Source organism: Gossypium arboreum, chromosome 2 (assembly GCF_025698485.1).
Source record: "Gossypium arboreum isolate Shixiya-1 chromosome 2, ASM2569848v2, whole genome shotgun sequence".
Taxonomy (NCBI): Eukaryota; Viridiplantae; Streptophyta; class Magnoliopsida; order Malvales; family Malvaceae; genus Gossypium; species Gossypium arboreum.
Genome location: NC_069071.1, coordinates 79,627,592 through 79,699,680, shown reverse-complemented (window position 1 = coordinate 79,699,680; position 72,089 = coordinate 79,627,592). Strand labels below are relative to the sequence as shown.

Genomic DNA, 72,089 nt, shown 5'->3' with positions numbered 1-72,089 from the left:
CAAGGATATAAGATTTGTAGCTTCGATCGCTTTTCGTGACTTGAAATATAAGATTAACAGCTTCAATTTGCTCTTCTGTTGCTTTAGTCAGATAAGGCTTATGGTCTTCTCTTTTGTAACTTTAGAAGGACATCATCTAGTATCCTTGATCAGCTCCACTGCAACTTCAAGGAAACAAAATCTGGTGTCTTCAATCAGTCCCAATCTTATTCTTTACTCGATATGTGATCCTGAGCTCAACTCACTCAGCGTGTCCCGAAGCTCAACTCATTTCTCGCAATATGAGTTGATTTTGAACAAAAAAAATAAAAAGGCTTAACTCACCTCTCGCAATGTAAATTGAAAAAATACCACAGTGTGTGATCTGAAGCTCAATTCACCTCTCGCAATATGAGTTGATTTTTTTTTTTGAAAGACAGAAATTGAGAATACCTCAGCATGTGAACCGAGGCTCAACTCACCTCTCGCAATATAAATTGATTTTTTGAAAACAGAAATTGAAAATACCTCAACGTGTCTTGAGGCTCAACTCATTTCTCGCAATATGACTTGAATTTTGAAAACAGAAATTGAAATTACCTCAACGTGTCTTGAGGCTCAACTCACCTCTCGCAATATGAGTTGATTTTTGAAAACAGAAATTGAAATTACCTCAACGTGTCTTGAGGCTCAACTCACCTCTCGCAATATGAGTTGATTTTGACGAACAGAAATTGAAAAACAGAAATTGAAAATACCTCAGCGTGTGAGCTGAGACTCAACTCACCTCTCGCAATATGAGTTGATTTTTTTGATGAACAGAAATTGGAAAGTAGAGACTGAAAATACCTCAGCGTGCCCCGAGGCTCAACTCACCTATGAGTTGATTTTTGAAACATAAATTGAAATTACCTCAACGTGTCTTGAGGCTCAACTCACCTCTCGCCATATGAGTTGATTTTGAAACATAAATTGAAAATTGAAATTACCTCAACGTGTTTTGAGGCTCAACTCACCTCTCGCAATATGAGTTGATTTTGAAACATAAATTGAAATTACCTCAACGTGTCTTGAGGCTTAACTCACCTCTCGCAATATGAGTTGATTTTTAAACATAAATTGAAATTACCTCAACGTGTCTTGAGGCTCAACTCACCTCTCGCCATATGAGTTGATTTTGAAACATAAATTGAAAATTGAAATTACCTCAACGTGTTTTGAGGCTCAACTCACCTCTCGCAATATGAGTTGATTTTGAAACATAAATTGAAATTACCTCAACGTGTCTTGAGGCTTAACTCACCTCTCGCAATATGAGTTGATTTTGAAACATAAATTGAAATTACCTCAACGTGTCTTGAGGCTCAACTCACCTCTCGCAATATGAGTTGATTTTGAAACATAAATTGAAATTACCTCAACGTGTCTTGAGGCTCAACTCACCTCTCGCAATGTGAGTTGATTTTACATCACTTGGTAGAACTCGGTGTCTTTTCCTTTGATTCAATACAGCTATCATCACGTCCTCTTGCTTTCTTGGATTACTCAGATATGCCATGCATGATGTCATCATGATATGCACATGTTTGTCTTAAATGCCTTTATGCCTACGTGATTATGCAAAGCTCCTTAAGCATATCTGTCGTATGTCCTTTTCGCCCTGATTGTTGAGGATCTGCGTTCATTGCTTTGATTCTCGACTTCCTCTTCAGGCCTCATACCCGTCTTCGAGTGATCGACGTTTCTCAGATATCACTCTTCTGCCCCCGATTGAACTTTGTTCTTACTTTGAGACTCTTGTGCTTATCAAATTTTCATCCAGGTAATGTTTAACATTTCTTTTGTTTAGAGTATGTCATTTCACTATTTATCATGTAAATAAACACATAATGAGATGCATGAAAAAGGTCAAGTAGGAACAAAAATAATGTCTCATATTCATTGACTTCAAATGTGGCAAACAAAACAAGTTAACCAATGAGAGTAAAATGTCAAAAGAAAGAAAGGATCGTATTCAACAAATGCTCTAGATATTCAACACATGAACTCTTCCACGTTCCTCAATCAAGAATCTTTCGAGTATGGCTTCTTGCATAGAAAATTTCGAGCTTTCAGAAGTGCTTCAAATACTGTAGTCTCATTGTTTGACCCATTGTTCGAAATGCCACGCTCTTCGGGCCAAGTTTACTTCATTAGGACGCCCTCTCGGGTTTTCATCCTAATCTTTTGTGTTAATCAAAACGCCTTTTTCGGGTTTTCACCTTGATTTTTTTTTTTTAAGATGCCCTTTTTCGGGTTTTCATCTTGATTTTTTTAGGCATAATATTTCTTCACAGCATCTAAGTTCACTGGATTCGGTAACTCTTTCCCATCCATTTCAGTGAGAATCAAAGCTCCACCCGAGAATGCCTTCTTTAAGACGTATGGTCCTTCCCAATTCGGTGTCCATTTCCCTCGCAGGTCTCTTTGTATTGGGAGAATATTTCTCAACATGAGTTCTCCTTCGTGGAATTCTCTTGGCCGTACCTTCTTATCATGAGCGCGATCATTCTCTTCCGTACATCCGCCGTGACAAATTGCCCTTAGACGTTTTTCTTCGATGAGGTTCACTAATCGTATCGAGCTCGAACCCATTCTCGCTTCTTCTAACTTTGATTCCATTAAGACTCTCGGCGGGATTTCAACCTCAATAGGTAGCACGACTTCCATTCCATAGACCGAGAGAAAAGAGTTGCTCCGTAGATGTTCGCGACAACATGCGATATGCATACAAAGCAAGCGGTAGCTTCTCGTGCCAATCTTTATATGTCTCACCATTTTCCCAATGATCCTCTTGATATTTTTGTTGGTCGTTTCAACAACCCGTTCATCTTTGGGCGATAGGGCGAGGAGTTATGATGCTTTATTTGGGCGCTCGCATACTTCTTTCATCATCTTATTGTTCGATTCGTGGCGTTATCTCGAAATGATTCTTTTAGGCAAACCATTCGCAAATGATTTCCTTTTTCAAAAACTTGCAAACTGCAGTCCTCGTCACATTGACAAACGAAGCGGCTTCTATCTATTTTGTAAAGTAATCGATAACCACAAAATGAATCGATGTCCATTTGATGCTTTTGGAGAAATTGGCCTATAACATCCATGCCCCACATAGAAAAAGGCCACGGAGAAGTCATGACATGAAGGGGTGAAGGGCTACATGAATTTTATCGTCGTAGATTTGACATTTGTGGCATTTTCGGCAAAATTGATGCGATCACTTTCCATTGTCGACCAATAATAACCGAGTCTCATGATCTTTCCGCCATATTGAAACTATTGGCATGCGTTCCGCAAATTCCTCATGGACCTCTTCAAGTATTTTTCGGCTTCAACATCATCCACACATCTCAAAAGCGTCGATCCTTTCCTCTTTATACAGATATCCCCATCAAGAAGAAATCCACCGTCATTCTTCTAATTGTTCTTTATCGTTCTCATTCGCTTGTTCGGGATACCTTTGATTCTTGATATATTCTAAGATATCATGGAACCAAGGCCGTCTGTCTACTTCTTTCTCAATGTTACAACAATGTGCGGGGACCTCGATATGCTCATTTTGAGGGCATTATTTCGCTTCTCTACTTGCTTTGAACATTGAAGCCAAAGTGGCTGTGGCATCACCATTGGTTCTCTTCTCGTGGGAAGTAATGAAAAGTTATTTCTTTGAATTCCTTGATCAATCCACCACTAAATCATTGTACTTAATCAATTTTGAGTCCCTCACTTCCCACTCTCCACGGATTTGGTAAATCACTAGGGTTGAGTCCCCGTACACCTCCAAGATTTCGATGTTTCGTTTGATAGCTGCACGAAGCCCCATGATACAGGCCTCATATTCTGCGATATTATTGGTACAGAAGAAGTTCAGTCTTGCAGTGAACGGATAATGATTCCCGTCTGGTGATACCAAGATTGCGCCAATTCCATGCCCTAAAGCATTTGACGCACCATCAAAGCACATCTTCCATGACTTCTCTTCTGATGATTCGGACTCTATTTCTGTGATGCACATTAAGTCTTCGTCTGGGAAATCAAATCTTAAAGGCTCATATTCCTTTGTCGTTCGAGTTGTTAAGAAGTCAGCTATTGCGCTCCCTTTTATCGACTTCTGACTTACATAGGCAATGTCATATTCCGAAAGGAGGATCTGCCATCGCGCCATTCTTCCTGATAGTGCCGGCGATTCCATCATGTATTTTATCGGGTCCAGCTTTGAAATCAGCCATATCGTATGGTACAACATGTATTGTCTAAGTCTCCGAGCTACCCGAACCAGAGCACAACAATATTTCTCAATGGACGAATATTTTGCCTCATATTCAGTGAACTTTTTGCTGAGGTAGTAGATCGCTTTTTCTTTCTTTCCTGACTCGTCGTGTTGCCCAAAGATGCAACCCATTGAACTTTCGAACACAACAAATACAATATCAATGGTATTCCAGGAGTTGGCGATACTAGTACTGGAGGACTAGACAAATATTGTTTTATCTTATCAAAGGCCACCTGGCATTCCTCATTCCATTCTCCCGGGTTATGTTTTCGAAGAAGCCGAAAGATTGGGTCACATTGGTTGGTAAGTTGAGCGATAAATCGGGCGATGTAGTTTAATCTCCCTAAAAATCCTCTAACTTCCTTTTGCGTGCGCGGAAGTGGTAATTCTTGGATGGCTTTTATTTTATCTGGATCGACTTCGATACCTCTTTCACTGACAATGAAGCCTAGCAGCTTTCCCGAGGTAGCCCCGAATGTACATTTGGTTGGATTAAGCTTTAGCTGAAACTTTCTCAGCCTCTCGAACAACTTCTTGAGGTTCACTACATGCTCTTCTTCCCCTCGAGATTTAGCAATCATGTCGTCGATGTAGACCTCTATTTCTTTGTGCATCATGTCATGGAATAACGTTACCATAGCCCTCTGATATGTTGCCCCAGCATTCTTTAACCCGAATGGCATCACCTTGTAGCGTAACGCTCCCCACATTGTTATGAAGGTAGTTTTCTCCATATCCTCGGGGCCATCTTGATCCGATTATACCCCGAGAATCCGTCCATGAAAGAAAACAATGAATGTTTTGTCAGATTGTCCACCAACGTGTCAATATGTGGCAAGGGAAAATTATCTTTTGGGCTTGCTCGATTCAGGTCGCGGTAATCCACGCACATTCGTACTTTTCCATCTTTCTTTGGTATCGGGACTATGTTAGCCACCCATTCTGGATATTTGGAGGCTTGTAGGAAGCCGCCACAAACCGCTTCTTGACTTCCTCTTTTATTTTCAACAAGATTTGGTCTCATTCGTCTTAATTTTTGCTGGATGGGCTTGCATTCTGGCTTTAATGGGAGCTTATGGACCACTAAATCTTCATCTAGCCCTGGCATGTCCTGGTATGACCATGCGAAAACATCTTTGTATTCGTGGAGTAAAGTGATCAAACTATGCCCGGTACTCTCTCAAAATAGAAGTCCCAATCTTCACTTCTTGTTTCCTCTCTTGATTGCCCAAATTTATTGTTTCCACAGATTCTTCATGAGGCGTAATCTGCTTATCCTCTTGTTCCACCATCTTTAACAATTCAGAGACGAGACATAATCTTGACATTTTCTTGACTTCAAATTCTCCTAAGCAAATAGCCTTCTCAAAATCAATTTCAAGATTCAGAATTCGCTTATTCATGTCGTCAATATCCGAGCACCGAAAGTTGAATGGAAAAGGAAGCTATAGGGGGACATCCAAGTATTGGAAACAACAAACAAAATGTTATGTCATGGCAATGAGGCAAATGTAAGGATAGGCTATGAAATGAGAAAATGATTATGAAATTAGTGATAACGCGAAAAATCGTGACAACATGCATCTTCAATAATATTCATTTAAATGATAAAGAGCGAATGCAAGCTCTTACAAAAGAATTCTATTATATCTAAGGACACAATAGAAGGTTAATGTTTAGCATTACTCTGAAGACTTATGAACTACAAGAAGCTCCTCAGCAGTCCAATTGTTCAACATAAAACCAGGAGGGCAAAGGCGTATCCTCGAGACATCTTTACTTGCACCAGCTTCTTTGTCAATGACACTTATACTGACATTCTGAAAACCCCTTTCAATTAACCCCAGCATGTTTCGTGGATCATCTTGTCCAAGGTACAACATTCTCGCAGATGTAAATGTTTTTGACAAATGAGGGTACTCTATCGGTCCCCATCTGGTTCTCGGCCCAAAGTTCTTGCAATTCTTCTCTCTTGATCCTTCTTCCACTGTCTTCTTCTTTGACGCATGTCAGGCTGGAACCCCAAACCGTATCGGGCCTTGTGGTGCACTGGCTTTAAAGCCCTAACTATTCCTTGCAGATGTCTCCCTAAACCTCTTCTCGCACGAGCTCCCCTTCCTACAGTCAACTTGACACCCATTCTGGTATTTCTCGACAGTTTTGGCATTGGAATTCTGTTTCCCTCAGCGACGAAAGTGGCATTGACGAATTCAAGGGATCGAAAGGAACATTCCACTGCGTCCTTGCTTACTTCCAGGTATGGCGCATCAGCAGAGATAGATGCGACAATGTCTTCTTCGCCCTCGACTGTGACCAAACAGCCATCCATGATAAATTTCACCTTTTGATGGAGGGATGATGGGACTGCTCCAGCAGAATGGATCCAAGGTCTTTCCAGAAGGCAATTATAAGAAGGTGTAATGTCCATGACTTGGAACTCGACATCATAAATGTAATGGCCCACTTCTAAAGGGATTTCGATCTTTCCCATGACTTCGCGCCTCGTCCCGTCGAATGCCCTTACCGTGGAATGACAGGGCCTTAAGTAGGACAAATCCATCGGTATTCTAGAAAGCGTGGCCAATGGCATAACATTTAACGCTGACCCATTATCGATGAGTACGTTTGGTATTATGTATCCCTTACAATGAGTCGTGATATGCAGCGCTTTCACCAAGCCTCTACCATTTGGCGGTATCTCATCGTCACTAAAAGAGATGAAATTGTCCGCATTCAGATTGTTTACCCACCTATCAAGCTTCTCGACAGATATGTTGTTGGCCACATAAGCTTGATTTAACACCTTCAATAAAGCATTCGATGTGGTTCGAATTTAACAAGAAAAGATAGAACCGAGATTCGTCTTTGGTGCTTGCTCAATTGTTCCACCACACTATACTCATTGTGCTTAATAAATTTCAAGAATTCTTGAGCTTCTTCCTCATTCACGTGCTTTTAGTTTCTTGCACGGTGGAATTTCTTGCTCGACCTCGACTTCGTGCATCACGCTTTTCCTTTTTGTTTTGAGTCGCTACTTTTCTTTACCGGCTCAACTTCTTTAGAATAGCATCGTCCACTTCGAGTAAAATGCCCTACCTCCCCAACATCTTCAGTTATAGCTTTGGACTTTTCAACTTCCGGTGTAACGATATTAACATCATATCTCCATGGTACTGCTTTGTTGTCCTTATACGGGAAAGGAGAGGGTACTTCAATTACCATCTGTGGTTTCAACGGCTCTCTCATCGCGTCGTAATAAATTATCAACGGTTGATCAGCACTATAAGGAGGCCCTGATGATTGGCTATTAGAGACGCATACTTCTCTTTCGTTGGCATCTTCCCTCTTATTAAGGACCTTGATCTCCTTATTATCCATCCGGTCTTGAAGTAACCTTTTAAAGTCCTCACATGACTGAATGTCATGTCCAACAATTCCATGAAAATTGCAAAAACTTTGACCTTCTTCTCCAAAAATTCTATCAGAGTGACTGAGCAATCCTTTCTTAACCAATACCTCCCAGATTTTCTGTAGAGGCGTCCTTATTTCTGAAACACATCTCCTGTCCTTCCATTCATCCTCTTTCCCCACTGTGTTCACATTCCCTTCGGTATGGTTAGGAAACGGGTTCCCCGTGGCGTTACTGGCACTATCGAATCGTAGGATACCCGCGTCAATGAGTCTTTGAACTCTTCTTTTGAAAGCAAGACAGTTCTCAGTAGAGTGCCCTTGGTTTCCTGCGTGATATGCACAACTAGCGTTTGGATCGTACCATTTTGGGTATGGAGGTTTAAGGGGTGCCATGTAATGGGGTGATATTAATTACTTCTCCAAAAGTTTTGGGTACAATTCCCCATATGATCTGAGGAATAGGGTGAATTGTCATCTCTGGATTGGGCCTTGTTGGTCTTGGTTCATTTCTGGGTTGGCTTTGAGTGGGTAGAGTGTTTTGTGGGAATGTGGTGACGGGTCTTTGGTTGTTGGTGGCGTATACGGGGTAGGACGGATGTGGTGCTTGGTAGTAAGGGGTTTGAGGGGGATAATAGAAATTTGGGGTGGATAATTTCGAGGTTGGGGTTGGTTAGGATACGAATTGGGAATGTAACGACTCTCGGTTCCCACCATGTGGGTTTCGGTTCTTTTTCCTTACTGATTCTTTGCTTTCTTTGAGCCTTCCGATCCTTCCATTCTACCACTTTTGACGGCATTCTCTATGAGTTCACCGGATATTACGATATCCAAAAATCCTTCGTAGCACTTCCCACCAACTTGTCATAGAATGGTGCTTTCGAGTATTGATGAAAAGGACCGTTATCTCGCCTTAGTCGATGGAGGCTCCACTTGGGCCGAGATATCTCTCCATCTTTGCGCGTACTGTCTAAAGGATTCTACTGGTTTCTTCTCCATCATCTGCAAGGTCATACGGTCTGGCACCATATCCGATACATGCTTGTATTTGCTCATAAAATGTCGACGCCAAGTCCTTCCAAGATCGAATCTTTTCTCTACTAAGTTGATTGTACCACCAAGAGTGACCTGTTAGACTATCTTGAAAGTAATGTATGAGTAGTTTATCCTCATTCACATAACCATCATTTTTCGGCAAAACATGACCAGATGCGCCTTTGGACATCTTGTCCCATCATACTTCTCAAAATCAGGCACTTTGAACTTCGGGGGCAAAATCAGATCAGGTACCAAACTGAGTTCTTTGGCACCTAGTGCGGAGAAGACTTCAGTGCCTTCTATCGCTTTGAGTCTTTCCTCTAGACCCCTATATTTTGCGTCATGGTTATCCGATTTCAACTTGGCTACCTCTGCTGGGTCATCCAGATCCGGGACTAGTGGATTAGCGGGACTAGCCCCAGGTTTGACGCTAATATTCCTTGCCCCAAATTAGTGGGTGGAGTAGGTGGCATAGGTCGATGTTCCAATCCAAAGGTTCCCTTGAGTATACCCTCTCTGTGTTGTATATGCGAGCGGTGGAGTGAATCTTGGGGGATAGAGTGGATCCTGATCGTGGTGAATTCTTGATCGAGACTCCTCGATGTCAGGGCTCCGCATGGGTCCTTTTCCTTTAACTAGAGCTGACATCATCTCCATCATCTTGGCCATTTGATCTCTTTGCTCGAGTGATTCCTCTCGAGATCTCACCATTAGGTCTCTCGTCTCTTGTTGCGATTTGGCCAGTTGCTCTTGCAATTCTCTTTGAGCCTTTTCCATCCTTTCAATTCTCTCATTGAATTCAGCTTCCATCACTCTAGCTTGTCGGCGCGTTTTATACTGATGACGTGGTTCCAGTCTTGTGGTATTACAACTGCGAATTATATATTTTGTCTTCAGCGACCGAGTATGGGATATGCAATGTATGGATGAATGCATGAATGAATGCACGAATGTCAAAATGTTAATATGTTAATTATGCAAGGAATGCAAAAAATTGGTGTTAATTTCAAGGTAGCCCCATATTTAGGCATTTCATTTATCAACATAGTCTATTACACAAAGTTTCCATTTTTCCAACGGTTACACAAATTTCCTAGCCACATTGCCTTGTTTCTTCATTTGCTCTAAAAACTCTGATATGCTCAATCTTTGGCTCGGAGGGAATTGGCAACTGAGAGCTTCGGCTTCATCTGATAATTGAACAACTTGTATAGCCGCTTTGCGAATTTCATTGATCAAGAAGTCGAGTTGCATTTCTTTTTCTTTGAGAGTTCCTTCATACGCGTGAATGTCCCTATCGTACTGCTCACTCTTTTCTTCTAGAGTCTTCAAGAGGTTATCTTATTGTTGTTGACGAGATTGCAGTATATTTTCTAGATCTCGTGTTTTCCTTTTTAATTCTTGATGTTCGGACTGACTATTCGCCAATTCTGCAGTCACTATTTCATACTCGGCGTTTTTCCTTCTTAACTCCATCACAGCGCGCGCAGCGTTTTCTTCCTCTTTCTTTGCTTTTCCCTTCCAAAACTCCATTCCTTCTTTGATATTGCTAATTTCTTCCTTCCATTCTCATTGTCGACTTGCCCAACCCGCTATTCTTTATAGTGCTTCTTAATTTCTTGTTTTCCAAATGAAGGTCCCTTAAGTCGTTTCTCACAATCTTGGCTTCTCTTTGTACTTTTTCGCTTCTGGACCTTTCAACCTTTGAACTTCAATCTTCATTGATAGTTTTCTTCTTGAAGGGCACTAAGGTCCCGAGACATCTTGGCCTTTTCTCGTTCGAATTCTTGTCTTGCCACTTCTAGCTCAGACGGCGTTTCCTTCGAGAAAGGATTCTGGATGGGGTGGTTTGTTGACGAGATTTGCTGACTATTTACCCGTTGCTTCCTCCATACGCCGTAATCTTGGGTAAGGGTATCAGCATACAAAGCTAATTCCATGAAATGAATTTCCTTCTAAGACTTTGCGGTGTCTCGGACTCTCTTCATATATCCTTCACCCATGAAAGAAACTCAAACTCGTGCTAATCCTCCGCTTGCGGGAGGAATTGTCGTGAAGAAAATTGCCTTTGGACCAATAGCGGAGCATATCCAACTCCTCCCCATAAATCAAGTAAAGGTACCCAATCTTGGCTTCCACATTTGTATAGCGAATCAAGGACGAATCCGTGGTGCTCTCCATGTTATATCCTCGGCGAAGATTCGAAGATCGATACCCAATGTTGCTCGGTGACTTCCTTCTACCATTCTTTCTTGAGGAAAGCTTCTAGCGGGGAGAATGTTTTAGAAAACATATGGAATGGAGTCGCTCTACCTTCCGTAAGTGACTCAAAATCCAAACATTGAGCAATCAGCGCATCCGATAAATCGTCCCTCCCTTTTCTTCGACAACTACTCGGGGACACGAAGGTTTCGCTAGGATGGTTGGGACAGGTTGACTCCTTGTTTTAACCTTTCAAGAAATCAACTATCGCCACTTCGAGATGTCCGAGAACCTTTGGGAAAATAACCAAACCATAAATGACCAAAGCGAATAGATTTACCCTTTTCAAAGATGTCGATGGTTCGAGTCAAATCTCGTAGGAGGACCATGGAATGCAAATGGTTTCGTTCTTCTTTTTATCTGTCTTTCAGCCCATGCATCGGTCATGTCTGTCGACCTCACTAACTTTTTCTTGAAGGTCATCGGCTTAGGCTCCTTCACATATATTTTGCCAATTGTACATTGTCGATGCGGAGTAAAGCAGCATACTCTTCTATAGTTGGAGTCATGTCTTCTTGATTGAAGGTGAAACACTGATAAGCTGGGTCCCAGAACCGAACCATGGCTTGAATCAACTGTTCATCTACACGGATGGTGATCAGGTGAGCTATATCTCCATACCTCTCAGTGAAAATGTCTCTAATGTCTGAATCCCACTGATTCCAAATTTGAACCAAATCTTCGAGGTTATTTCGGCGAACATTCACAATTATTTGTTCGGGCAAATTGGTAGCACACCTTTCCACAAGACTATCCCACTTGTCCCTCTGAGTTTTTAGAGACCAGTCCCGAACCACGGCATTCTTCTCGATCATTTGTGTAATTGACTCCTCCATCAGAAACCCGTTTTTTTGGCAACCAACCTTTAATCAACACCTTCCTAATATGATGCCTACGATGCATGATGAAAATAAAAAATAAAAACAAACAAACTCGGTTAGTAAACACAACAATTATAATTTGAAAACAAATTAAACTACCCAATCCAATTCTCTTGAAAGGTAAAAGGCATTTTCCCGTGTACTTATTTTGGTGACTATAAGCGGACGAGGTTCGTCATGGCTCTAATTGGATAGCTCGTATGGTTCATTATATGCGCCTCGGTTCTAGACAGTACTCGAATTGCTCATACTATCATCTACTAAGATTAGCACGAAGCCTCGGTCATAACCCATCACAGCTCACGAGTTCAATTCGAGGATTACATTTACTTATGCTTATGCGGAGGGACAAGTTAACTCACGAAAGCATAAGTCATATGTAACCCGAAAGTATTCACTAGCCTGTGCGGAGGGACGAGTTAACTCACGAAGGCATAGCGTTTACTTTCACTTAAACGGACAGAGCCCGGGTAGAGAGCTTTATGTTATGCAAAATGCAAGTGCACGGTGTGTGGGAGAAAAACTCATAAACCTTTGTGTTTTACTTAAAGGAACTAAACCAAAACCATAAAAGTTGAAAACTGAAAAACAAACAAATAAGCAAGTTAGAAGAGATACAAATGCAGGAATTTTGAAAACGAGATTTTCGGATCACGACCAAATATTTACTTTGAACAAGGAAATTTGAAAATTTTAACAACACATGCTTAACTCGACTCGACTCTCAAAAATGCGTCCCCAGCGGAGTCGCCAGCTGTTGCGACGAAAAAAAATTTTACGCTTGGTCGCTAATTATGGTGATTTATTAAACATTTGAAAACCAACTTCCGATTTTATTAACAAAGGGAGTCGCCACCGATCCTTTTTATAGGTGTGATCGGACACCTAATAAAATTATTTTAAAACAAAAGAAGGCCAAATTTAGGTCTACGTGAAAGTTCGAGAGAAAATTGGGGTTCGAGTCGATTCTGCGAGGAAGGTATTAGCACCCTCACGACGCCCAAAATTGGTATCTCATAAACATGTATTGACTTGATTTTCAAAAATACGAGTTCAATATAATATTTAATCGTGATCCGATTGAAAAATAGGAATTTTAGTTTTCGATTTTTTTTAGAAAGGGTGTCTTTCACAAGTCGGCAATTTCACCCAACATAGCGATGAAATCGATAGCTTAATATTAAATCGGTACATTGCCTTATTTTTGAAATTAATTAAAACATGAGAAAAATATTCCTAAAGTGAGAAATTAAAATAGATAAAGAACGCAAAAAAAAATGATATCATTAATGAAAAATATTAACATGGAATACTAGAATATTAAAATAACAATAATAATGATATTTACAAAATAGAAACAAGTCATGTACTAATAATAAAATAGGAAAATGATATATTTGGTAATAATAATATAAAATAATAATATGTACATAAAAATACATATATATGTATATATATATAATAAAAGTATGTAATAATAATAATAATATCTACAATAAAAGAAAATATTGGGAAACGTACATAAAAATATATACATAAAAATTTACAACAATAATATAAAATAATGATATGTGCAAATATATATATATATATATATATATATATATACATATGTATATAAAATATACACTAATATAATAATAGTTATAATAATACTAGCAATAGTAATAATTTGTAATAATAATATATACACAATATGGAATTTAAAATATACATATATATATATATATATATATATATATAGTATTTAAGAATATATACATAAGAAATATATAACTAATGGCATATATACATAATATATATATATAATACACATAATATATATATATATATATATATATATATATACATATTAGAAATGATAAAAATATTAACACACTACATAAGTGAATAAAATATAATAATAATACTAAAATAATTGATTTAAATAGTAAAATAACTAAAAGGATTAAGTTGAGCTAAAAACAAAATATTTGGGGCAAAATTGAAATAAAAATAAAAGGAAAGGACTATATTAAACACACGCTGAAACATCGGGGACCAAAACAGCAAATATTCCTTCCCATAAAATGCAGACATCATTGTGGACTAAATTGAAAATCGCGACAAATTCGGGGTCAAATTAAAAAACAAAAATGACTTAATTGTAAGTAATAAAAGCGGAAGGGCTAAAAGCGCAATTTGCCCTTCCTTTAAAAAACACGCGGATCCTAGGCGGGTCGGGTCGGGTCGAACCGGTCCAAGTCAAAACGACGTCGTTTTGGGGTTAATGACAACCCCAAAACGACGCTGCTTTGGAGGGCTATATAAGGCCAAAATAACCCAAAAAATCATTTGAAGGAGGGAAAGAAAAAAAGGAAGAGAGAGGAAGAGAGAAGGAGAGAGAAGGAGGGGAAGGAAATCCGGTCAGGCGACCGGTCACGGAGGCTCGCGGCGTGGCACCCGCCACCGCACACCTGTTGCGAAAGGTAAAAAAAAAATCTTTTTTTTTTTTATTTTATTTTATTTATATTTTATGTTTTAATATATATAGGTTAAAAACTTAAAATCGGATTAAAATAAAATATAAAAAAATCACCTTAGATTTTTTGTTTCTTTAATCTCTAATTTGAATTTGTTTTGGGTCGTTCTATTGTTTTTTTTTTTTTTTTTTGCTAGAAATTTTTTCTGGAAATTTTTTTGGTGCTGGAATTTTTGTGGATTTTTTTTGCTTCCCTCTTTATCTCTTCCTCCTTTCTTCGCTTAAGGTTTCAACACCCATCATCACCGGCGATTCACCGTGTTTAACGGAAAGGGAGCGCCACGTGGTAGATCCGTAATACTCTTTTCTTCCTTGATTCTTTTTCGTTTTAAAGTAAGTTAAAGAAAAAAATAAAACAAAGCAAAGATAAATGAAAGATTGAGATAACAGAGAAAAATTGAAGTTCACCTTCCGAGCTTTCCTTTTTTGTGTTCTTGATATAAACTTTTTTTTTTTCCCTTTTTTGTTGTTTGGGTGGCTTTATATAGCCTAATTTTTACATACTTTATTATTATTCTCTATTCTTGCTTCTGCTTTTGCTTGTTTGCGGGGCATGGGCATGGACAATGGGGTGTGTGATGGTGTTGGTGGCGAAAAGATGGGAGAATGGGAATGGTGCCGGTGGCGCATAAAGATGGGAGAGTGGGAAGAGGCAAGTGGGAGTCTAGGGTTTTGGGATTGGGCTTAGATGTTGGGCTAGGTTAATTTTAGGTTTTGGGTTTGAGGATGGGTTAAATGGTTTAATGGGCCTGGGTATTTTGTAAACGGGCCAAAATTGGCCTACAACAGGTATTTTGTTCAATGATGGTCTATACGTAATTTGTTGGGTTAGCCACTTATCTTGGCTTGTTTAGGATGTCTAGTTATGACTTGTTGATATGTGTAATGTTGATTGTAGATTGACATAGAATTGGGTGTGAAATATGGCTTATAAAATGGCCTATTTTCGTCCACACGGGCAGAGACACGAGTGTGTGTCTCAACCGTGTGTGGCACACGATCAGGTGACACATCCATGTGACCTCTACAGTGTTGAAAATTTTAAATATTTTCGAAAAAAATTTTGAGTCTTCGACTTAGTCCCTATTTGTGTCTAATGTGTAATTTGGGCCTCAAGGGCTTGTTTAAGGGACAATATGTATGATATTGATTGGTTTCTAATATAAATGCTGGATGAAATGAAATATCTGATAATTAATTAACTCCGGTAATACTCTGTAACCCTGATCTGGCTACAGATTCGAGTTAGAGGTGGTGTTACATACTTGAATACTGTGGTTTCATCGATAGTCTATGTTCTATTCTAATCTAAATTTTGATGGGTTTTGATCATTTCAGTGGGTTCCAGCCTGTTTCGACTAATGCTGATGCATACCAACCTGTACGATTACCAACTTGAAATACCAAATACACCTCCCTTCTTCAATGGCTCTTAGCATTCTACCACTGTATGAACCGCCACCTTCTCCTCCTATTTCTTTTGTCCACCAACATGTTCCCACCTGTTTAGATTCTTTACAAACTTTAAATCATGATTTGTATGGTCAGCTAGTCTTGGTTTGAATAGAGAATGATTATAAAAATTAGCTCAATAGAGTCAATTACGCTGATCAATTTGAGTGAAACCATGTCGGGTTCTTTTTGTGCAAATGATTTTGAAAAGTTTTCCCTTTACCTTAACAACTATTCTCTTTTTGTAAATAAAAAATAATATTAGATTGAATTCAAAATTTAAAACTATTGTTGCTTAAGTAATTATGATTAAGATGAACATCCAATAAAGTTGAAGCTTCAGATATCTCCGTATTATACCTAGTCTCAATCAAAAGAATGCATTCAAGCGTGCTTACATTCTATGATTTTTGTCTCATGCTTAAAAGAGAGATAATAACAATCTTTTTCATCCCTCTCGGATGGTATTAGGAAGCTAGCTATATGCAAATGCTTAAACACCATGGTCGTATTGTCTAGGCCTTAAAGGGTAAAACAAAAAACCTTTTTAGCAACCCACAAATAGGTACTAATTTTAAATGAAACCCTAATCACATGAGCAGAATCTCAGTGCTAAATTTAGCGGAGTGACCTCTCCACTGTCCAAAAAGATGCTGGAAACCAATAGAGAGGAGGGAATGGTTGGGTTGGGGCCCTACAGTCGGTTAAAGCAACGGAAAATATAGCACGCTTCACTGTAGTGGGTGTAGGAATAATGATCTGGAATGGGCAATGTTTTAACCTCCTAGCTAATTTAATTAACTAACCCCTTCACATAAAAAACTATCAATCAAGTGTGGTCGGTTACTTCACCCGCCCCCCACTTGGAAAATAAGTACGGCTGCTAATATCACGTATTTCCTACTTTTCAATCTTATATGATTCTAATAATTTTCTTTAAACATAACTATGGATTTATGATCTTAGCTTTAAAGTTTTGGGTTTTAATGAACTATTATTTAATTATATTCAAATAAAGTTATTAGTATTTATTTATAAGTCTATTATTTTTACTTTATTTAATGATAAAATGTTGAGTTATTATTCATTGTACATAAAATTTATACACTGATAGTACATCAAATATATTCCCTACTTATAAAATTATTTCAAGTGATATCTTAAATAAATTGATATTTAATTATCTCATACATCAATTATAATAATATAATAATCAACATGTAATAAAATACAAATCTTTTATATCATTTAACTCAAACTAAAACCCATTAATTTGTAATGTTTTGGTTAATAACTGAGTATTACGTATTTCTGATAAAGATAAATAAAGATTCAGAGTTACATGTATGATAACTTGAAACCACTCTAATTACTTAAATAATGTACAAATAGCAAGAAAAATTAGGCAGCAAGGCACAAATTGTTATGGTCCATCCGTACTCAACCACTTGCATGTTTTATTTATATAAAAGGTGGGTGAGGAAGTGTGAATCGTTCATCAACGCCTAGTAGACGAATGTGGAGTGTCGACTTCTGGTTGATTGCTTGGTGGATGCACCGCCTCCAACCAGCCGCAATTTAAAACCCATCTTTTTATTTTTCTTTCATATGCCGCAGTTTCACACTTGCATGCTCCACTTCTCTTCGTCCTGACTTGTTAAATGTTTTTACTTATTCGTGCATTAGCATTAAATAATTTATGACAACTTATATCTACCAAATTAAACAAGATTCTTTTTAAAATGTCAGTTTAAAAATAAAATAAAAGCTTACTGTTTACATATATTAATTTGAGAACTCTAACCTTACATATAATATAATATTTTGGGTTAAGTGCATCATGTGTTTAAATTAGGGTTTAAAATTTTAAATATTATAATCAGGGGCAAAGTCAAAAAAACTTTTTAGGGGGTCGAATAAAATTTTAATTTTTTATAGTTTATATTTTTATAATTTGTAAAGGATTAAATCGAATTTTTATAATTTTAGGAGGGTCAAAGTGTAATTTTATCTTTACTAATTTAAAATTTTTAAAAAATTTCAAGGGCCTAAAATGTAATTTTATATTTTTGGGGGCCGAGCCCATGCCAGCCCCCCAGTTTCGCCCTGATTATAACATATTCTAATTAAGGCCTTAATGCATTAATATTATATCAATTGGGTCCTTTTGTTAGCTTAACTATTAGCTTGGGTATTAAATGTTAGCTTAAAACATATTTAAAACACTTGAATCAAATTGTTAATGTGTGTGTTCTTATTATATAAATAACTTGGATTTGACATGTTAAAAAAGAATAATCCATACGACAGGTACCACATGTATATTACGTGTAGTCTACATCATATTCAAACTAGTATCTAATACTTAAATTGACAGTTAGACTGACAAAAGGGCCTAATTGATATAGTATGAATTATTTAAGGGCTTAGCTAGAATAATTTAAATCTTAGAGATCAATTTAAAATTAAGTTGATAATTTAAGTCTGTTTGATGAAATTAATCCTTACACTTTAACCCTATGTTGGGGCTGTAGTATAACAAGGGAATGAATGGAAAGTAAAAGAAAGCAATACATTTTCTCATGTTTGGATAATTTCTTTTATTTTAAGTAAGGATATTCATTTACAAGTTAAAGAAAGGAAAGTGACATTTCTTTCTTGATGTAAAATACCATTTTATCCTATAAATTTTTATAATTGAAAAATCATTATAATTAGTATTTCTTTTACTTTCTATATTTTAACCGGACAAGGGTTGTAAATATTACTTCATTTTACTTTTTACATTTTAACCAAATAAGGATGAGATTTAAATAAAACATAATATAAGAAAGAATTCACACATAGCATATAGTAAAACTCAAACTCAAGTATTCAAAATCTCATAAAAACAATTATTGAATTATAATCGGATTATAAATACACAAAGAACTTATATTTGACATACAAGACATGTATAGATATCTTTATACAATTATAATTTGTTTTCGAAAAAAATAAGGTTAATTATTTTTAATACATTGTCAAAAAAGTAGATGTATTTTTTTTTTTTTACCCATACCCATTTAAAACCCTGTTAGAAAAATATAAAACTCCACTACTTTGGTAGTAAATAATTTTAGGAAATTTTCTATATAACTCACATGACTAAATCTGGTAGTCACCAATATATTATGTAGTCAAGGCAGGAAAGGAAAAGACAACAATGGCATAGTTGAAAATTTACAGAACAATAATGGGTAAGAAAGTAAAAGAAGATCCACTCAAGACGCTACAAAAACCATTGCTGTCCTCTCACTCATACCGTAAGTTAACAGAGCAACCACCTTCCGGACATCAACACGATTCCCAAAATAACTTCTCTTGCTCTGAAAGAATACGTTTTAAGTACCCACAGGCATGAACATCAAACACCCCCTCTCTCCCCTCTTCCTAACCTTCCTCTTCTTCTATCTCCACCCTATCCCAACCCTGTGTTCCGCCGACTACGACGCCAACACCACCACCCCATCAAACGCCACTGATTTCATCCGTATAAGCTGCTCCGTCACCTTATACCCCGACCTTTGCTTTGCTTCCCTTTATGGCTACGCCAACGCCATTCAACAAGACCCAGCTCGTCTAGCTCGTACTGCCATTGGTGTTAGCCTCTCTAGGGCCCGTCACATGGCAGCTTTTGTCTCTAACCTCTCCCGTGAAGCAGACTACGGTGCCGACCCACGAGCCAGCTCCGCCTTACACGACTGTTTCTCCAACATGGATGATGCCGTGGATGAAATCCGGGGCTCCTTGAATGTAATGCGGCGGCTTGTGAATCCGGGTTCTGAGTCTTTTAGGTTCCAAATGGGGAATATCCAGACATGGATGAGCGCTGCTTTAACGGACGAGGAGACGTGTACGGATGGGTTCGAGGATGTGGGTGACGGACCCATGAAGACGGCGGTGTGCGAGAGAGCGGCGAATGTGAAGAAGTTTACTAGCAATGCGTTGGCATTGGTTAATAGCTATGCAGAAAAGGGTACACATAAGTTGTTGAATGAGAAAAATGTATAATTTCTAATAACTGATAGTTCTTCTTGATTGCTTTGCTTCATTTCAACTCTTTTTTTTTTCTGTACAGTGATTTTGAAGCGAGTCTGTTTTATTTTTCTGGGTTGGTAAAATTTGGATTTTACTATGTTCTTTCCATAGTGACAGAGAACAGAAAGCTGCATCTTTTTGTTTGTTAATGGAACTGAGTTTGCCGAGTTAAACACTGAGTGTAGTGAATTTTTACAGAAAGCTGCATTAATTTGAATGAATACATTACAAATAATACATACACAGCTAAAATGAATCACTATTTACTCAAAAGCTAAAATCAATGAGTACAATCAAAAATTTCTTTTCTTAAAGCACCTTAATTGCTATAAATTAAAATGGTGCATTTAATAATTATGCTAGATTTCAAGGACCCACACCAGTACTTTATTAATTCGTAAATCACTTTCTCTTAAAAGTGTTTCTTTTCTAATAAACAATATCATTTTGTTACAATATTTCTTATTATATTCCATAATTCAAATTCACATGCAGTTATAATGTTCTTCACTCAACCTTTATTTATTTAATTATTTAATTTTGACAATGTTGACTACTCGTGATTTTACTTAGGATAATCATGCGCATCACATGCATCAAAATAATCTTATTATAAAGGTGTAATTGAGAATTTTATCCAAAATTATCTAACTAATTAATCTTTTCATTTTAATTTATCAAATTTTTGTCTTCCTATTTTACTAAAATTAAAAATTTGAATGGATTTTTTTAATTTGTTAAATATATAAAATGATTAAATGATCCTCTAATATAAATTACTAATTTTCAAGTCTAATGATTTAATGGTAATATTTAATATTGTGATTAAGTTGGGTTAACTTTACAATTTTCATAAAATACAAAGATAAACGAAAGTAAATAAAATACTTATTAAATAAAATTTATAATTAAAATTAAATAAAATATTGGTACAATTAATGAACCAATATTTTCATGCGTAATTGAAAAGAAGTTAGATGTGAATAGTTGCATATGGTATCACAATGATGAGTTTAATTAATTGAAGGACATAAATTATACAACAGTCACAAAAAGAGGAAATGAGAGATGGATAGCAAGTTAAATGTCGGGTTGGTTTAGGCTGGATTTAGTGTCTACTAACTCTAAGCTTTTGGATTCTTATAGAGAGAAATAAGGACTCCCGTGACTTACCAATCCTCTAGAAATATTAAGAAACAAAGGAAAGTGAGGCTAAAATATTTTTTTTTATTTTCATTATCCTTCATATCTTACCTATCGCTTTCTTTGTACCAGCACCTTGTCCTTAGCTTCACGAGACACACAAACCTTCTCCACGTGTCCAATTTTATTTTACCCCAAATGATTTATTGTTTTATGGAAAACACCTTGAAAATAATATAGAGATTAATAAAAATATTTTTTTAGCAAAATAGCTATTTTATCAGTAATTTTATTTTATATAAAATTAAATTAAATAAAATTAAATATTGTTATATTTATAATAATTCTTTAATTTTAATTTTAAAATATTAATATTTATGGAAAATAGTATACATTTTATAACAAAATATGAATATTTTAATTATATAAGTATTTGTTATAAATCCTTCTTAGCTTCATTTATCTCTTCCAACTCTAATTTGTCATTGTCCACTCTCACATACGTAGTATATGTAATTTAAATTAAGTTTTAATTAGGCATTTATTATTAAATTTATATATGACATTAATTATTATAAAGTATTATCTTATTAAAATAAATTTCAATTGTCAAAATGAAATTCTATTATAATTCTTTATAACAAATATATTTAAATTGCGTTTGTTTCACTAAAAAACAACTTTTGGAAAATGGTTTCAAAAAAAACATGCAAAACAATGGAAAATATTTTACGCAGAATCATCCAAACTCCAAAAAATATCTTCTTTTCCAAAAAACCAATCCATTTTCTGGAAATTGTATTTTTTTGAAACTTAAACGAGTATAGGTTTTCAGCCTAAGAAGATGTTAGGTGTTATGTATTTCTGATTACCAACCCGAGACCCGACATAATCCAGACTAACTACCCATGACCCATACATGGGCCCTACTAGTTGGATGTGCATAGGTCTCACAGTGAGGGTTCGCCAAAAGAGCTTGTGAAGGTGGTTGGCTAGCCTAGTTCGCATATACTAGGGAGTTCATGTGTGGAGACCACGAAGTATAACAGGCAGACCGGTGAACACGTGTTAAGTCTAGAGAAGTACACGTGTCAGTATGCATGGAGCCTACCTAGAACACCAATTCCATGGACAGTAATCATGTATATAAATACCCAATTATCCTTTTCAATAAGACACAACAAAAACACTCAACAATTGGTGCGGTGAGTGTGGGTAGACTTCTGATTAACAGATCTCTTTCAGTTTGAAAAATCATGATGGCTCACCCAAATGAAAATTTCCCTATTAATATTTCATCTAAATAGGCTAGAGCCTTGGGTTCTGGCAACCAACCCAATAAGATAAACTTGTTTGCCGATTGGTTTGTTGACTGACCGAAAAACTTAGGTAATGTAGCTCACCCAAGAGTTTCGAGCCTATTTGACTTGAACCTTCCCTCCGGCCATGGGCTACCACTTACTTCTAGTCAAGAAGTGTCACGACAACAGTTTCTTGCTCTTTAAGGGTAGATGAGGGAACAAATGACCTTACAGAATGCACAGTTTGAACAACAGTTGTAACAGCTCGTTTTCAATGAAATTAAAACAGTGGTTTTGGGACCAAAAATCTGAATTTGAAAATTTTTATTTTATTATTATATTGCCTACAGCATGATAGTAGTACCATATAAAAATTTCATTAAGAAAATTTACCGTTTACATGTTAAATTTGATAAAAAGGACTAAATCGCGTAAAGTGCAAAAGTTCAGTTCTAGTAGCTAAAAGTACTAAATAGCTATGGAATCCTAAAGTAAGAGTCCTTATATGGTAATTAGACCATTAGTGAAGATAGTGGAATGTGATGGCTTGACATTTGTGTAAATTTTGAATGTTTTAAAAGTTATTTTGGTAATTAGTAAATAAAGTTAAAATTAATAAAACAAAAGATAAAGCTGTCATCTTTATTCATCATCATCAATCGAATATGAAAATAAAATAGTAGCCATGGAAGCTTGAAGTTTCTACTAGACCATTTACCTTGCTTGGTAAGAGATTTTTGTCATGCTTTTAACAATTTCTATGTTTTCGGGATCGTTATAGCTTAATCTAGCTAGCCCGGGACTAATTCATAAAACTATTAAACTATAAGGGTTTTTCCATGATTGAATATAGGTTATATTTTTTATGTTTGATGGAAGAAAATGGATGGTTGTTGTTAGATAAACAACTTTTCTTTAGAGATTTTTAATGAAATTGTCAAATAGGGATTAAATTGAAAAATAAAAAAATTTACATGGTGGAATTGTGAAATAAATGAAATATAAGGCTTGCTAGAGGCTTAATTGATATTTGGATATAGTGGATTGTGGTGAAATTTCATAAATTTCCACTTTTATGAGCTAGAGACTAAATTGTAAGAAATTAAAAGTATACAGGCAAAATGGTAATTTTGCCAAAATATGTTTTTGGGTCAAATTGAGTAAAATACATATTAAATTGAGCTAAATTTATCCGTATAAATCAAGACAGACCTCGTACGGCTTTAGATAGGGGCAATGAGAAAGTCTCGAAGTAATCACCTCTGTATCTACTTATATTCCTTGACGTAAGTTCGTGTGATTAAATTGTGTTTATATGTTTTACATTGAATTATGTATGAATTTTGAATTTTCACTTCTATACACGATTGCATATCCAACGATGTACAACAATTATCGAGCCCTGTTTAAACTTTAGAAATTTGCAAGATACAAATGACATGTCATTAAGGTTTACATGATTCAGATGCTGGTCTTGAACGTCCTACAGATGGCTGAGTTCCGGCATGTGTTGTGGATACTCCACAACTCCTGTGAGTAGTATTGTGTAGCTATGTTCCGACCCACAACTCGTGTGAGCAGGCCTATTTTCACAGCTCGTGTGAGCATTCTGATTCACAGCTCATGTGAGCATTCTAATTCACAGCTTATGTAAGCATACATGTACAAGATTTGACGGATTACAGTTATATGAGTTAGCACACTATGTGTGAGCTTTCTCGGGTGTCCCACGGTATTTTAAATGGTTCAACGGGCATCACACTGATACAAATTGGTAAGAGTTCAATATGAACTAAGACATGAATACATGTGAACTACATTCAAATGAGGTTACTTGATATATTGAGAATTGAAATGGATGATATATGAATATGTTACATGTATAAATGTTGTGTTCATCCATTATTAATTTTTTGATGATGTATACTTATATGGCTAACATGTTTAGTGTACATGTTTAGGCTTTGGCCAATTTGTGTTGGATTATGCCATATTTATCTTACCTATTATGAATTGAATTGGTAAGTTGTTTTTCGCATTATACGAACCTACTAAGCCTATATGCTTACTCTGTGTTATTTTTTGTGTCTTTTAGTGCACTGGAAGCTCATTTGGGTTGAAAGCTTGTTAGAGCTATATCACACTATCCATTGGCTCTATTAGTACTTTCATATGTTTAATTTTGGTTATAATGGCATGTATAGGTATATTGGCTAATGTTGGCCTATGTGTTTTGGTTGTTGATATGGCTATTTGACTTGGCTTGTGTTTTTGGCATTTTGTTGGTGTAATGGCATATTTTGGTATGTATTTAAATGGCCTTAAATTGGTTGATATCATGTTTTAATATGTTTGAATAATGGAAGATGAAATGATAGTAATGAATATACATATTATGTATATGTCATGTGTCTTGTTTGGAAATGTGGCGATTGCTATTTTGTTATAAATGATATATATGAAGTTGATGCTAGTAGTTGAATGACATATTTAGTACCATTTGGTATGTGTTGGTAAGTAAATTCAATGGTATGTATTGATGCAAATATACCTAGAAGTTAGTTGATTATTTTGGTCAAATTGAGTACATGGTTATACATGTTTAAATGTTGCCATTTGAGGTGCCTTTGGGCATATTGGTTGTATGTTATTATACCATCTGTATATAGCTAGAATATGCATGATTTTGGTGTTTTGTTATGGCTTGTAAATATGTGCAAAAAGTGCTTGTAGGTATATGCAAGTTTGGGTGAGAAAAATAGCTTGAAAATGGCCTATTTTTCATCCACAAGGGCTGAGACACAGCAGAGACACGAGCGTATGTCTTAGTCGTGTGTGAGACGCGGCCAGGTGACACGGCCTTGTGTCCTCTATAGCTTTCAAAGGGTTGAAATTCAGGTTGTTATAAGGCCTAGCACACGGTTAGGCACACAGACGTGTGAGGTTACTTCGAGGGGTACACGGCTTGGCACACAGGTGTGTGGCTTAGCCGTGTAACCTAAGTCAATAAGTTACACGAGCATGGACACAGGCTGGGACACGATCGTGTGTCCCTACTTCAAATCCTCACACGGCCTAAGACACGGGCATGTTTCTTGGCCATATGAGTCACACGGCCTGGCCACATGGCTGTGTGACCCTTGCAGTGTTGAAAATTTTCGCTATTTTCTGAATAATTCCCTGAGTTTCATCGATTTAGTCTCGGAATGTTTCTAATATGTATTTAGGGCATCGAAGGCTCGTATGAGGGATGATATGTATGATTTGGATTGGTTTTAATATGATTATTGATATAATTCAAAATGTTTGAAATTTATGTTTGTTTGATTTAAAAACTCTGGTAATGCTCCATAACCCTGTTTTGATGACGGATACGGGTTAGTGGTGTTACAACAGTAGACTTTCCAACAAGAGCTATTGAAGTAAAATGAGGAGCTCAATAGAAATGTATAATTTGATAACTTTGATTTCCATAATAATGTAACCATGCAAGAAGAAAGTCCAGGCTTACAGGCAAGAGAATGGCAAAATGAGACAGATGCATTATGGCGATATGTGAGGTCATTACATCCCGAGTCTCGGGACATGGGCTGGCTTTTCTATTCCAACAATCCTTTGGCCCCAGAGATTGCAATAGTGAGTTTACCACTTGATTTTAAGGTCCTGAAGGACATGTTCGAAAGAAGGAAGGACCTACAAGCCCACATGATGCAATATAATGATTACATGAATGTATTAAAAGCTTTAAACCTTGCGAAGTGTAAATCTTTCTCCACAACACTAAAGGAAAGTGCGAAGGATTGGTACTTGTCCCTTCTTCAGGGCTCTATACGAAGTTTTTCTCAGTTGGGTCAGATGTTTTTGGGAAGGTTTAAAGCCCACGGGAAAATCATGAACACTCCTATGGGATTAATGTCTGTAAAACAAAGAGAAGGAGAGTCTCTCTAAGACTATGTAAAATGATTTCATACGGCAACACTGAACACGAAGAACCTTGAAGACCAGTGGGCAATTGATGAATTTATTATGGGAGTATAGAATTAGCACATACAATATTCATTCACTAATAATAAGCCTCAAAGTTTGGTGCACAAATTCGTAGAGGCAGAAGAGATAGAAGGGGCGATGCATAGCTCATTTCAAAAAGATGACAAACAATTAAAAAATAAAGATGGAGCTCGCACCAAACAGGAACTGCCCAAGCAGCCTTTGCGTGCATGAAGTAATAGGCAGCAGAGAATGCATGCATATAATGATCTACCCAGGGCCCTTTAGAGATTTTAGCCTGAACATACAAGGAACTATATCTCTCAAGGCAAGTTTGAAGTCTATTCTCCCTTGAACGCTACCCGTGCTTATATTTTGAACTAGGTGAAGAGTTTAGGCATCTTGCCCGATCCATCTTTTATGAGGAATAGTATAAGGAGGTCAAATTCAAGAGATAAGTGTGCTTTCCATAATAATGTGGGTCACAAAACTTAGAACTGTTTTACTCTGAAAGATACTATTGAAAAGGTAGTGAGGAATGGTGAGCTCTTCGAATGTGTGGATTAAGGTACTCCTCAATAGAGTCAGATTTTTTGTGGCGATCCCAAGGGTAAGAATAAGGTCAGAGGTACTATACATGTGATTGTGGACACAAATGAAGATTGAGTAAGTTCTAATACGAAGAGGAAAGCTCACATGAGGAGTGTAATGTTAGTTAATGCACCTAAGAGGCAGTGTCAGCAAGGAAAGTGTAATGTTTAGTTTGGTAATGATGATGAAGAACTAGTGTGCAACGAGGAAGCAAATGACCCAATGGTTGTCTCTACAACCATCGCAAGTTTTAAAGTTAAAAGAATACTTGGTGACAGTGGGAGCGTGGTGGAGGTTTTGACTTGGGAGGCTTATCAAAATATGGGATTGAAGGAACATGTTTTATCCAAGGCTAACCCATTGTATGGTTTTACGAACCACCTAGTCTAAGTGAAAGGTTCTATCACTTTGCCAGTCACCCTACGAAAAGGTAAGGATACGACTACAAAGTATGTTCAAATTTTTTTATGGATCATCCTATGACATATAGAATACCATTTTTGGACATCCAATAATTAGGGTGGAGAAGATGGTGATAGCAACATTTATATGAAAATCAAGTTTCCAATGACGATAGGGGTCGGACATCATGATAATGTCATATGTTGTTTGTAAGACAAGCGCGGGAGCCCACGTCCAAAGGACAGAGTTTGCAATAGTCAGGGTTAAGTAGTCAAGCCTTAAACTTGGACAACCTAAATGCGAGGGATGAAGAAAGAAGTAAGAAGTAAGAAGCTTGAAATGATAGAGCACACCGAGACTTTACAGCTATTCTTTGACGACGAGGAAATGACAATAAGGATTTCATCAACGTTGCCACCTTAAGAAAAAAGTATTTTGGTTCAGTGTTTAAAGGAAAAGTCTGATGTTTTTTCTTGGTCAATAGCAAATATGCTAGGGATAGACCCACAGGCAATTTTTTGTAGGTTAAATTTGCTCCTCGAAGTGAAGCTAGTTAAACAGAAAAAAAGGAGGTTCACTTCGCAAGTAGTGGAAGCAGTGGGGTAGGAAGTAGCTAAATTGTTGTCAGTAGGGTTTATTAAGGAAGTTGAATATCTAGATTAGGTTTCAAATGTGGTCATGATAAAGAAGGCGAAAGAAAAATGAAGGATGTGTATTGATTTTAGCAACCTAAACAAGGTGTTCCCCAAAGACAGCTTCCCTTTGCCCTCGATTGACCATTTGGTTGATGCTTCTTTAGGTCACAGGTTAATGAGTTTCATGGACACTTTTTCAGGTTACAATAAGATCTTAATGAACCAAGGTGACTAATAGAAAACAACTTTCACCAATGAAGACGGGTTGTTCTGTTATCGGGTCATACCTTCTGGCCTGAAGAATGCGGGAGTGACCTACCAGAGGCTGGTAGATAGAATTTTCAAGGAACATATATGACGTGGTGTCGAAGTCTATGTCGATGACATGTTGGTGAAAGGTGCCACTATGGAGGAGTATGTACAAAACTTATAAGAGGTGTTTGCTATTTTGAGGACCCATAACATGAAGTTGAACCTAGAGCAGTGTGTTTTTGGCATACGAGTAGGCAAGTTCTTGGGTTTTTTTATCTCAGAAAGAGGGATAAAAGTGAACTTAGAAAAGATCCGTGATATTTAAGAAAATTTTCCTTTGCGAACAATTAGGATATTCAACGCCTCATGGGAAGGATAGTGGCACTTAACAAGTTCATCTCCAGGATGGTAGACAAGTGCCACCATTTTGTCAAAGCTTTAAAAACTGCCTTTTCATGGGTTGAAGAATTCCAAGTAGCCTTTGAAAAAGTTAATTCATATGTCACCTTCCCACCACTTCTGAAGTCACAATGAGTGGGAAAAACCCTCTACTTGTACCTGGCTATCTCAGAAGAAATAGTTGCAAATGGTCCTAATTAGAGCAGAAGACATTCATCAATTCCCAATATACTATGTTAGTAAGGTACTCTAGAACGGCGAACTGAAGTACTCAAAAACTGAAAAATTCATCTTTTCTCTGATTGTTGTGGCTCACAAACTGCATTCTTATTTCCAGGCTCATCCAGTTGTCATCATGACAAATCAACCTGTAAAGTAAATATTATCTAAAGCTAATACCTCAAGAGGGTGACAAAGTGGAGTATTGAGTTGGCCGAATTCAGTGTGTAGTTTGCCCCTAGAACGGCAATTAAATGGGTAGATATTAGTTGACATTATAGTTGAGTGCTCTTTTGAGAAACCTATTGATCCAACATGTAATATAGCTTACAACTTGAAATATTATGCCATAAATGTTTTATGAACTTAAACATGTATGGTATTCGCAATCTCCTATGAACATCAATGAACAACAGTAATTTAACTTATTATTTCTTTGATAATTTGCGATGAACTTACACTTTATTATAAGAACTCTTTTTCCAACTATTGCACGCAACCTAGTAGTTAGTTCACCTCAGGATGGTGTATATATGCTTGATAACTCAAAAAGGTGGTTGGTTTATGTTGATGGCTCTGCAGCTAAGATGGAGCTAGGAGCAACGGTACTTCTGGTTGATCCTAGCCAGAAGGAATCGCAGTATGGGTTATCTTTCAAATTTTAGACATCCAACAACACATCAAAGTATGATGCTTTAATATCAAGGTTGCAACTAGCACGCCAGCTAGGAGTGAAATACCTAGTCATCCATACAAATTCTTAATTAGTGGCGAAACAGATGAATGGTGGATACAAGGTGAAGGAACCAGTGTTGAAGAAATATCATTCAATTGCAGCCCAACTACTTGTAGGATTTGACAAAGAACAAATAAAATAGTTTTCAAGGAGTGACAATACACGTGTAGACGCTCTGTCTAGCTTGGCATCCTCCATTGTCAGTGAACAAAGAGGAAAAATTTTGCTAGAGTACATAGATACCCCGAGCTACGATGTGTCATAAATTTTAAGTATAGATCAATAGGAGACATGGAGGACTCTCACAGTTCGCACATTGCAGGGAGCAGATGATCATTTGGACAAGAAAGAGCTTGTAAAGCTACAAAGAAAAGTTTCGAGGTATGTCATTATTACATATTAAACATGTTTGAAAAAAATCCTAAGTTGATGAATTCAATAATTTATTCTGTCCTACAATTGTTAGGTATACCCTTTTAGAGGGTGTATTATATAGAAAAGGCATCCATTGTTACGATGTCTAACACTGTCTGAGGCTGAATATGTAATGCAAGAAATCCATAAAGGTATCTGTGGTGACCACTTGGGTGGAAGGCTTCTTGCCTAGAAGATTTTTAGACAAGGGTATTATTAGCCTATGGTTCATAAGGATACACATTAGTTCACACTTGCGACTCTTGCTAGAGATATGCTCAACTGCAGCGACAACTAGCAAAGTCTCTTCAAGTCATGTCGAGTCCTTGGCCATTTGTGACCTGGGGAATTGACATCCTCGGTCCATTTCTAATAGCTACAACCCAGAAAAAGTTCATAGTAGTTGTTGTAGACTATTTCACTATGTGGATTGAAGTTAAAGCTCTGGTTACCATTACGAAAAAATAAATGGAATCTTTTCTCTAGAAGTCAATTCTGTATAGGTTTGGCGTACCACGCTTGATCATCACAGATAATGGCACACAGTTTTAGGGAAAGTTCAAGAATTTTTGTGCGTATCTATAGATCGTCTTGGCTCAAATTTTTGTTAAAACACCACAAACAAATGGTCAAGTAGAGAAAATGAATAAAAAGATTTTAACAACCTTAAAAAAGAAAGTTGGTGATGCCAATTGTGCTTGGTTGGAGGAGTTGCCAGGTATTGTATGGGCGCTGTAAACTTCGTCCGAAACTACAATAGGAGAAACTACACTTATTTATGGTGCAGAGGTAGTAACTCCTTCCGAGATTGGCATACGGTCGCTTAGAACTACACATTTTGATAAAGATGCCAACTAGAAAGCTATGAGGCTTAACCTTGACTTCATCGATGAATTGAGGAATGTCCTTAGCATGAACAAGTGGACTAATCATTCATCCTTCATGGGATAATATTTCACATCCGCCATAGGTTGTTATTGTAACAACCAATTTTTTAATGGTGTAAAAAATTATGGTTTTGAGACCACGATTCTGACCAATAAGTTAGTATTTTATTATTTATTTATTATTTATTAGGTTACTAAAGTGTTATATTAAAATTTGGTTAGAAAATTTTAACATTTAGATAGTTAGTTAAATAAAAAGAACTAAGTCTTAAAAGCTGCAAAAGTCAATCGCTATTAGTTAAATTGTACTAAATGTCTCTGGAACCATGCATTAAGGGCTTTAAAATGTAATTAGACCTATTTAGAATATAATGGACAATTATGTACATGGTGGGGATATTATTACGTATGTTTATAAAGGGATAAATAAGTAATTAAATAAAAATCTAATGAAATGTTAAAACATATGAAAAATGCTATCATCTTTGGTTTTCTTCTTCCACCAATTTTTGTCCACCATTTTTAAGGGAGAAAAGATCCACATATTTAATTCATTCAACCATTGCATGTGAGTTAATTTTTAGTTATTTTTATTGTGAGTTAATTTTTAGCCCGTTTTTAGTGATTTTTATATTTTTGATATCATTGTATCATAATCTAGCTGACTCGAGGACCAATTTGTAAAACTGTTAAATGTTTAGAATTTTTCCATAGATGAATTTGTAATGTTCTTGAAGTTTGTTGATAGAATATTAAGTTTGATAGTTAAATAGGACTCTTTTGTAAATTAATTTTTGTTAATTTTAAAGTTTAAGGACTAATTGTTGAAATTGTAAAATAACATGTAATTCTTATGATCAAGTGGTAAAAGTGGGCTCTTTAGGGACTCTGTAGAATTCGGTACAAGGGTTTTCAGATTGATTTGTGATATTTGTAAGAAATTCGGTTTTAGGGATTAAATTGAATAAAAGGTGAAAGTTTTGGGTAAATGTGTAAAATGTCATTAAACGGTTAATTGCATGAACTTAAGTGTTTTAAGAGGTTTGATGTAACACCCCTAACCCGTATCCATCACCGAACTAGGGTTACAAGGGATTACTGAACATAAGCACAATTTCTAACATTCTTATATTATCACAAGTCATATTCTTATATACATGTAGAGCATATAACAATTAAATATAAACATTTTACATATACAAATAACAGGTTAATCACTTTAATGATAAGCGAATACCAAAATAAAATTAAAGATTTTATTTCTTAATTCTATATGTGCGCAGGTTTAACCAATTAAGTCATATTACAAGGCATTAAGTCTCTTAGCATATATGTCATTATCAATTTCACAAATAATCAATAACATTTCATTAAATATTTAAGTAATATCAATTCCACCATTCAACTTAAGTTAGAAGTTTAGCAAATGCACATCCGCATACAATATATATATTTGTTACTTATTAACTAACCATTTTACTATCAATACAAACACTTACTCAATATTTGTCTTCATCAATTGTACCTATTTTACAAATCATATAAGCATGATATATATGCATATGCATTTCTAAAACAAACTAAAACATAATGACAAGTATTATTCGATTTTACACATATATCAACCATAGTATAAGTGCATTTATACATATACATATATAAGTTCAACTAACAAAACATACGTGATTAAATTAGCACATATGTTTTACCATAATAAACAAATCATGAATTATACATATCATTATTCCGAACCATAAGGGAACACCAAATATACCCCATGCATGTATCTTGATTGTCACCTAACTAGTATGTGATATACTTAGCTTATTTAACAACCATTATATCATGTAGCCGAGACACATAAACAACTTCATAAACATCATATACCTTGGATATACTCTCAACATAAGTTTAATCCAAGACCAAATATTAACACAACCCTTATCATTATAAACTACAGCAATTCACATGAAAGTATATATATACTGAACTAATAATCAATTATATTCAATATCTCTTATTGTCATTTAACCGACTAAACTTGTCAACCAAATGAGGTTATTGCTATCATAACAAGTCATAACTGAAACATTTTAACCAAGAGTAACATAACAAATATAATTCATACTTACCAGTATATCATGGCCGAATCATTCAAGCCACATTTAGCTCACTAATCAACTTCAACGCACAAGAACGCATATCACAAATATCATTCAACCATAGCACCTAATATTATAACCAAAATGAACACAAACCACAATTAAACATAACCGACTTCAAGAAAGGTAGTTAGCTATTTTCGCATGGCTTTAATACATACCCATTCGAAATAATTAACTTTAAGACTAGCCTATACATGCCACATAACCGAGTCTCAAAATATTATTTACTGAAATGATAACCGGATAGTGTGATGTCATCTCTATCGACTTCCAAACCAAGCAGATCTCCGAAAATCTATAAACATAGGAAAAACACATAGAATAAGCTTTGAGAGGTTAGTAAGCTATAAGAAAATAAATAATTCAATGTCAATATCGATCTAATTACCAAGCCAATTATACTATCATAATCACATTTAACTTCAAACTTATAATTTCATATAATACATATACTTTCACTTTTGCCAAATATCCATACAACTAATATTAATATATCATTCAAGTTTCAAAGCCACAATATCAATAATTAACCGAATATACATATACTCATGAATAACTTTATAATTATTCTTTCATTATATCATGCAGGCCGTACATGATCATTTATGTAAGTTTACACATAGGCCACAATATGATATCACTATACATAACCTTTGGACGAATGTACTACATCTATTATCAAGGTAACATTCGTTTGTAAAACCATAGTATCATTATATAATGGAATATACACACCCACAAACATATATTCTTGAATCAAACTTTAATATCTCATACTTATACTTATCGTGTAGCCGAATATACACGTGTCTATACAAAAGTGTTATACATTATGAAAATTATAGTTTCAATGCATAAAACCGAATCTTTAAACACTTGTTTTCATATACTCATGTATCAAACCTTAATACCACATAATTATGCTTAACTTTGGTCGAATATACTACACAATTACTCACAAATTCAAACTAACATCATACATATGTTTGTATCACATATCAAATAATCACCTTACCTTATTTTCAAATAGGTAATCAACTATCACATACCTGGTCACTTAGCCCGATTTATACCTTCTTACCCAACTTATCTTTGCCCGTTGAACCATTCAAAATTGGATAGGACACTCGGATAGTCACACATATAGTACAATGCCAATGTCTCAGACGTTGGTCGTACATGTAACCACATATTGATGCCACTGTCCCAGACAGGATCTTACTTGCACACATATATCGGAGTCACATATCGATGCCAACGTATAAAATGTGGTCTTACTCGCACACATATATCGATGTCATGGTCTTACTCGCACATCACATATCGGAATCCTATGTCATGACATATGTATCCTAGCTATTCCTAAGGTTCATGCGGGACTTTCAGATGTCGTAACTCGATCGAAACGAAGTCGTAAACATAGTTTCCAAGCTTATCAATATTCGAATATTGTATATATAAATTAATATATTTCATTCCAGCATAAATAATTTGCATTTAATTAAAATTAAGTACACCTATTTGCTTATAAACTTACCTCGGACAACGGTAATCGGGACAAGACAACTAGTCGACAACTTTGGTTTTCCCTCGATCCAAATTTGATTTCTACATTTCTTGATCTAATTCAATACAAATTAAACTCATTAAAACATATTTTCATTCAATTTAGTCCAAAAACACATAAATGGGAAAATTACCATTTTACCCCTGACATTTTACAATTGTTACAATTTAGTCCCTATTGCACAAAACACAAATTATGCAAAATTTACACACACTTATGTTAGGCCGAATCTTACCCATATTCACACAAGTCCACATATTTTTTTTATTTCATATATTAGTCCCTCAAATTATTATTTTTGCAATTTAGTCCTAAGTACTCAAAATCATCAAAAATTCCAATATAAAACATGTTAACCCAAAACATATCTTTCATATTTCATCATAAAAAAAAAACAATCACAAGCTTTCAACAATGGCATAACTCAAAATATTCACCAAAATAAAAAATTCAAGCATGGGTTTACTAGTACTCGAAGCAACGATCTCAAAAACGTTAAAATTATCAAAAACCGAGTAAAAACGTACCTTGAATCAAGCTTGGAAGGTGGCCAAACCTTTGAAACCTTATTATTTTCTTTCTTATTTAGATATTCTATCACGAAAGAAAAAAACATAAACTATAGCTTGTTAATTTATGTTTTATTATATACATATTATTATATATTTTACCATTATAACCTTAATAAATTTAATTAGAAAACATATATAACATGCCCATTACTGTCCACCTATAAAACCAATGGTATATTTGCATTATAAATACCCTACATTAAAAGAACAAAGCAATTAGGAGCTTCAAAAATTAGCATACAAATTTTGCATTTTACGCGATTAAGTCCTTTTATTAAATCGGGCACTCAAACGATAAAATTAAATCATGAAAATTTCACACATGCTAATTCACACATAATAAACACAGAAAATAATTTTTAAATATTTTTCTGACTCGAATTTGTGGTCCCAAAACTACTGTTCTGACTAAGGTCTAAATCGGCCTGTTACATTTAATTTGGTTAATTGAATGAAACTTTTATATTTAGATCAAGAAATGGACCAGTCTACTAATAAATGGGGGAAAGGAAAAGTCATCGAGTAATTATTGTTGTGTGTCGTTAGCTATCGTATTTTGGTGAGTTCGTATTACATTTATTATGTTTATAATGATTTTTCTTATTATGTGTTCAATAAAATGAAATTGTATGCTACCGTGATTTATTAGATGGTTAATGAAATGTAAGAATAAAGTTAAGTATGAAATGTATTGGAAAAGCAGGATAAGCCTGTATGAACTTAGTGAATAGTTAGTATACAAATGACATGTCATTAGGGTGTAGCAGGCTTTGTGCCAGTGTATATTTAGCAAGCTTTGTGTTGATGTTTATTTAGTAGGCATTAGTTGTCGGTGTTTTATTTATGTAATAGCCTGGTTTTAGTTAAATCAAAACAGTGGTTTTGAAACAAAAAATTTGAGGTTGTAAAATTATTTTAATATTATTTTTGGTGTTTACAGCATGTGAATATATATGTGTGAAAATTTAGTGAGCTAATTTTATCGTTTAATAGCTCAATTTGAGAAAAAAGGACTAAATCGTGTAAAATGAAAAAGTTGCATTCTACTTGTTTAAAGTGATTAATTACCATGGTTTATTAAATGAAAGGTCCTTATAATGAAATTAGACCATTGATAGTGTAATTTGACATGAATGGGCATTAAATGGATGATATTAAATGTTTTATAATAAGGTTAATTTAGTAATTTGGTTAATAAGGTTATAATAAATAAAACTAAGTTAAAATAAGCTTAAATTATCATCATCTTACCGAAATTAGAAGAAAAATAAACCATGGGAGAGCTTTTAGGGTTTTAAAAGTATTTGGCTTGAGTAAGGTATGATTCTAGCTCAGTTTTTGATAATTTTTATGTTTTAGTAATCGTTGTATCGAGTACTAGCTAGCCTAGGGACTAATTTGCAAAAATAGTTAATGTTATGAAAGTTTCCATTGATGAATTCATGTGTTTTTGAGTGTTTGATGATGAACTATGAAAGCTTAGTTATAGATATCTATGTTTTGTAAAGTGATTTTGAGTAAAAATGTATATTAGGGATTAAATTGAGAAATTTGTAAATTGAGGGATTGAAATGTGAAATAAATGAAAAATATGGACTTCGAGGGACCTGTATGAATTTCTACTATGCTTGGGTTTAAAGACATTTCATGAATTTTGTGTATTTGTGAAATAAGAACTAAATTGTGAAAATATGGAACTTTAGGGGCTAAAGTGTAAAAATGCCCAAATAGGTATTTTTGGATGAAATTGAATGAATAGGTGATTAAATGAGTTAATTTTGAATTTATATAGATCAAGAAAGAAAGAAATCAGATTTAGATCGGGGAAAATTGAAGGTTATCGAGTAATCGATTCAATTCGTCAATTCCAAGTACGAGGTAAGTTCGTATGTGGTAATTTCATTATAAATGTTGTTATATGCTTTGGTATTGTATAAAATGTGATTATGAGATTATGAATAATGTTTGAATGGTGAATACGACTATACGGATGTGTTCGATGATGAAATCGACAAGTGAAACTTCCCAGTTGAACCTTAGGAATAGTTAGGATGCTAATGACATGTCATTAGGTTAATGTATTGGCTTTGGGCCATGATATTGGCACTTCGGGTGTGAATAATACCTTGATTTGGCTACGAGCCATGGTATAGGTATTCAGAGAGGAGTTACCTTGATTTGGCTACGGGCAATGGTATAAGTACTCTGGGATACGTTACTTTGATTTGTCTATAGGCCATGGTATAGGTACTAATCGATTAAGATCCTTGAGTATCTGACTTCTATTCCAAATGGTTCAACGGGTAAAGAATGACGTATTTGAGAAATAGGTTAGTACAATATGGTACAGGTACGTACGAAACCTATTCAAGTATTACATTGAGAAAGTTCATTGAGATGGTATTTGATCATGTTTTGAGACATGACAGAGGTTTGTGGTTAATGTGATTTTGATTTGGTAATGTAAAAATGGTTAGATTACATTTATTTGATGAATTGAGTTAATCTCTTACGAACTTACTAAGCTGTGAAGCTTACTGTGTATTAATTGTCTTGTTTTATAGATAATCAAAGCTAGCTTGGACTCGGGGATCATTAGGAACTGTCATCACACTATCGATCACTTTGTTGGTATTTTTGAAATCTTGTAAATATGGTATATGGCATGTATAGGCTAGTTATGGTACTTTGGTTGTGAATATGGTCATGAGATTTGGCTTATAATGTATATGTTTTTATTTGTATAGATAGCCATGTGTGATGGCTTAATTTGGTATGTTTTGGTATAAAAGTGGCTAAGGTTTTATAGTTGTTCAAATAGTAATGTTTTGAGTTTAGTAATGGATTTATATGGCATGATTGAAGTTGATAAATTGAGATGATATATGCTTGCGAATGAATGTTGGATGATATAAGATTTTGAATAGGTATTTGGCTTGAATTGGTTATGGAATTTGATTGAAATGGATTTGGTATGAATTATGCATTTGGTTGATGATTTTGGGATGCCTATTGTATGTTGAATTGGTACCATTTTGGTGGTTTAAGTGAACATGAGAAAGGGTGGCAAATTGGCTTTGCAAATGGCCTATTTTTGTCTACACGGGCGTGTGTCTTAGCCGTGTGCGACACACGGTCATGATGCACAGTGTGTCCCCTGGGGTACCCTTTCGAATTAAGTCAGTATACCCTTTCGATTTAGTCCCTAGGCTTCTATAATGAAATGCATGCAATTTCCACCTTACCCAAGCCTAGCCAAATGTTTTTCCCTCTCATGGCAGCCCACATCTTTCCATTATTTCACATTTCTACCACATATTTTACACCTTTTGCAAAAAGGTCCTTTTAGGGGTTTTTCATGAAAATCACCTAAGAAAAGATGTTTAACACACATCCAACTTTCATATTCCTCCATAAAACATCAAAGAATAAACATGTCACACATGGGTCACCTTGCAAACATGAACCCTAACTTAAAATATAGGTAGAAATGGAGAGAGTAAGCTACCGGGATTTCAAAAATACAGAGAACATTAAAAACGAGGATTGGGGAGCACTTACTTTTGAGCTTGAAAATGTTGAAAACCCTAGCTATAGGGGCTTGAGAATTTGAGCTGGATGAGGGAGAAGAATGGCTGACTTTTGCTTTCATTTTCCCATTTTATTTCATTAATTAGCCAAATAACCAAAATGCCGATAAGCCATTTCTTTAAAATTTCATCCATACATGCCCATTTTTGTCCAAAAACTTAAAAATTGAGAAAATTACTCTTTAAGACCTTCTAATTAATAATCTAAAGTAATTTCATACAAATTGCTTCTAGAATTCAAGTTTTACAATTTATTTGATTTGGTCCTTATTTTCCAATTGGACACCTTACTCATAAAATTTCTTCATGAAACTTTATCACATGCATATTATCATATTCTAGACCTTATAATAATCATAAACAAATATTTCAATGTCATATTTGTGGTCCCGAAACCACTGTTCCGACTAGGCCCTATTTCAGGATGTTACAACATGCCCGTGTGGGCAAGCCGTGTGGTTACACACGCCCGTGTCCCGACGCCGTATAACTCTCTAACTGGTAACTCATGAACAAATTTGGATTACATGGCCAAGTCACATGCCTGTGTGCTACGCCGTGTGGAAAATTAATTTTCATAAAATAGGTACAGATCTCACAGGGCTAAGGGACACACCCATGTTCGAGGCCGTGCCATCTACATGGCTGAGACACACGCCCGTGTCTCTTCTCGTGTGCTCAATTCTGAGCATTCTGTTTCTCAAAATTAAGGTACAGGGGATACACAGTCGAATCACACGCCCATGGGGCAGACCGTGTGTCACATACGGCCTAGAAACACGCCCGTGTGTCTACCCATATGGCCAAAATAAAGGCTATTTACCAAGCCATTTGCCACCCTTATTCACACATGCACTTACACCAATTCAAAGGCACAAAACATGGCATACTTAGGCAACTGAACATTTACAATCATGGCTAATACATATCAATGAAATTCCATTATCTAACATGCACCTGATATCTTAACCACCAAATCAAAGGTACCACTTTCACAATCCCAAAATATTACCAAGACTAATATCAAACTGTATTCACTCATCAAGGTGATGTAGCATCCTAATAAACTAATTCATCCATTTTGCAACAAAGCATTGGACCACAATCAATAAGTAACAAACCATTACAAATCTCATCACCAAGAAGCACTAACACATACAGGAAAATAAATAAAATTAAAACCATGTTAGAAAAAATAAGCCAATTACATGGATAAATACCAAATCAACTTAAACAAATATAAGCCAATACATTTGGCCAAATCAAATGACACATATAACAAAATGACCTAGTCACTATACATGCCATACATTCAAAATGCTAAGACCATTAATACCCAAATTGAGAGTTTGATAGTGTGATCCAAATCTCCGATGATCTTCGATTCCGAGTTAGCTTGGCGACACTATAAAAACATGGAAAATAAACGGAGTAAGCTATATATCTTAGTAAGCTCGTAACAACAAATTAGCAACCTTACGATGCACATAACATTCAAATAATATAACATAATTAAAAGTAAACCTACCATAGTTTCATGATCATAATCTATTCCATCACAAAACTTACCTCATATTCCTCATTTCACATATTTAACAAGCATGAGCTGTATGTACATACTTGAGCCATCTCGAATTGAATTTAAACATATTCTCATCTTTGACATACCCGTGAATCACTTGGAATAATAATGTCTGATACTCGGGAAAATTTGCACACTAAGTGCCACATATGTAGCCAAAGCAACCTAAGTCTCATATCACATAATCGTTCACTCTCAAGCTATAGACGGGCTGCTAACACAAGCTATCAGTCAAGACGGAACCACACGGTGCTGCTCACACAAGCTGTCAAGTATCCGTAACATATGCCGGTATACTCAGCCACCGGTCAGACGTTCAAGACCAGCACCCGGATTACACAATCACATAACACGTAATGACCCTAGTGACATGTCACTTGTATCCTACCCTATTCCTAAGGTTCAAATGGGATTTCTACTTATCGATTCGTCGTCAAACTCGTTCTTAGGATTATACTCATTCTCAAAATCAAACATACAATTCATGCAATATTAAAGCATTTAAATACAATTATTCTAAAGCTTATTTTTAACAAACGAACTTACCTCGGTACAAAATTGATAATTGTTCAATTTAGTCCACAACTTTATTCTTTCCCCGGTCTAAGTCAGAACCTCATCTTTCTTGACCTATAATACAACATTTAACTTATTCAATCATCACATTATTCAATTTAATCCCAAAAACACCTTATGGCAAAAATTATATTTTTGCCCCTAACTTTTTAAGTTTTTACATTTTAGTCCCTAGGCTCGTAAAATGATTTTCATTCAATTTCATCACACCCAAGCCTTGCCAAACCTGTTTCTTACTCATAAAAGCCCACATTTTTCATTTATTCACATTTTTATACACATTTTACATCTTTTAAAAATAGGTCCCTATTTAATATTTTCATCAAAAATCACTAAGTAAATGTTGTTTATCTAACACCAAACATACATTTTCTACATTAGACATCAAAATACACAGATGTTCAACATGGGTAAAATTTCATACTTTGATTTTCTTTCAAATTAGTCCTTGAAATAGCTAAATCAAGTTACAACAATCACAAAAAACATAAAAATCATTAAAAATAGGACAAGAACAGACTTACAATCGAGCTTGAAAGTGGCCAAACCCTAGCTATAGAGAACCTTGTGAATTTCGACTATGGGGGGACTAATTTGAGAGGATGCCATCTTTTTATTTGTTTTATTTGTCTTTATTTACCAAATGACCAAAATGCCTTTAATGCCTAAATTCAAAATTTTACCCATCTATGTCCATTTTTGTCCAACTTAAAGTATAATGGTCTAATTACCATTTAAAGACCTCCAATTTAAAATTTCATTTCAATTAGACACCTCTAGCATCTAGAACACACATTTTGCACCTATTGTAATTTAGTCCTATTAGTCAAATTGGACACCCTGTCGATAAAATTTCTTAACGAAATTTTCACACAATCATTCAATCATACTGTAGACCAAGAAATAATAAAATTAACGTTTCTACTTCAGATTTATGGTCTCAAAACCACTATTTTGGTTTGACCCTAAAACGAACTGTTACAACTCTCCCCCTCTAGGGGTTTTCGTCCCCGAAAATCTTACCATAAAAGTGGTTTGGGTACTGTTTTCTCATAGCTTCCTCGGGTTCCCTTATAGCTTATTCGACCCCATGGCTTTTCTATAACACTTTCACTAGGGCTATGCATTTGTTTCTTAACTGTTTAACTTCCTGAGCCAAAATCTTGATCGGTTCCTCACCATAAGTCACATAGGGTCGAATCTCGACCTTTGTTGGTGAAATTATATGTGAAGGATCTGATCAATAACGGTGTAACATCAGTACGTGAAACACATTGTGGATCCTTTCTAACTCTGATGGTAAAGCTAACCGATATGCCACCAGTCTTATTCTTTCAATGACCTTATACGAACCAATAAAGCGCGGACTCAGCTTACCCTTGCGACCTAATCTAAGGATTTTCTTTGACAGAGACACTTTTAGAAATACCTTATTACCAACTTAAAATTCAATCTCCTTTCGTTTCAAATCCATGTACGATTTCTATCTATCTGAAGCTACTTCCAAACAATCACAAATTACTTTCACTTTTTCTTCGGTTTCTCTAACCAAATCAACCCCGTGAATCTGTCTCTCACTGAGCTCGGCCTAGTACAATAGAGTTTGACACTTGTGGCCATAAAATGCTTCATATGGTACCATCTTTATACTCGACTGAAAACTGTTGTTATAGGAAAATTCGACTAAAGGTAGATATTTTTCCCAACTACCTTCGAACTCTAATACACAACAATGAAGCATATCTTAAAGTACCTGAATCATTCTTTTAGACTGTCCGTGGGTTTGCGGATGAAATGCAATACTGAAATTCAACTTTATGCCCAAAGCCTCTTGTAACTTCATCTAAAATTGAGACGTAAACCTCAAATATCTATCAGATATAATAGAAGTAGGCACTCCATGCAATTTCACAATTTCAGTAATGTACAATTTAGCTAGCTTATCAAGTGAGTAGTCGGTATGTACCAGAATAAAGTGAGCCAATTTTCTCAATCTATCAACAATGACCCAAACAGGATCTTTCTTCTTCGGAGTCAGAGGTAACCCTGTTACAAAATCCATCGTAATTCTATCCCATTTCCACTCAAAAATTATCGCAGGCTGAAGCAAACCTAAAGGTACTTGATGTTCAGCCTTTACTTTTGGGCAATCCCAAATGAAGTGATCTTGGGAGCTACACCTAAAGCAAGCCCAGTTATTCATTCTACATTCACTGGGATGTCGTCTACCACAGTGTTGGCATTCATGCTTATTAGACCTAGCGTTACCAACGCTCGCTATGGATGTAGTTTGGGCCTTAGCACCCAAATATTGTTTCCCACGATCTCTGTTGGGATACCCAGTTGAAGGATTCGAACGAGTGTGCATATCCCTTGATTTCTTATTTATTGGGCCTCTTTCTCCAGTCCCTAGCCTCAAACTCAGCTTTTCTCTTTTCTTTGTTCAACTCTTAGGCTTTACAGGCTCGTTCAACTAGTATAACAAATTTTTTCAGCTCTAAAATCCTAACTAACAGTCGGATGGCCTCATTCAATTCATCTTCGGATCTCTTACACATGGATAGCCTTTATTGAAATACATTCTCGAGCATACTTACTGAGTCTAACAAAATCTCACTTGTATACGATCACAGTCATTCAACCTTGTTTCAACTCCAAGAACTCTTTAAGTTTCTGATCAATAAACCGTTCGCTGATAGATTTCTTTCTAAACTCCTCTTGGAAGAAATCCTAAGTAACTCTTTCCCTTAGTACTACCGATACTAAAGTGTTCCACTAATGATATGTAGAATCCCTCAAGAGTGATATAGCACATTTCAAGCACTCCTCTGGTGTGCAAGAGGGCTCATCAAATACCCAAATAGAGTTCCCAAGCCAAAATTCTACCCTCTCAGGATCATCATTGACATTTGCTCTAAATTCTTTAGCCCCTTGCTTTCAAATCTTGTCGACTGGAGGCTTGTTCAGTCTTACCAATTCCACACCTTGGGGAGCTATGGGAACCAGTTAAGGGTTAGGTGGGGGTGGAGGATGTTGGGCAGCTGGATTTGTCCGAACAAACTCAGTAAGCAACTCATTCAATCTTTGGAAGTAGACTTCCTTAGCCTCTCCTCATTGACTAATTGTCAGAGGTCTGCTTCAGATGGCGCGATCCTTTGAGTGAGAGCCGGCGCATTACTTTCTACATCATCAGTCACTTCTCAATCGGGATCTATTTACTATATGAAAACACAGTTTAAATTGTCAGGAGTCATCACACTATCAAAATTTATATATGGCATGTACAGCTAGACTCTTACACACGCTACGTTAGCCGAGAATTGACTAAACCATAGCTCTGATACCACTAAATGTAACACCTTTTACCCGTATTTGACTCCAGAATAGGGTACGAGGCATTACCAGACTTACAACACAAACAATCATACAATTCCGAGTTATAAAATTTTGTCCAAGTTAAAACCATTCACATTCAATGTAAGGCCTCAAATTTTGGGCCTAGAAATTTTAAGTCTTGAGTGGGTGCAGTTAGGAGACTGCACATAAATGTTTAGTCGTGCAAGAAAGTGACACACAACTGTGTCTCTGTTTTAGTGGTTAAGTGTTCTGGGAAGAGTCTGAGTAGTCTTGGGTTCAAGCCTTGGCTTTTGCAAAATTTTGATTTTACTTGTGACATCCCAAAATTGGCCCTAGTCGGGAAGTGGTTTCGGGACCGCTAAACCGAGTCACCGACATGCTCGAACGTAATATTTATTGTCTAGAATATGGGAAAATGCATGTGTGAATTTTGAATTCTTTAATTTAGTTAATTTGATTGTGAATTGAAAGAAAAAGGACTCATGTGAAAGGATTTAAAAATATGTAGCTAATTTTAAGAGGTTAATAAAGGAATGAAGCAAAATAAATGGAGTTGCATGTCAAATACTCCATTTATTTTGGATGAGTGGCCGGCCATGTCTAGATTATGGGCAAGGGGACATGTTTCCAACATGTTTAGTTAGTGCATTATGTAGAAAGAATTAAGAAATGAAAAAAAAAAAAGAAAAAATGAGCATGGATGCCCCCCCATGGTGCCGTAGCTAGAGAGAAAGAAAGAAAAAAAAAGTTGTCATTCATCCTTTCTTTGAGCAAAGACTAAGAAAGAAAAACAAAAAAATTGTTCATCTTTTCCCCTCCTTCCTTTGGCCGAAATTCCTAAGAGGAAGAAGAGATTTTTGCTTCATTTTCTTTGTTTAGAAGAGATCTAGAAGGAGATTTGGCTAAACTTGCATCAAGATTAAGGTATGTATGAGGTTGTGTCATGAGATTCATGCTTGTTTTGGTTGCTAACTTGATGTGCATGTTAGCCATGGTTCAAATCCTTGCTATGCCATGAAAAATGGTATTTGGCCAAGGTTGATATTGTGTTAAAGCCATTGCATGCTAAATGTGAAGCTTGCTAATGATGCATGCAATGATGGATTGACTACTCTTGAAATTTCTTTGTAGCAATCTTGAGTAAGACATTGAGTTCTTTGTTTAACCATGACCAAAGTTCAATGGGGTATGATTGTGATGTATTCGGCCATGATGCATTCATGAGCATGATTTATGCTTGTTACTTGATTGGTAAAAATTTGTGTTTTAGAGGGTTATGAACACCTTGAGATTCGGCCATGCACCTATATGTGTATATATGTTTGCACATGATATTTTGATTATGAAGAAAGTGATAAATATGTTTGTTTAAAGAAGAAATTTGTTGAAGAATGTTGTGAAATTTGCATGTACATTCGCCTAGTACATGTATAGTGTGAAAAACCTTAAAATTATTTTTGATTTTGTGTATTTATGACCATGTGTAATCGGCCACATGAGTAATTTGAGCACTTGATGTTATGTTAAAATTCTTGAGCTTAAATATATGGATGTATGTATATGTGGCCATATAATGGCGTTTTGGTTCAAAGGTTGAATGATAAATTATAATAAAGTGAGATGATATGAGATGCCGAATGTGATTTACTAGTAAACATTATTGATAGAAATATTGAATACTTCTACTTGTATTCGTTAAGCTCAAGAGCAAAGGGGGACCAAATCCGATAAAGGGAAGGAAAAAGTAGTCGAATAGCCATCGGAATCGTTCGACAACATCCGAGGTAAGTTTTCGAGTATCGAAACTTAGATTTTGATTCGATTGAATGAAGTAATAAGCAATCGAAATTCTGCCCTTGTATATGGCCATTGAGCCGAAATGATATTTTTGATTAAGTAAAATGTGCATAAAAGTTTGTTATGAAATTGAAACAAAGATGTGAATGAATGTGCGATTGTGATATCGGGCTAAGCCCAAGGCAATTGTGCGAATGTGATATCCAGGCTAAGCCCAAGGCAATTGTGCGAGCTATGATATCGGGCTAAGCCCAAGGCAATTGTGCGAGTTGTGATATCCGGGTTAAGTCCGAAGGCATTTGTGCGGGTTACCATAACCGGGCTATGTCCCAAGGTGTTTTGAACGAGTAGCTATATCCGGATAAACTCCGAAGGTATGTGATTTGAAATTTATAAGCTGCTGGAAAATTTTCAGTTAATGCACTTGTGAAATTCCCAACAACAAGGTATGTTTTGTGTGTGCTTTGCACACTATGAGTAAGTCGCGTATGAATATTCGCTCTAATGATAAATGAGCTATTGGCATTAACTAGGCCGTTATTTGTGTATGAATATAAGAGTTGGGATTGTGAAGTAAGCATGTCTTTGAGAAATTGTGCATATGAATTATTGTTTAGCTACTTGAATGCTATGCTTTGGTTGTGTGTATATTATGGCTCAAACTTACTAAGCATAAATTGCTTACTCCGTTTCTTTGTTTCTCTGTTTATAGATTTTGCTCGTTAGCGATCGGATTCGGGATCATAGAAGTTGAAGTCAACCACACTATCAAAGCCCTTTTGGTACTCCTTTAGTTGAGTTTTGGATATGGCATGTATAGGACTACCCTCGGTTGTTTTAAGTACTTGTGATGTATATGTGTACGGCCATGCGAAAATGGTTCGTAATAGTGGAGTATGGAATTAGACCATTTGTGGTTTGTAATTATATTTGGTTTCATGATGTGATTATGGTTTGGAATGAGAGAGTTGGTCACATGATCAGCCATTGGAATGGCTAAATATGATCATATGTGGACCTAAGTATGACTAGACTATAGTTGGTTCATGGGAACTACAATATAGGTAAAGCCTACCTTAAAACAGATGCTGCCAGCTGCAGTGACGTGGATGTGGAAAATCACCAAAATTTGTAGGAATGGTGTTAAATAGTGAATAAATTATGTGATCGAACCTTGACGAGTCTATTTTCATATGAAAGTAACGAAACGATCATATGAACAGTATACCGAGAGATATTAAAGTTCTCGTGAGACAGGGCCAGAACGGTTTCTGGGTCCCCTGTCGCAACTTTGAAAATTTACCATAAATTATCCAGAATTAATTAGAAGTCATTCCTTATATGTGCAGATTCCTTTTTGAGTCTAGTTTCATTAGAAATAAACGGCATCAGTATTGAAACCCTGTACAGAGAGATATTCAAGTTGTAACACGCAAAGGTCAGTGTAGTCGACCCCTGTAACATGGGTGACTTTAACTAATAAACTGTACCAATTGGCCTGACCAAAAATTCTAGAAATAAATTCATGGATGGATATATGAGTCTAAATTCAGGGAAAATTTACGGAATCAGTTTCCGAGTTGTGAAACTCGAGATATTCTTTTTAAGGTGACAGCGATGCAGTTTTCCAGCTTGCCTGGGAATGTCAAATTGGTCGGTGCCATAAGTGGTTTTGGCTTGTTAACCCCTCGTGTCCGACACCGGCAACGGTCTCGGGTTTGGGGTGTTACAATTTTATTGGTATCAGAGCTACGGTTTAGTCGATCCTAGGACTACCGTGATATGTTTGGGGTCTAGCTATACATGCCATTAAGTGATAAATTGATAGTGTGGTGATTTCTGACAATCTGAATTTGTGTTTGTTTATAGCAATGGATCCCGATCCCAACCGAGCAATAGTGATGATGTAGAGAGTGCGCGCCTGCTCCGCGCAAGGGACAGCGCGGCGGACTCTCAACTTATGGCTAGCAATCCGAATGATGAGGCTAGGCAAGCCTTTTATAGTGTGATGAATGATTGGTTCAACCAATACATTCGAACTAACACGGCTGTTCCACAACCTCCATTCCCGACTAATGCAACCCCCGCACCTACAATACCTCTGGTAACTGACCAAATAAGGTCAAGTAAGCTCCCAGTCGACAGGATTCGAAAACATGGGGCCACTGAATTTAAAGCTACGGATAATGACGATGCCGAGCAAGCTGAATTTTGGTTGGAAAACACTATCCGGGTGCTCGATGAGCTATCATGTACACCCGATGAATGGTTAAAGTGTACTATCTCCTTGCTACATGATTCCGCCTACTATTGGTGGAGTACTCTGACTTCTGTGGTGTCTAGAGAGCAAGTAACTTGGGAGTTCTTCCAAACTGAATTCCGAAAGAAGTATATCAGTCAGAGAATTATGGACCAAAAACGGAAGGAATTCCTTGATCTTAAGCAAGGTTCCATGTCGGTTACCGACTACGAACGAAAATTTGTCGCTTAACGGTACGCAGCGAATGCATTTCTTCGTAAGTGTGATGTAAACGCTCAAGATGGTCCGAACGATGATATAAGTCGTATGTTGGCATTTTGGAAATCCGAGAGTTTGTGGCTCTTGTCGAGCGGCGTGCAAAGCCGAGGAGCTCAAGATGGAGAAAAGAAAAGTGAAGTAGGAGTTTCGTAAGAGGTCTTCGGGGAAGCCCTTCCCACAGTCATCAAAGAAATTTAGAGATGGCTTAGGCCGGTCTAGAGACATTTCGGGCTTTTCTAGACGAGACCGCGATCGACCCCCCTATGGGCACGCGAGTCACTTCGATCGCCAGTGTTGGCAATGATCGTCGAGACAGAACGGAGTGCCAATATTGTGGCAAATGGCATTCTGGGAGTTGTAGATTCCGTGACCGCTCCTGTTACAAGTGCGGATCGATCGGTCATTCCATTAAGGATTGCCCGAGTTTATCCGAACAAAACGTAAATCAAAGTGGGAACCCGGTGCTACCACAACTCGAGGTAGGCCACCTAGAAATATGGGCAATGCTAGTGGCGGTCGAGAGGATCTAGAGATGCCACCATCGGATCCGAGGCTCGTGCTCTGCTAGGACTTATGCCATACGCCGCTTGCCGAGGATGCCGCCTCACCGGATGTTATTACCGATATCCTCACTCTTTTCGATACTAATGTGATTGCTTTGATTGACCTGGTTCTACTCATTCTTATATATGCGAAACCTTAGCATCCAAAGAAGACTTTGCCCATTGAGTCTCTCGAGTTTGTAATTCGGTGTCAAACCCTTGGGTCATTACGTGCTCGTCAACAAAGTGTGTAAGAAAAGTCCCCAAGTATTTTGAGGTTCTTGTTTTCCGCGGACTTGATGCTTTTGCCATTCGACGAATTCAACGTTATTCTTGGTTTGGATTGGTTGACCATGCACGATGCGGTTGTAAATTGCAAAAGCAAGACTATCGATCCGAGGTGCACGAATAACGAGATAATTCGGGTTGAGTCTCTGAGACTTAAAGGGTTTGCCACCGTAATATCGCAATGTTGGCTCGAAATACGTAAGAAAGGGGTGTGAAGCATACCTTGCGTATGTTCTAGATGACAAGGAGTTAGAAAAGAAACCCGAATCTGTGCGATGGTTTGTGAATACCGGATGTTTTCCACGAAGAATTGCCGGGTTTACCACTGTTCGGAAATAGAGTTTGGCATCGAATTGGTACCGGTACCACTCCAATTTCGATAGCTCCGTGTCGTATGACACCAACGGAATTAAAGGAGTTGAAAGCTCAGTTGCAAGAATTGGTGAATAGAGGTTTTGCTCGCCCCGAGTTTTTCACCTTGGGGTGCACCGGTGTTGTTTGTGAAAAGAAGGGTGGAACCATAAGGCTGTGCATCGACTATCGTCAGCTTAATAAAGCGACGATAAAGAACAAATATCCGTTACCGCGTAGTGATGATTTGTTCGATCAACTGAAGGGAGCCTCAGTGTTCTCGAAAATGGATTTGATGAATCGGATCTTCGGACCATATTTGGATCGGTTCGTAGTCGTGTTCATTGATGACATCTTGGTCTATTCAAGAAATGAGGCCGAACATGCTGAACACCTGAGGTTAGTGCTGCGAATCTTATGGGATAAGCAATTATATGCTAAGTTCAGCAAGTGTGAGTTCTGGTTAAGAGAGGTTAGCTTCTTGGGACATGTGGTATCTGCATCGGGTATTCGAGTTGACCCGAACAACATTTCAGCCATACTTAATAGGAAGCCTCCGAGAAATATTACTGAGGTTCGGAGCTTTTTGGGGCTTGCCGATTATTACCGACGATTTGTAAAAAGGTTTCTCAACGATAGCTACGCCAATGACGAAGCTACTCCAAAAGGATGTTAAGTTCGAATGGACGGAGAAATGTCAGAAAAGTTTCGATCAATTGAAAACTTATTTGACTGAAGCCCCAATTCTAGTGCAACCCGAATCGGCAAAGAGTTTGTCATCTATAGTGACGCCTCCTACTTGGGTTAGGTTGCGTATTGATGCAAGAAGGTCGAGTTGTGGCCTATCGTCGAGGCAATTAAAGCCACATGAGAAAAATTATCCGACCCATGGTCTCGAATTGGTCGCCTCGTATTCGCCTTAAAGATATGGCGACATTACTTATTTGGTGAGAAGTGCCATGTGTATTCGGATCATAAAAGTCTCAAATATTTGATGACTCAAAGAGACTTAAATCTGCGATAAAAGCGTTGGCTCGAGTGTTAAAGGATTATGAGTGGTCTTTGACTATCACCCGGAAAGGCGAATGTGGTTGCAGATGCCTTGAGTCGTAAATCATTATTAGCTTCTGACGATGAGCGTGCACTTGTCCGTTCGATCCGACAATGTGTTAGTAGCTGAATTGAAAGCCAAACCATTATTGATACGTCAAATTCGTGAAGCTCAGAAAGTCGACGATGAGCTGGTTGCAAAACGGGTTGAGTGTGTTCCGAACAAGGAATCGGAGTTTCAAATCGATGATGACGATTGTTTGAGGTTGAGAAATCGTCTGTGTGTTCCAAAGAATTCGGAACATATTTTGATAATTCTGAAAGAAGCCCATTGTAGCCGAATGGCAATCCACCCGGGGAGTACGAAGATGTACAACGATTTGAAACGTCGATTTTGGTGGCATGGTATGAAACGAGACATCTCCGACGTCGTTTCGAGGTGTTTAATATGTCAACAAGTGAAAGCAGAACATCAAGTGCCTTCAGGATTACTTCAGCCGATCACGATACCCGAGTGGAAATGGGATTGAGTCACAATGGACTTTGTATCCGAACTGCCATTGTCAGCTAGTAAGAAAGATGCGATTTGGGTCGTTGTAGATAGATTGACTAAGTCAGCTCACTTTGTCCCCGTACGTACTGATTTTTCAATGGACAAACTAGCCGAATTGTATGTTTCTCGGATTGTGAGATTACACGGGGTGCCTATTTCCATCGTGTCGGATAGAGATCCGAGATTTACCTCGCGATTTTGGAAGAAGTTGCGAGAGGCTCTGGTGCAGTTGCATTTCAGCCCGCCTTTCACCCCCAAACCGATGGTCAATCCGAGCGGATGATTCGAGATACTTGAGGATATGTTAAGATGTTGCATCCTCGAGTTCGATGGTTCATGGGAACGGTATTTGCCTTTGATTGAATTCGCTTACAACAATAGTTTTCAATCAAGTATTAAGATGGCACCTTACGAGGCCTTATGCGGGCGTAAATGCCGTACACCATTGTGTTGGACGGAGCTCGGTGAAAGCAAAATTTTCGGGTGGACTTGATTAAAGATGCTGAATGAAAGTGATAGTGATCCGTGAAAATTTGAAGATAGCCTCCGATCGTCGAAGTCGTGCGCGGATCTGAGCGTAAAGACATCGAGCATCGTGGGAGATAAAGTGTTTCTCAAGGTTTCGCCTTGGAAAAAGATACTCGATTTGGCCGTAAGGGCAAGTTGAGCCGAGGTTTATTGGGCCATATGAGATATCCGAGCGAGTCGGTCCAAGTGGCATATCGTCGATTTTGCCCCGAACTCGAAAAGATTCACGATGTCTTTCATGTTTCGATGCTTGACGCTATAGATCGATCCATAACACGTGATTAGTCCATCGAGGTTGAAATTCAAGCCAATATGAGTTATGAGGAAGAACCGATTCGTATCCTGGCACGTGAAGTGAAAGAGTTACGAAACAAGCGGGTTCCGCTAGTGAAAGTGTTATGGCATAAACACGGGATAGAAGAAGCTACTTGGGAAACCGAGAACTCTATGAAAGAGCGATACCCAACCCTATTTACCGGTAAGATTTTGGGGCGAAAATTTCTTAAGTGGGGAGAGTTGTGACATCCCAAAATTGGCCCTAGTCGGGAAGTGGTTTGGGACCGCTAAACCGAGTCACCGACATGCTCGAACGTAATATTTATTGTCTAGAATATGGGAAAATGCATGTGTGAATTTTGAATTCTTTGATTTAGTTAATTTGATTGTGAATTGAAAGAAAAAGGACTCATGTGAAAGGATTTAAAAATATGTAGCTAATTTTAAGAGGTTAATAAAGGAATGAAGCAAAATAAATAGAGTTGCATGTCAAATACTCCATTTATTTTGGATGAGTGGCCGGCCATGTCTAGATTATGGGCAAGGGGACATGTTTCCAACATGTTTAGCTAGTGCATTATGTAGAAAGAATTAAGAAATGAAAAAAAAAAAAAAGAAAAAAATGAGCATGGATGCCCCCCCATGGTGCCGTAGCTAGAGAGAAAGAAAGAAAAAAAAAAGTTGTCATTCATCCTTTCTTTGAGCAAAGACTAAGAAAGAAAAACAAAAAATTGTTCATCTTTTCCCTCCTTCCTTTGGCGAAATTCCTAAGAGGAAGAAGAGATTTTGCTTCATTTTCTTTGTTTAGAAGAGATCTAGAAGGAGATTTGGCTAAACTTGCATAAGATTAAGGTATATATGAGGTTGTGTCATGAGATTCATGCTTGTTTTGGTTGCTAACTTGATGTGCATGTTAGCCATGGTTCAAATCCTTGCTATGCCATGAAAAATGGTATTTGGCCAAGGTTGATATTGTGTTAAAGCCATTGCATGCTAAATGTGAAGCTTGCTAATGATGCATGCAATGATGGATTGACTACTCTTGAAATTTCTTTGTAGCAATCTTGAGTAAGACATTGAGTTCTTTGTTTAACCATGACCAAAGTTCAATGGGATATGATTGTGATGTATTCGGCCATGATGCATTCATGAGCATGATTTATGCTTGTTACTTGATTGGTAAAAATTTGTGTTTTAGAGGGTTATGAACACCTTGAGATTCGCCATGCACCTATATGTGTATATATGTTTGCACATGATATTTTGATTATGAAGAAAGTGATAAATATGTTTGTTTAAAGAAGAAATTTGTTGAAGAATGTTGTGAAATTTGCATGTACATTCGGCCTAGTACATGTATAGTGTGAAAAACCTTGAAATTATTTTTGATTTTGTGTATTTATGACCATGTGTAATCGGCCACATGAGTAATTTGAGCACTTGATGTTATGTTAAAATTCTTGAGCTTAACTATATGGATGTATGTATATGTGGCCATATAATGGCGTTTTGGTTCAAAGGTTGAATGATAAATTATAATAAAGTGAGATGATATGAGATACCGAATGTGATTTACTAGTAAACATTATTGATAGAAATATTGAATACTTCTACTTGTATTCGTTAAGCTCAAGAGCAAAGGGGGACCAAATCCGATAAAGGGAAGGAAAAAGTAGCCGAATAGCCATCGGAATCGTTCGACAACATCCGAGGTAAGTTTTCGAGTATCGAAACTTAGATTTTGATTCGATTGAATGAAGTAATAAGCAATCGAAATTCTGCCCTTGTATATGGCCATTGAGCGAAATGATATTTTGATTAAGTAAAATGTGCATAAAAGTTTGTTATGAAATTGAAACAAAGATGTGAATGAATGTGCGAATTGTGATATCGGGCTAAGCCGAAGGCAATTGTGCGACCAGATATCCGGCTAAGCCCAAGGCAATTGTCCGAGCTATGATATCCGGGCTAAGCTCAAGGCAATTGTGCGAAGTTGTGATATCCGGTTAAGTCCCAAAGGCATTTGTGCGGGTTACCATAACCGGGCTATGTCCCAAGGTGTTTTGAACGAGTAGCTATATCTGGATAAACTCCGAAGGTATGTGATTTGAAATTTATAAGCTGCTGGAAAATTTTCAGTTAATGCACTTGTGAAATTCCCAAAAACAAGGTATGTTTTGTGTGTGCTTTGCACACTATGAGTAAGTCTTGTATGAATATTCGCTCTAATGATAAATGAGCTATTGGCATTAACTAGGCCGTTATTTGTGTATGAATATAAGAGTTGGGATTGTGAAGTAAGCATGTCTTTGAGAAATTGTGCATATGAATTATTGTTTAGCTACTTGAATGCTATGCTTTGGTTGTGTGTATATTATGGCTCAAACTTACTAAGCATAAATTGCTTACTCCGTTTCTTTGTTTCTCTGTTTATAGATTTTGCTCGTTAGCGATCGGATTCGGGATCATAGAAGTTGAAGTCAACCACACTATCAAAGCCCTTTTTGGTACTCCTTTAGTTGAGTTTTGGATATGGCATGTATAGGACTACCCTCGGTTGTTTTTAAGTACTTGTGATGTATATGTATGCGGCCATGCGAAAATGGTTCGTAATAGTGGAGTATGGAATTAGACCATTTGTGGTTTGTAATTATATTTGGTTTCATGATGTGATTATGGTTTGGAATGAGAGAGTTGGTCACATGATCAGCCATTGGAATGGCTAAATATGATCATATGTGGACCTAAGTATGACTAGACTATAGTTGGTTCATGGGAACTACAATATAGGTAAAGCCTACCTTAAAAACAGATGCTGCCAGCTGCAGTGACGTGGATGTGGAAAATCACCAAAATTTGTAGGAACGGTGTTAAATAGTGAATAAATTATTTGATCGAACCTTGACGAGTCTATTTTCATATGAAAGTAACAAAACGATCATATGAACAGTATACCGAGAGATATTAAAGTTCTCGTGAGACAGGGCCAGAACGGTTTCTGGGTCCCCTGTCGCGACTTTGAAAATTTACCATAAATTATCCAAAATGAATTAGAAGTCATTCCTTATATGTGAAGATTCCTTTTTGAGTCTAGTTTCATTAGAAACAAACGGAATCAGTATTGAAACCCTGTACAGAGAGATATTCAAGTTGTAACGCATGAAGGTCAGTGTAGTCGACCCCTGTAACATGGGTGACTTTAACTAATAAACTGTACCAATTGGCCCGACCAAAAATTCTAGAAATAAATCCATGGATGGATATATGAGTCTAAATTCAGGGAAAATTTACGAAATCAGTTTCCGAGTTGTGAAACTCGAGATATGATTTTTAAGGCGACAGCGATGCAGTTTTCCAGCTTGCCTGGGAATGTCAAATTGGTCGGTGCCATAAGTGGTTTTGGCTTGTTAACCCCTCGTGTCCGACACCGGCAACGGTCTCGGGTTCGGGGTGTTACATTACTTGATTAAAACCCTGTCTCTAGTCAGTAGGTTTCTTAAATAAATATGGTTATTTCTTGTCATAAAAAGTTTGCTAGTCTAGTGGAAAGTAGCGTGTGGAGTGTGCTTGTGTTCTGAGGTTTGAATACATGCTTGCGCAAATGGAGATTATTTTTACTGATGGCCATGGGAGGAGGTTGTGTTTGACTGAACACTACTGAGGGGAATAGAGTTTGAATTGGTCATGGAGGGATTGTATGAGGGAGTTGAGGAGAGATATGAAGAGAGATTTTAGGAGGAAATCAAGGGGATTTGAAGTGGAGGAGGTGTTGGTGCCAAATTAGGATTGTAGGCATCTAATGTTTTTGGTTTTGGAAGAATTCAACTTTGGTTTAGTATCTTTTCTCTCCATATCATTTTCTTTAGTTTCTTTTGGTTTCTTTTCACTTCTTTGTTTGAAGTCGATTATTGCTTGGACCATTCAGGAATCTTTTTCTACACTTTACGATTTTGTTCTCCTCTACTCTCCAACCTACCGTGCTCTCCCTTTTGTTTAGCCGAATACCCTTCTCCCTCCCTCAATCTGTTGTTGTGTTGGTTGAATACTTTCCCTCCTCTGCTGTTCTCTTCTCTGGCTCATCTCTAACAGTCGGCATCTCGGTCTTTTGTGCTTTGACCAATTGCTTCTAGTTCCTTTTATTCTCTCCCCTTTCCTGCCTTTAGATTTCTCTCTAAAAAGGGGAAAGTCAGTGTTGTTTATTCCTATTCTCCGTGGGCTGAATCGGTTGGTAAGTCTTTTGGTAAGGGGCTTTTGCGCCCCATTTGATTTGGGAGGAGAATTTTTTTCCTAAGTGTAGTATACTCCTAATCCTCTATTGTGTTGAACATTGTTTTGACAGCATCATATTGCAACAGACTCTGTTTACCAGTAGAATCGTAAGCTGTTTCTTTTGGAGTAGTAGGGGTAAGCAGTATAACTGAAGTTCGTTTGTAATTGTTTATTTGATATGGATTTTAAGGGTGACTAATTTTTGGCATGTAATTGCCGTTTGCTCTAGGTGTGTTGTGTCTTGAGAGCATTGTGTATCGAAAATTATATCAGGTGTGTAATCACTATCTTAACCGTAAATCGAAAAAAGCTGGAAATTTGGACCGTTAATGCCAAATGGGCTTGCGATCGCTCGTGTGGTAACCCCAAACACATAAACGTAGGTATTGGATTACGAGAGGCCACCATGGGTGATTTCATGGGCTTAGGCTGTTTTGGGCCATGTTGGGTTGAAAAAAATGGCAAAAATACCCCCATAGGGTAAAATGACCGAAATACCCCGATAGGGTAAAATGATCGAAATACCCCTATAAGGTGAAATGACTGTAATACCCTTGTAGGGTAAGATGACTGTAATACCCCTGTAGGGTAAAATGACTGTAATACCCCTGTAGGGTAAAATGACTGTAATACCCCTGTAGGGTAAAATGACCGAAATACCCCCATAAGGTAAAATGACCGAAATACCCCTATAAGGTAAATTGACTGTAATACCCCTGTAGGGTAAAATGACTTTAATACCCCTATAAGGTAAAATGACTGATTTGCCTACGATGTGTATGAATGTATTTGAGCATGCCACGCTATATGTATGTTGCATCTATGTAAAATATTATGATACGATGCATGACATGTTGCATGGGGTTGGGATTGTTATTTTGAAGGAAGTGTACTATATTGATATGGTCGCACGAGTCACCCAAGACGACTGTAGACCTACTAATGGCTTTAAGACATTCATATTATTGGCAGATTTGCTGTAATACTATTTTAGTGCCGCAATCGGTGCTACTTGGTGCGTAGGGATGGATGGGTTGATTTTATCCCCACATGGTGCGTAGTGTTGGTACGAAGATAGTGTATAGAGGCTAGATTGGGTAGGATGTTCTGATTGCATACTGTACTGATTCTATAATGGGCTTAGGCCCCACTGATACTGTTACTGAAATGCGCTCAGTCCCACATTGTTTCTGATTCTGAAAGGGGCTAAGGCCCTAATTGAAACTGAAATGGCTTAGGCCCAAATTGTGTTTACTCGGATTGTTTGCTTATATGGGATTACACATTGAGTTTTCGTAAACTTTCCCATCTGTTTAATTGTATAGGTATTCCCCAGCCTTAGGTGGATCGGTCCTGCGAGGGACTCAATGGTGGCCACACAAATGCACTTGCTTTCTTATTTGATTTTAAAATTATAAGTAATTTAATTTGGGTATTTGTTTATGTAATTAGGCCTCTATAAATTTTAACTTTAAATTGGAGATTTTTATTTGCTTCGGTTTTGAACTGCCAATGATAAGGAAAACTTGATTTTTCAAAAGAGATAATGTTTTTACAAAGTGAACGCAAGTACGCAACTATTTTAAAAAGCTTCTGCTATAAAATGATATTTTGGAAATGAATAATGTTTTTAAAAAATTTAATAAGGACGTTTTAGTATGAATAAACTTTTTGGCAAACAACTCACATTTTGAACCTAAACGAACGTCTTTAAGATCACACAAAAAGTTTAAATAGAGAGTGGGTTTTTTAACAATATCTCGCTTTAAGAAAAACACTTCAACGTGACATCGCCAGATTCGGCCATAACGTCCAGGCCGGGTTTAGGGTGTTACATTAAATCATAAAGTCCCTAGCATGAGCCTACGAGGCTCGAGACATGCTTTGGAAGTGGTTCGGGACTAAACTGAGAACATAGAAATTTTTACAAAACTTAGAAAATTTTTCACTAGACAGAGATCACACGCCCGTGTGGATATGGGCACGCCCGTGTGGGCAACCCGTGTGGTTACACAAGCCCATGTCCCGACCCCGTGTAACTCTTTGACTTGTAACTCATGAACACATTAGGATCATACAGCCAAGTCACACGCCCATGTGCTAGGCTGTGTGGAAAATTAATTTTCATAAAAAATGTGCAGCCTCACACGGCCAGGGCACACGCCCATGTTCGAGGCTGTGCTGTCCATACAGCTGAGACACACGCCTGTGTCTTGCCCGTGTGCTCAATTCTGAGCATTCTATTTCTCAAAATTAAGGTGCAAGGTACACACAGTCGAATCACACACCCATAGGACAAATCATGGTTTACACACAACGTAGACACATGCCCGTGTGTCTACCATTGTGGACAAAATAAAGGCTATTTCACATGCACTTACACCAATTCAAAGGCACACAACATGGCATACTTAGGCAACTAAACATTCACAATCATGGCTAATACATATCAATGAAATACCATTATCTAACATGCACCTGATATCTTAACCACCAAATCAAATGTACTACTTTCACATTCCCAAAATATCACCAAGACTAATATGAACTTTTATTCACTCATCAAGGTGATGTAGCATACTAATAAACCAATTCATCCATTTCATAACAAAGCATTTAACCACAATCAACAAGTAACAAACCGTTACAAATCTAATCACCAAGAAGCACTAGCACATACATGCATATAAATAGAATTACAACCATGTTAGCCAAAATAAGCCAATTACATGGATAAATACCAAATCAACTTAAACAAATATAAGCCAATACAATTGACCAAATCAAATGACACATATAACAAAATGACCTAGTAAATATACATGCCATACATTCAAAATGCTAAGACCATTAATACCCAAAATGAGAGTTTGATAGTGTGATCTGAATCTCTAACGATCCCTATTCTGAGTTAGCTTGGTGACACTATAAAAACATGGAAAATAAACAGAGTAAGCTATATAGCTTAGTAAGCTCGTATGCAACAAATAAGCAACCTTACCATGCACATAACATTCAAATAATATAACATAATTAAATGTAAACCTACCATAGTTTCATGATCATAATCTATTCCATCACAAAACTTACCTCATATTCCTTATTTCACACATTTAATAAGCATGAGCTTTATGTACATATCTGAGCCATCTCAAATTGAATTTACACATATTCTCATCTTTGACATACTCGAGAACCAATCGAAATAATAATATCGGATACTCGGGAAAATTTGCACACTAAGTGCCACATACGTAGCCAAAGCTACCTAAGTCTCATACCACATAATCGTTCACTCTTAAGCTATCGACGGGCCTGCTCACACAAGCTATCAGTCAAGATGTAGCCACACGGTGCTGCTCACACAAGCTATCAAGTATCCCAACATATACCGGTATACTTAGCCACCAGTATGACATAAAAGGCTAGCACCCGGATCACACAATCACTCAACAAGTAATGACCCTAATGACGTGTCACTTGTATCCTACCATATTCCTAAGGTTCAAATAGGATTTCTGCTTGTCGATTCGTCGTTGAACTCGTTCTTAGGATTATAGTCTTTCTCAAAATCAAACATACAATTCATGCATATTAAAGCATTTAAATACAATTATTCTAAAGCTTATTTTTAACATACGAACTTACTTCGGTACAAAATGGATAATTGTTCGATTTAGTCCATAACTTTGTTCTTTCCCGGGTCTAGGTCAGAACCTTGTCTTTCTTGATCTATAATACCACATTTAACTTATTCAATCATCACATTATTTAATTTAATCCCAAAAACACCTTATGGAAAAAATTACATTTTTGCCTCTAAATTTTAAACTTTTTACATTTTAGTCTCTAGGCTCGTAAAATGATTTTCATTCAATTTCATCACACCCAAGCCTTGCTGAACCTATTTCTTGCTCATAAAAACCCACATTTTTCATTTATTCACATTTTATACACATTTTACATCTTTTACAAATAGGTCCCTATTTAACATTTTCATCGAAAATCACTTAGTAAATGTTGTTTATCTAACACCAAACATACATTTTCTACCATTAGACATCAAAATACACAAATGTTTAAAATGGGTAAAATTTTAGAATTTGATTTTCTTTCAAATTAGTCCTTGAAACATCTAAATCAAGTTACAACAATCACAAAAAACGTAAAAATCATTAAAAACGGGACAAGAACAGACTTACAATCGACCTTGAAAGTGGCTAAACCCTAGCTATGGAGAACCTTGTGAATTTCGGCCATAGGGGGCCTAATTTGAGAAGATGACATCTTTTTATTTGTTTTATTTGTCTTTATTTACTAAATGACCAAAATGCCCTTAATGCCTAAATTCAAAATTTTACCCATCCATGTCCATTTTTGTCCAACTTACAGTATAATAGACTAATTACCATTTAATAAGGACCTCCAATTTAAAATTTCATTTCAATCAGGCACCTCTAGCATCTAGAACACACATTTTCCACCTATTGCAATTTAGTCCTATTAGTCAAGTTGGACACTCTATCGATAAAATTTTTTAACGAAATTTTTACACAATCATTCAATCATACTTAGACCTTAAAGAAATAATAAAACTAACATTTCTACTTCAGATTTGTGTTCCCAAAACCACTGTCTTGGTCTGACCCTAAAATGGGTTGTTACATTAAAACCATTTGTAGTCAATCATAAAGTCCCTAATGCGAGCCTACGAGGCCTAAAAAATGCTTTGGAAGTGGTTCAGGATTAAATCGACAACTCAAGAAATTTTTACAAAACTTAAATTTTTTTTGCTATGAACAGGGGTCACAATCCCGTGTGGTTTGGGACACGCCCGTGTGGGTATGTCGTGTGGTCACACACGCCCGTGTCCCTAACCGGTGTAACTCTCTGTTTTGCAATGCATGAACAAATTGAGATCACATAGCCAAGTCACATGCCCGTGTGCTAGGCCGTGTGGTTAATTTAATTTTTATAAATAGGTGCAGACTTCACACGGTCGAGACACATGCCTGTGCTTAAGCCCGTGACCCTCACACGGCTGAGACACACGCCCATGTCTCGACCCATGTGCTCAATTCTGAGCATTCTGTTTCTCAAAATTAAGGTGCAGGGGACACACGGCCAAAGCACATGCCCGTGGGGCATGCCGTGTGTCACATATGGCCTAGACACACGCCCGTGTGTCTACATGTGTGGACAAAATAAAGGCTATTTGCCAAGCCATTTGTCACCCTCATTTACACCTACACATGCACAAGTTCAAGGCATAATTCATAGCACACTTGGACAACTAATACATCCACAAAACAAGGCCAATTCATGTCATTTCATTATCCGCACTCAACATGTTTTCAACATCATATTCTACCAAACCAATTCACACCAAACTCACATTCCACAAGTTTCAACATGGCTACCCATAACGTGCATAATTTTTCTTAGTTTTCCTAGCATACCAACGAGCCAATCTTTAACCATTCAACAACAAACCTATTAAGCCACATTCAACCATTTATCAAGCATTTATAAACTACATCACACAAGAGATAGTTGCACATGCATGCATAATGACACATATAACAAAATGAGCAAGTCCCTATACATGCCATATTCTCAAAATATTTAAAATCATCGGTACCCAAAATAATCAATTTGATAGTGTGATGTGAACTTCGACGATCTCCAATCCGAGCTAGCTTGGTGACACTATAAAACATGGAAAATAAAACAGAGTAAGCTATATAGCTTAGTAAGCTCGTATGAAAGAAATAAGCTAACCTTACCATACATTAACATGCAAGTAATATAACATAAGATAATGTGATTTACCAAAATCTCATGATCATAATTCACTTCCATCACAACTTACCTTGAAATCGTCATTTCACGAATTAATAATCATAAGCTTTAAGTACATACCTGTACCATCTCGTAATAACTTCATACTTAGTCTCATCATCATTATACCCAATACTCCACTCGGAATAATAATATCGGATACTCGAGAAACCTTGCACACATGATGCCACATATGTAGCCATTGCTACCTCTATCTCATAACACATAGATGCTCGCTCTCGAGCCATTAACGGGCCTGCTCACACAAGCTGTCAGTCAAGACGTAACTACTCAGTGCTGCTCACACAAGCTTTCTAGTAACTGCAACATATGCCGGTATACTCAGCCACCAGTAGGATGTATAGGACTAATCACATAACATAAAACCTAGTGACATGTCACTTGTATCCTAATCTATTCCTAAGGTTCGATTGGGATTTCTTGCTTGCCAAATCGTCATCAAATATGTCCGTAAGGTCGATTACACAATTCATGAATAAATTAAAGCATTTAAAACACATTTAAAGTAAAGCTTATTTAACATACGAACTTACCTCAGTTATAAAAACAACCAAAAGGACCTATTCATCAAATACTTTATTTTTCCCTCGGTCTAGATCCGAACTTCATTTTTCTTGATCTATAATATCAAATTTAACTTATTTAAAATCACATTATTCAATTCAGCCCAAAAACACATTATGGAAAAAATTACATTTTTTCCCCTAACTTTTCAACATTTTACAATTTAGTCCCTAGGCTCATAAAATGAATTTCATTCAATTTCATCACAATCCAAGCCTAGGATTCTTATTTATACTTATAATAGTTCACATCTTTCATTTATTCACACTTTTCTACATATTTTATAGACTTTTACAAATAAGTCCCTATTTGACATTTTTACCGAAAATCACTTTACAAACGTTGTTTAAATAACAACGAACATGCATTTTCTACCATCAAAAATCAAAATACATGCACATCCAACATGGATTTTAGACTTTAAATTTATTTCAAATTAGTCCTTGAAATAGCTAAATCAAGTTACAATTATCTCAAAAATATAAAAATCATTAAAAACGGGGTAAGAACGGACTTACAATCAAGCTTGGAAGCTTGTCCAAAACCCTAGCTATGGTTTCCCCAAAAATTTCGACTATAATGGACTAAATTGAACAAGATGACATCATTTATTTAGTTATTTTGGCTTTATTTACCAAATTACCTATTTACCCCTCACTTAAACTTTGAAATTTTACCTACTCCATGTCCATTTTTGTCCATCCAAAAGTATAATGCTCTAACTACCATTTAAGGACCTCTAATTTAGACTTTCATGTAAATTTACTACCTTTAGCCTATAGAACTCAAATTTTGCACCTATTGCAATTTAGTCCTTCTAGTCAAATTGAGTACTCAATCGATAAAATTTCTTAACGAAATTTTCACACAATTGTTCTATCATGTTGTAGACCTTAAAGAAATAATAAATAAATATTTTTAATTCAGATTTTTGGTCCCGAAACCACTTTTTGATTTGACCCAAAAAGGTGCTGTTGCAAGCTTTTTATGAGCTTCATGTTAAATTAGCTCTTAGTGAGCTTTCCGACAGTGCTCACTTGAACTTCCTGATATATAACTATCCAGAGCTTCCTAATAGGCTCTTCGTGAGCTTTCTGATATGGATCTTTGTGAACTTCCCGATTATGGCTCTTATGAGCTTCCCATTATATAGCCTGGATAAGCTTCTCGATAGGCTCTTTATAAGTTTCCCAAAATGGCTCTGTGTGAGCTTCCCGTTATAAGGCTCGAGAGTGTGCTTCCCAATTATGTGCTCTAAAGAGTACCCTCGTACATGAATTGACGTATCAATGATAAGTACATCTTGTGTACTACCTCTGTATCAATCGATATTTCAATGATTCAACGGATAAAACTCTTGATATGAGAAAATATGTGAATTAAATGAATTTTATTTTGAATATCCCAAAAATACCTAGGACTGGAAGTATGATGAGCTCATATCTGTTTTCATGATAATCATATATAATATCTTGGCTAACTTGTTTGGTGTGAGCATGTGTCTAAGCAATTGGCCATGTAGTTTTGGATGCATATCTGTATGCTAACTTTAAATGAATATGATTGGTAAGTTAATTTCCTATTATACCAACTTACTAAGCATTAAATGCTTACTCTATTTTATTTTCTCTGTTTTATAGTACTCGGAAGCTCGTAAAGGTTGGAGATCGGTTGGAGTATCATCACACTACCCTCCAACTTGTTTTGGTATAAATAGGTAACTTACGTTGGGATAATGACATGTATAGGCTAATGGTGACACGTAAGGGTATGTAAATGTTCTGGTTGTAATTAGCCATTGGAATGGCTAGTGATAGCATATTTAATATATTATGCATGAAGTTATATCATGTCTGGTAAGTGAGTATGCTTGGATTAATAACTTAGATATAATCACACTTGGGTAAGTATATAATTAAAAAAGTGTAGGATGAATATTTGAAAGTGTGAGCAAACATGTCATGTATAAAACTTGAATATTAGTTTGATTTATATGCTTTGAATTGGTTGTTGAATATATTGAAGTGTTGATGTAGGTGCAAGGCAAAAAGGGTGAGAAATAAGGCTTGAAAAATGGCCTTACTTTGTCCACACGGGCATGTGTCTCAACCGTGGGTGACATACGGCTATACGCACGGGCGTATGGTTTGGCCGTGTGTCCTCTGCATCTTAAAAATTGAGAAACAGATTGCTCAAAATTGGTCATGCAGATAGAGACACGGGCATGTGTCTCAGCTGTGTGAAACACACGACCCAGCACATGAGCGTGTGTCTTGGCTGTGTGAATCCTGCACCTATTTTTGAAATTTAAATTGTCTACACGGCCTAACATACGGGCGTGTGGCTGGCCGTGTGACCCAAGTCAGTAGCTACCCTAAATTGAACATAGGTTGGGACACAGCTGTGTGCCTCACATCGAATGCTGATACGGCCTGAGACACGGACGCGTCATTGGTTGTGTGAGCCACACGACCTAGCCACATGGGTGTGTGTCCCCTGCACCTAAGAAAAATTTTGAGATTTTGCAAAAAATTTTATGTGAATTCGGTTTATTCTCGACTTGATTCTAATATGTATTTTGGGCCTCGATGATCCATATAAGGGACATTATGATTGATTATGATTGATTTTCAGAAATGAATAGTAAATGACATAAATTAATTGTAATTAAATTATAAACTCTGGTAATGCTCTGTAATCCTATTCCAGCGATGGATACGAGTTAGGCGTGTTACATTTATTGGTATCAAAGCTACGGTTTAGCTGATTCTCAGACTAATGTAGCAAGTACGAGTTTAGCTATATATGCCATTATATAATTTGTGATAGTGTGATATCTCCTGACCATTTTAAATGTGTTTTTCATATAGTAATGTCATCCAATAGAGTTAGAGCTGAATCCGAGGAAGTTGATAGCAATGCTCCAGCTTCAATTCAAAGAGCTACATCTAGTAGGAGAAGGCCCAAATCTGAGGGCCAAGGTGAGAAGGCAAAAGAAGCCTTCTTTCAAATGAGGAATGAGTGGTTTACAGAATTCTTGACAACAAATCCTGCTGTATAACAACCCCCCTCCTGCTCCTTAACTTGTTCCTGATATGCCACAAGGTACAGAACTTGTTAGAACTGGTAAGCCTCCGGTAGATAAAATCTATAAATATGGGGCAGAAGAATTCAGGGCTACTGCAGATGATAATCTAGAAAAGGGCTGAATCTTGGTTAGAAAATACAATCAGAGTTTTGGATGAATTGTCTTGTACACCTGAAGAATGCCTGAAATGTGTTGAATCTTTGCTAAAAGACTTAGCCTATCAGTTGTAGAATACCTTTATTTCTATTGTACCGAGGGAAAATGTTACATGAGAATTTTTCCAAATAGAATTAAAAAAAGAAGTACATTAGCCAGAGAAAGTATTTCGACCGAAGTTGTTATGTGTAAACGGTTTGAAGAGGTATTAAATAAAGACATTAAGTGTAATACCCCGAAAATTTTTACTGTAAGATATTATCCTTGATATAGTAAAATAAGAAAATAAAGTGACAAAAAGGAAAATTTTGAGTTGTGTCAACCTTGGGAAGTATATTATGATATTGTAACACTCCTAACCCGTATCCGTTGCCGGAACAAGGTTATGAGGTATTACTTGACTGAACAAAACTTCTATAAGGTCAGAGATACTTACCAGACATAAATTATCAACACATTAGTTCAATTATAAGGCTTCTCTAAACAAAATGAGCAAGCCATCTTCGCATGGCTATAATGTATACAAAGTCGAAATATCATTTTACCTATAGTCTATCCTATACATGCCTTAAACCATTATGATATACAATCTTCTCAACTCACATAATGACTCGATAGTGTGATGACATCTCCGGCTCTTCCAACTCGAGCTAAAGGATAAACATATAAGAAATGGAAAAGAGAACACGGAGTAAGCTTCAATGCTTAGTAAGTTTTAAGCAATGCAAATAATTAATTTACTTATAGATCAATTATTTCAAATTTTCAAGAAATCATTCCTAGGTAATTGCCATTTTGGCCAAGTATCCATGAACATAATGTATATTTAGCAAATTCATCTCACTTGAATCTGAACTCAATTAAAACCAAATATTCAATTCACAAATAAGATCATAAGAACTCGAAAAGCATCTCATTAACTAGTTTTAACCATGTTTGCAACAAAATCACAAATTCACTACAAGCTGTCTTCCTGAGCAACAATCACTAAATTATTTATAACTAGAGCTAAGAAACTCCAAATCAAGTGCCGTTAATTTTCCCTGAAAATAGACTCACATATCTTCCATCCATAAAATTTTCAGAATTTTTTGTTTGACCAATCAATACCAGATTTTTATTGAAGTTTCCCCTATTTCACTGTTTGACTATTCTGACCACTCTTCACTACAAATCAATTTTCTCATTATACATAATTCAAATTATGTTATCGTTTATTTCATTTGAAACTAGACTCATTAAGGAGTCTAAGTATATAAATTTTATCTTATAATCATCATTTTACAATTTACAATGATTTTCTAAATACAGAACAGGGAATTTCAAGGTCATTTTGACTCTATCTTACACCACTTCAAATATCTCATTATCTACAATTCTTTTTCTTACAAAGTTTATTTTATAAGAAACTAGACTCATTAAGCTTTAATTACATAATTTATTCAGCTTTTAATTCAATTTTCACAATTTATGGTGATTTTCCAAAATCACGCTACTGTTGCTGTCCCAAGCAGATTTATTACAATTTGCTCTTTCACACATTCCTTGCATTCAAATTATCTAAACATGTATATCATGTCATTCAAGATCGAACTCAAATAACATAGGCATTAAAATGCTTCACTAACAGCTTTAGTTTCATTGTAACGAAAAAAAATACAAAATCATATTCACATTTAATTTTCCACGATCGTAATCACCTAAAAATAAATCATATACTTCCACAAATCTTTCCACAAGGACCAAGTGTTTATATTTGAATATAAACATAGAATCACTTCACATAACTTCACATAACTTCACACATTTACCGAATATATCACGATCACATATATAGTCATAACACTTATTCACAGATGCATCACTTTATATACTTATAATTTAATTCAAATCAAATCACATACGAGTACATGATACGTACCTGGCCAATTTAATATGTAATGCACTTTCAATTTGTCAACTTAGTGTAGGATCTTGTAATTGTATATTTTTATCAAATTCATCGGCACTTGGCCTGCTAGGTATAAAACCCGAAATTATGTTACCAGCACAAAGCCTGCGAGACTTTAGCCCGGATACATTTCCAGCACGAAGCCTGCGGGTCTTTAGCCCGGATACATTTCCAGTGTCTTGCTTATTTATTCACATGTTAACACATTTCACATAACATATCATATTAGCAATTCAATTGCTTCATTCGAATATAAGCACAAAATGTACACCTACCCTTTAACTTTCGGTTCAATAATCATACACAAGGAACACAAATGTCGGAATCCTGTGTCATGACATATGTATCCTAACTATTCCTAAGATTCATACAGGGCTTTCGAACGTCGTAACTCGTTCGAATCGAAAGCTCGAACATAGTTTTCAAACTCATACACTTTCAGCATTTACAAGTATAAATTCATATATTATATACCAGCATATATACTTAACATTTAACTACATTTAGGCATGTGTATTTGCTTATAAACTTACCTCAGACGTCGTAAAACGGGACGGAGCTGCTAGTCGATAACTTTCGTTTTTCCCTAGTCCAAATCCGATTGCTTTGGTTCTTGATCTAAAAATATTCAAATTAAGCTCATTCAAACATATTTTCATTCAATTTAGTTCAAAAACACATAAATGGGCAAATTACCATTTTACCCCTGACATTTACAATTTTTACAATTTAATCCCTATTGCACAAAACACAAAATATACAAAATTTCAATATACCCATGTTGGGCCGAATTTTACCCATACCCATACAAGTCTATATATTTCATCAATTTCATATTTTAGTCTCTCAAATTTTATTTTTGCAATTAAGTCCTAATTACTCAAAATCATCAAAATTCCAATACAAAAATATGTTAACCCAACACCTATCTTTCATATTTCACCATCAAACCATAAAAATCACAAGCTTTCATCAATGGCATAACTCAAAATATTCATCAAAATTCAAATTTTAAGCATGGGTTTTGAAGTACTCGAAGCAACGATCTCAAAAACGTAAAAATTATCGAAAACCGACAAAGAACGAACCTTGGATTTGAGCTTGGGAGTTGACCGAACCTAAGCTTCCCTTATTTCTTTTTCTTTTCTTTTGTTTCGGCATGGGTGAAATAAAACATATGCCCACTCATATTTTACTTTATAATATCTTTTATATTATAAAGCTTATAATTTTTTAGTTTTTTACATTTGAAATAATAATAAAATCATATAATATATATATATATCCTTTACCAACCAAACAATAAGCTAATGCACATGATATGGCTTTCACGTTTATGTCTTATAATATATATTACACCTTAATATAAAATAATATTTAATTTACACACATATATATATCTTTAATAAAATATTATAAAACCATATGGTATATACTTACCACCGTCCCACTAGTAATCAAATGACTAATTACAACTTAAATACTTCAATTTAAAAAGCCACTAACAATTCGGCCCTTATACTATAAACCATCAAATTTTCTTTTTACATGATTAAGTCCTTTTATTTAATCGGATACCCAAACGATAAAATTAAAACACGAAAATTTTACAGATATAAATTCACACATAATAAACACATAAAATAATTTTTAAATATTTTTTTGGCTCAGATTTGTGGTCCTGAAACCATTGTTCCAAATAGGGTCTAAACTGGGCTGTTACAGATATATTAATTCAAGAAAGGACTAAATTGTAAAGATGAGAAAAGTCTTGTTGCACAAGAGTAAATACTCAAAATTTGAGGGGTTAAAGTGTAAATATAAAAAAGTTGATGGACCAATAGTGAAAATATTTTAAGGGTGGAATGATCTAAAAACTAAGGAAAATGAATGAATTAGGACCAAATTGAATAGGTGAAAAATTATGAGGGACTAAATGACAATTTTACCAAATTAAGCGATGACTCAAGGATGAAATTCTAAAAGATCATGAAGGGCAAAATGGTCAATTAGTAAGAGAGAGAATTCTAGAATGTAATGATTATGTTGATGATATTTTAAATTAATTAATTAGATAATTATTATTTTATTAATATTTTAATGAGATATTTATTATTATTTTATTATTATTTATTTAGTATATAAGGAAGGAAAGATGAAGAATTCTCATCATCTTTCCATGCATACAAATGTTAGAAGAGAAGAAAAGAAAGAAAGTTTTCTTTTCTTTACAATTTAGTCCTTCCACCAAAAATTTACTATTTTTACCTAGAAATCAAAAGAATTTTCATATCTACCGAGAGAGAAAAATGTTAAGGAGACTATGGGGAGTTAGAATATCAAATTGGATTCAAGGAAGAGAAGCTGGAGGAGAGAGAAAATGAAGATAAAGATTAGAATAAGGTGAGAACATCATGATATCAATATATTTTTAAGTTTGATATTTTTGAAAAAGCATGGGATTGATGTTAATGTAGAGTTTCCTTACATATGGTCCTATGTTCTTGATATGTTAGTAAAGAGAAAACAAGAGAAAGTGATGAGAAAGAAAATAAGGGTGTTATAAACATGTTAATTAATATCTTGCACTAAAACAGTTTTGGACAGCAGCAGTGGTCTAACTTTGAAAAATCACCAAAAATTGTGAAAATTGAATTAGAAGTTGAATAAAATATGAAATTAAATTTTACTGACTCTAGTTTTTCATAGAAGAAATGGTGTAAGCAATGAAATAGTAAATTGTGAGATATAACAAATTTAGTTAGACAAGGTCAAATTGATTTCAGGTTCCCCTATTTTGACTTTGTAAAATCATAAAAAATTGGAAAAAACTAATTATGGGCTTAAATTAATATGTTTAGAATAATGAATAAGTATAATTTCAACATAAACAAACGGGAACATCATTTGAATCCTGTACGAGGAGATAATTAATTTTTAGTGAAGAAGGATCAAAACTATCAGACAGCAGAATCGTGGTGACTTTAAGGAATAAACTGTACTTATTGGCTGAACCAAAAATTCTAAAAATTTTATGGTAAGAAGATATGTAAGTCTAGTTTCAGGAAAGATTAGAATATCTTAATTTTGAGTTTTTTTAGCTCAAGATATAAATAATTTAGTAACTCTGACTCAAGTAGACAGCTTGATGTGAACATATAAGTAAATAGTGGAATTATGTATAAATTAAGGATGTGGAATGGAGAGGAGGAGGAGGAAAATATATGAATATTCAGTTAGTATGGGTTTACTTTAAAAATGGCTAATTTGCATGTTTTAGGTTCATGGACTAAATTGAATAAGAGTAAACTTTAGGGGTAATTTTGTAAAAATGTCAAAAAAGGACGAAATTGAAGAAAATGAATTGTTTTAGCATTTAAATTAATAAATTAAATGAAATAATTAATTTAGATCAAGATCGGGTGAAAAATTGAGAAAAATAAAAAATTACCAAAATACCCTTGAATCTTGATATTTCTGTAATTTTGCTAGGTAAGCTCATATAACTTAATTAAATATGAAAATGTATTGATTTGATTATTGAATTTGAGAATTATGATATGTAAATGACATGAATATGTAGCATGAAAGTGTTAACATATGATATATTTGATTGATAAAAATGGTACAAGAATCCGTTCGAATATTGAATTTCGATTGGACAGGTGATTACCCTTATAAATGAGGTCTTGCATGTGTATGATCTCATTATGAAAAGGAATTTCACCTGAAAAGGTGACACTTGAAAAGGATACATGTACCTAAAAGGTACAACTGGAAAAGGAAATGTACACTGTGTGTGTTCAACTTAAAAAGGAAACGTACACTTTGTGTGTACACTTGAAAAGGAAATGTATGCCTTGTGTGTAAAATGTGAAAAGTGGTAGCTTCGGCCACCTGATCAGTGAAAAGTGGTAGCTTGGGCTACCTGATCAGTGAAAAGTGGTAGCTTCGGCCCTGATCAGTGAAAAGTAGTAGCTTCGGCTAC

General features: G+C 36.1%; 1 protein-coding gene and 1 long non-coding RNA gene across 2 annotated transcripts; one reads left to right on the top strand and one right to left on the bottom strand.

The window, feature by feature from the left end:
- Window positions 1–19,131: 19,131 nt before the first annotated feature.
- Window positions 19,132–20,106, top strand: LOC108483469 (21 kDa protein-like). The gene has a single exon (XM_017786891.2). The coding sequence runs from the start codon at window positions 19,253–19,255 to the stop codon at window positions 19,904–19,906; it is 654 nt and encodes a 217-aa protein (XP_017642380.1). The 5' UTR covers window positions 19,132–19,252; the 3' UTR covers window positions 19,907–20,106.
- A 41,823-nt stretch (window positions 20,107–61,929) lies between these two features.
- Window positions 61,930–69,292, bottom strand: LOC128285501 (uncharacterized). The gene is made up of 3 exons (XR_008275949.1): window positions 69,190–69,292; window positions 68,635–68,719; window positions 61,930–62,189 (listed from the first exon to the last, which is right to left on the bottom strand). It is a non-coding gene; the product is annotated as an uncharacterized LOC128285501 (long non-coding RNA).
- Window positions 69,293–72,089: the final 2,797 nt, after the last annotated feature.

Coding starts and splice junctions, on each gene's coding strand:
- LOC108483469 (XM_017786891.2), top strand. CDS start 19,253: ATGAACATCAAACACCCCCTCTCTCCCCTCTTCCTAACCTTCCTCTTC.